The 72,089-nt window shown below is 40.7% G+C and overlaps 1 protein-coding gene and 1 pseudogene across 1 annotated transcript; one reads left to right on the forward strand and one right to left on the reverse strand.

Annotated features, from left to right (window-relative positions):
- Positions 1–23,104: 23,104 nt before the first annotated feature.
- CD28 (CD28 molecule) lies at positions 23,105–48,691 on the reverse strand. The gene is made up of 4 exons (XM_005874271.2): positions 48,535–48,691; positions 29,663–30,019; positions 29,283–29,407; positions 23,105–23,669 (listed from the first exon to the last, which is right to left on the reverse strand). Exons 1-4 carry the CDS (start codon positions 48,689–48,691, stop codon positions 23,541–23,543), a joined length of 768 nt encoding a protein of 255 aa, XP_005874333.2. The 3' UTR covers positions 23,105–23,540.
- Positions 40,457–44,200, forward strand: LOC102239415 (annotated as a pseudogene).
- Positions 48,692–72,089: the final 23,398 nt, after the last annotated feature.

Here is a 72,089-nt window from a genome sequence, read left to right on the forward strand (position 1 = left end):
AGTAAATGACAGGGCAAGAGAAGCAGTAGGAGAGCAGCTCAGCCAGAAGGAAATGTACCAAAGACCTCCATTCCAACCAGAGCCCTTGCTCCGGCGATCATGGGAGACCCCACCTGCCTTCCTGCTTCTGTCAGGCAACCTAAGGGAAAAGCTGCTTTTGACAGCAATTGTCAGCCCGAAAATGTTTTCGCCAACCCTTGTTGGCAGCTTGGGACAGAAATAGGAGCTGGATTGATTTTTGCTTTCAACAACTGCTAAATCTGCAGGCTGAAGGTCAACCTGTATAATGAAGAGAAGAGAACCTGGATTCAGACTGACATATAAAAGGAGAAAAAGCATCATCATCATCATCATCATCATCATCATCATAGTAATTGCTGCCTCCTACAGGTATGAGGCCTAAATGAGGGAAACACAGGTAAAGCCTTTGCCTAACACATTGTAAACCTTGTGTAAATGATATTACTATTAATTTAAAGTTAGCCTGCCTTTAGTATTAGCCAAAATGAACCAGACTTACTACATTGTTTAAAGGGTCAAGATGTCCAGTTTTGCAAATAAGAGAAAGAATGAAAGAGGGGGGAGGAGGGGAAAGAGGGATGGAGAAATAAAAGAAACAAAATCCAGAGCCTAGATTTAAAGTTCAAAGACTATCTTAGAAAACCAGTTTTAAGTAGAGAAGCAGTATAGCCTCAGAGGCCAACCCCAAAACACTGCCACCCAGAGGCTGAGCCACAAACTGACTCTTAGGTGAACACAAATTAAGGCAGTCTGGATCACAAATACGGCCTGCTTTAAAATCAGGACTGTGATTTACAACACGGAGGAACAGTGTATCACAGGGAAATTCAACACTCTCCTAAATACCTGGCAGGACTAAGCAGATCCAAGCAACAGCAGCCTCCTGATCACCACACCCTCTGTCTGAGGAACAGCAGCTGTACGTGAAGCCTCCCCCCACCAGCCAGAAGAGCCACCACAGCTGTGAACAACACCCACCAGAGGAGCTGCTGCCAACTGAGGAGCAGCTGCTACCGCAACCACCCAAGGAGCAACCACAGCCCAAGGAGCCACTGCCACCCAGGGAGCAGCCACTGAACGACTCAACATCTAGATATGTCAGTGAGATCAAACATGGGTAGGCAAAGAAACCCCCAAAGGAAAGAAAAGGAGGACTCGCCAGAAAAGCAGCTAAGTGAGACAGAGGCATGCAACATGACAGAAAAAGAATTCAGAATAAGGGTCCTAGCGTGCATAAACCGGATGGAGGAAAAAATCAACTACTTATGCAAAGGGACACATATGTAATACCCTTTGTAATACTTTAAGCAATAAAAAAATTAAAAAAAAAAAACAAAAAAAAAACAAAGACTATCTTATAAGGTCTGCATTTATCTTGTTATGAATTTGTCTAAATTCAGTCAAACAGTTGATATTTTAAACCAGTGTTTCCCCATCAGGGGCCAAAAAACTGTAGAGCTTAAGGAATTATGTCAATAGGTGCACAAATCCATAGATCCAGAGATGGTCACTTTTATCTTTATTTAGCGATCAATAAAAGATGTTGATAGTTATATTCATATTCATATATACATACACATCAACAAGAAACAAGTTTGCTTAAAAGTATTCCTAAGCTCTTAGAGGCTTCTTGTCATTATTTCCTCCAGCTAAAGATACTATTATGCAGGAAAGTTGATAAGAAGGTCAAGATACACGATATTCTAAAAGAGATTTGTCCTTCTATTTCCAATAATGACAGGCTCAGATTTCAGATCAATCCATTCACTGAAAATAAATAAAGGTATACAGTTATCATTTTTATGGAGTTTCTTATGGGCTTTCTTTTGGCACCAAGGGCACAAAACTGAATAGATTTTGGTCCACGTCTTGAAAGAAAGTGCTGGATAAAATATGTGTTATACAGGAGTCAGGTAGAATCGATCAGTTAACAAGAACTTATTCATTACCTGCTCGGAAAATGTGCTGCTAAGTCCTAGGTCGGGATCACATGGAAGTGCAATGATCCTTTCCAATAAGGAACCCAGATTTTTACACTCTGCATTTGTGTTCTGCTCGCCAAGTCAATTCACTTGCTGTCCACATACAGGACTTCAATTCCTCCCTCTGCAAAGTTGCCTGTGTTTTCCACCTGAAATGCCTTCTCCACATCATTCTCGTAGTTCACATCCTTCAAGATCTGCTCAAAATTTAATTAATTCAAAAAGCCTTTGCAGGTGAAACTCACCCCACTTTGATTTTTCTGTGTCACCCCTGCAACTATGTATGAAAGCTTTCAAATTGTATGTTCTTTAATGTATGGATTTGTGCACCTGTTGACATAATTCCCTAAGCTCTATCATTTCCTGCCCTGTGACTGGGAAGCACTGGTTTAAAATATCAACTGTTTGACTGAATTTGGTGGAGTCTTATGGCACAACTTTAGACTAATCCAACACAAGACAAAAGCAGACCTTTTAAGGTCATAAGAAATGCAGCTAAAGAGACCTGAGGGGGTTGGAGGGGTAAATTGTCATGTGAGGGAAATATTGTTGGCCATCAATTCTGAACACTGGGAAACCAAAGCTAAACTAAAATATCTGAGCAAATTCTTTGGGGTATTCCCGTTTATTTTGGTCTGTCAAGTAAAGGCCAGGAGATACACAGAGAAATTCCCCCAAGATTCTGAATCAGGAAGATACAAGAGATGTTGGTCGAGATAACTTTCTCCTTTTCCACTTTTTCCGTCCCTGGACCTGCTTAAACATTTGTATGTCTCTCCTTTCCACAAGCTACTCTCCTACAGGATTGGGAAGGGTGACCGGTGGCATATTATAATTTGAACTAGCTGATGTAGAACCTCCTCTTTTCCTTTATTAAATCTGAGGATTATGTCTTGAGCAATTGATTTATGGCCATAAAACAACCAACATTTACCACTAATCTTGAGATCAAATATGAAAATATTTACATTTTTGTCATCTGTCTCTGGATTTTTGAAGGAAGCGTCAACCTAATAAACTAATAACCTAGTGAAGGATAACATTGCCTTATTCTTAGAAGTCCATCTCAATTCTTGCTTTCTAAACAAATTCACCATTCCTGAGAATATGAGCTTGAATACTCGCACTGAAGAATTGAAATCACACAGCCTGACCAGTGCCCTGGCTTTAGCAAGCCTTTTCCTAGGTCTTCCCTTTCCACACAAAGGCAGAACTTCTGTCCTGTAATATAACATGGAAACATCCCAGAAAAACCAGCCTCTGAAGCTATCCTAATTGCTAGAGTAGCTTTAAGATTCAACTGTTTCCCCTCAACTACACTCTAGGGTACTATGAATTGTTATGGGGTTTTCCGTGCTAAGGAAAATTTCCAAGTTGCAGATTGGAAACCTCCATTGAAACAAATGCATTGTGTCACTTGAAATAAGAGCATCTGCAAATACTTTACAAAATAATTGTCTTTGTTCAGCAGAGGAAGGCCAGATGATGCAATCTCTAGCCTCCAGCTGCGCCTTCCTCCTCGGGTAATTCAGCTTCTTTTAGTGCCATTTGAAAGACTCCTGGCCACTTACTGTGCAATTTTGATGATGTGCTTAAACTCAGTTCTTCATCTCATCACTCAGGAGGAAGAGGGAATAGAAATTGTATGAGAACGCATATGTTTCCACAAAGCAGCAGCAAGATGGTTATCTTTCTCCTGGGCATCATTTCTTAAACACAAACAGACCAGAGGAAGAGGGAAATCAGCCAGAGACCTTGGGGATTCAGAGCGAAGGAAATCCTTCCACAGGATGAACTATGCCGCCCATAGAAAGTACATAAACAGCATTATAAGCTGGATATTCTTGTGATTTCTCTACAGTTTTACATTTTCCAAGCTTTTAAAACCATTCATCATTTCCTTGTGCCAAAATAGATGAACTAATACATTGGCTGCCTGCTTTTAGGAGGTTAAAAGACAAGCAGAGAGAAAAAATCCCCTATATAAAAAAATAGCAAAAATATTTTAGTTGACTTAAAAATATTCTTAGCGCTTAGGATTGATAATATTATCAGGGCCAAATGTTAAACAATAAACAATGAAGATCAGAGTGTCGAGCTGAAACAACTGTTTAATCAGCCATTTAGTAGAAGGGGGAAGCTGGTCCAATTAATTGTTTTATCTTGTGAAGACAAAATAAGTGTCTGATAAGATTTTTTACTTTCATTTTGGTATAAGGGTAGTATTGTGTATACATTGCCGTTGTCTAGTGTTTGGTCTGAATCCAAAAGACTGGACTTTTCCTTATTTTCCACTGCCTCTAGATCCATGTCCTGTGCTCTGATGTGATGATTTTAAAAAATAATAATAATAATAAGATTTCATGACTTAGAAATCTCTTATACAGACCTTCAAAGGTTTCATGTTGTACCACCACTGCTGGGGCGTGGATTTGACTCCCAGAAGCCATCATGAATGGCTCCCTTTCCCACGCATGCTCTCTGACCATCATGAATAGGAATGTGCATCAACACCAAGCCCAGAAAGCTGTGGTGGCAGCATTGGGAAAAGTTGAAGGAACTCTCTGACCTTGCCCCCAGCTTCCCTGCCCATCACCCATGTGCCCCTCCACTCCCACAGGGTTAGTTCATGATGACCACGGGCATGTTTAGGTTTTTCAGATGTAGAAAGAAACTTCAAAGCATGAATTCTTTTCATGGGGACACAGCCTATAAATTACTGTGTTTCGTAACTGTGAGCAATAAAAAAAATGGAACCACTTAAGGATACACTTAACATTCTTGGTTCTCTGGACATAGCACCAAGCTCACGTAATTCTGTAGCTAGAATGATAGAGTAGGCTTTTTGCTCTAAGCATTTCATGACAGCTACTTTAAAGAGACATGTAAGCTAATGAGTTGTGAAGAGAAACGATGCCTGCAGCTCCTTGGTTCGTTAAGACAGTCAGATGAACTTCAACTCCATGGAGGCTGTGAAATGACTCCAGTTCATTTCCCACCCATGGTAAACAGATCTTGATCCAGCACCTGCCCCAAATCCACAAAAGTCTTCCCATCTTTGTTTCTTCAAATTGGATCCATAGACAATTGTCATCTCAATGCAGATTTCTGGGTCCTGTCACAGCCCTAGTGAACTTAATCTCTGGGAAAAGGGCCTAAGAATCCACCTTTTTATCAAACTCCCAAGGTGATTCACTAACCCTGGAAAAAGTCCCCGATAGAGAGCTTCACCGTTCTATCCCTCTGTTAACGTCGACCCTGGAAAAAGAATTTTTGCTCCATATCAACAGTCTGTTGCAAAAATGACTTCATTATTACTTCCTAAAGTCATGCCCTCTGTCTTTATGGATGGCTGATTCAAGAGCCAGCTGAGGTTTCTTCCAGTATCTTTTATACTACTGAAGCCAAGAGTCTGTTCACTCCATACACCTCTGTGCTTCACTGAAGGATGCCATGCCATTCACTTGTGATTTTATTTAGCTGCAGGGTGATGGCGTTGGGGGGGGGGGGGGGGGGGGGGTGTAGTATCTAGCTGTTTATAGATTTATTTGCTTCCTGTTGTCAGAAAACGAAAAATATATAACTCCCTGTTTTTCTTGTAGCTTTAGCCACTAGAAATCTTACAGCAAATTTCTTGCTCAAATGAGGCAATCTGTTCTGCTCTGTGGTCTAAATATATTTACCCTTTCACCTCCTTGTAGGTGAACTTGGTTTTGTTTTACATTTAAATGACATATTGTACTGTTGTGGTCTCTGGTGACCTTTGAACCACGTTAGACAGGCTATAAATTTTTACAAAGCAGAGAGTGTACATGTATTGGCCGTGTTTAATACTTGACATGCAGCAATTCCTGAAAGGCCACTTGAATCAAGATGTAAAACTTGTTTGTTATAAAGTGCAGGACTAGTAGTACTACGCTCTGTCCAGTTGAGTCTCTTAGTTGGATTGGACACTTGGGTCCAGCTGTATTTGTTTTACACATCTATTTTTATGAATACAAGCCAGAGATGAGGCATTATGATGCATTTCCAATGCTTTCAGAATCCATCTCCCTTTGTAGGCTATGAATTTCTGAAACAACACAGCGTCTCCATGGCTACCTGACAAAAGTACTAAGACTGCCAGAGCCTGCTTCTATGTGGCTGAGTGTGAACTAAACAAATTGCTACAGCCAACACAAGACAGAGAATCTGCGCCTCCAAGCCCTGTAGAGGGAGATATTGAGCATTCAAAGGAAGCCCAGCAACATTTCTGTAGGTGGCTATATCAAGGTTTGCTTGGGTGCTGGCTAAACCCTCATGCATAGGAAACAGCACCATGGGTCATTTTCAACCCCCAAATCTCCTAATGCTATTATTCATCACTTATGGCAACCACACACTTATGACAAAGTTTGGGTTGGTCCAGCAATGGATTTTGTTTAACTGGATTTTGTTTAACTCCTCTCCATGTGGGGTTCCTAGGCTTTCTCTGTACCCTGCAACACAAAGGCACAAATTACTTAATAGGGGCTCTCAGTGTTCCCAGAATTGGTTTTACACATTCCTATCATGAAGCACCTTCCATGTCTGTCCAGTTCAGACACAACAAAAAATCCTGTTTGAAGTATCCCTTCTGAACTGCTATCACACTACCTGATAACAAACTTCTGTAGGGCAGATGGCATAGGGTTTAAATGAATGGGCTTTAGGTTCAAGAAGACCAAGATTCACATCTTGGCACTGCCCTGTATATACCATCTGTGTTCAGAGGTCACCACAGACCACAAGTTACTTAATCTCTTTGAGATTTGGTTTCCTCATCAGCAAAGTAAAGATATTTATAACAGTACTATCTCAAGAGTGGTTGTTACGATTAAATTACTTAAGAATTTGTCACATTGGGGAGATGTTGGTCGAAGAATATAAACATCTGGTTAGATAAAATAAGTTCTAGGGAGCTAATGTACAGCATGGTGATTATAGTTAATAATTCTGTATTACACACTTGAAAGTTGCTATGAGAGTAGATCTTAAATGTCCTCACCACAATAAAGAAATGGTAATTATATGACATGATGGTGGTGTTAGCTAATGCTATGGCAGTAATCATTTTGCAAGATGTAAATGTATCAAATCCACATTTTGTATAGTGTAAACTTACACAATATCGTATATCAATTAGATCTCAATAACTTAGCACATAGTTGGCACTTAACAAATTATTATTATTATTATTATTATTATTATTATTATTAACACTCACAAAGTATCTGTTCTGGGATGATCAGGTCTATTGATGGCAGTGTTTTGCCTGGAACTAGTAAGAGCAGGGGAGGCAAATATCCCCTAAGCCTGAATGAGTGGGTGGAGGGAGCTGTTGCTAGGGTCCATATAGGTGATAGTGTATAGGATAGCCCCAACAGAAGCCGTGTGTGACCTTTGATAGAGGCCTACTGCCCACAGCCCACGCCAACCCAGCAAGGGTTGCTTATTATTATTACTATTATTATTTTAATTCTCAGCTTCAAACTGGTTAAGACAGGTATTAGCAACCTTCTATAGAGGCCAAAGGTAGAACCAAGAAGCGTCCTAGACCAGCATCACCAAATGTGGTACAGAACACTCGTTCCATGTGTTATTAACAGATACTGTATGCTTTAAAAAAATGAAAGATAAAAATTACTTGAGAAACATTTGTTTAAAAGGTAAATTATTTTTTATCACAGGACTTCTCAGAACCATTAATAAGCTAATATACACTGTGACTCTATGAAAGGGATATCATCTGTGGTGTCCCCCAATTGTTTGACCCCCATCTGTCTTCTTTTTACAAAGTACAACTTTATCTTTTGCCCACTCCTTTTTATTTCTGCACTCCTATTTTTGTTACCTAATTTTTATTGCACCCTCTCTAATTTTTGTTATATTTGATCTCTGTTAACAGGTAGAGAATAACAGATTTTCCAAAACAATGTTTTATTAGAGAAAAAAACCACATAGCTAAGTCCACTCTATATAACAAAATATAGTATATAGGAACTCAAGGGAACAAAATATTAACAGGAATCCAAAACAACAAATTCTACTGCAGCAAAACTTACCCCTTCCTGACCTACAAGGTAGATTTTCATAAAGGTAGTTAGTTATTCATCATCATTTATATTTAATTACTTCCTTATGAAATAATACTATGATATGAAGTCTTAATCACAGATCCCTTAACTATGGATTTCCAAGACCCAACACCTCAGTTTTCTGACTTACATGGAAGTTTCAAGTTACATGGTAGTTTTGGGTGCCTGTACTCTCACATGGGTTCAACAGGCATAGGTATGCATGCTAAGATAGAACAGAATGCAAAGGAAGCTTTTCACTTAGCACATTTTAGGCCTTAGCGTCACTGGGTGGCACTCACTTCCTCAGTGGGGCTATGAAAAAGTTCCAGCACCCTCTCAAAATCACAAGTTTGATGTCTTATTTATGTGCACTCATATCTGCCTAAAGTACACAACTTTTCCCCTTTCTCTCAAATGTTTTTATGATTCTATGAGTCAGATCATAAGATCTAGGACCAAACCCAACTCCCCTGCCCTCTTTTTTTTCCTTTTGTATTATATTTAGTACTTATAATTCTTCCCAAACACTCAGGCCACACAGGTATAAGATATGGCTGACTGTGGTACTTGTCTCTCTAAACCTCCCCTACACCTCCCCCATTAGGGCCCCCACACTCCCACAGACCTCCACAGCTCATTCTCTCCACTCTAGTTGGCACAGCCAGGCACAAGCTTCACCTAATTTATAAATGACTAGATTCTGCAAAGACCCATCTGGAGTCAGAAAACAACCTCAGGGTTGATTTGAGTGTGAAAACCACTGTACTCACTTGTTTTCTTGAAGTGTTACAAAGATGTGTTAATCATTTCAATTTCTTCCTGCTCCCCCCTTTTAAAAAATGAGGAAGAAAAAACAAGTGAGAAGGAAACTTCATACAGTATTATTTCATCTCCTTTTGCTACTATACCTTGAAACAAACGTTCATAAGCTTGTAGAATCTCTCACTTAGACGGGATCTTAAGGTCAAGATGGTTTAAGCACCTAGACCAGAATGAAATTGGCATGCAAACGAGTGAAAAGAGAGTGGGCTTTGAAGTTAGAAAAAATGTTTGGCTTTACTACTTCCAGGTCACATGGCCTTAAACAAGTTACTTAACCTGCGTCTCCATTCCCTGAACTGAAAAATGAAGAAAAATGGACAATGTGCAGGGTTATTATGAAAATATGAGGTTATGTATTTGAGATGCTTAAGATTGTGCCTAGTGCCAAACAGATGGCAGCTGTGATCTTAATTATTTACTTACTTAATTCCTATATACCTAACAAGTGATCATCCAGCTAACTCCTCTTCAGAGATGAGAAACTCATTGTTTCTCTTGTCAGGCCATTTTGTCTTTGAAAAGTCCTCTGAGAGTTACCAAGTGTGTCCTTATTGTTGGAATTGCCAACTGCCCACAGAGGAAGAAGCCAGAAGTAGATGGTGGCAAGGGCTATATTAATGATTAACAGAGGAGGCTGTGGAATCAGATAGATAGGAAGAGAAAAATAAAAGTTCAGGCTCAATCGAGTCAACATGTGCTCACTGCCCTCGAACACACACACCCTACCCTCAAGCCCCCTAAGCTTGTTCAAAGAAGGTTTAAAGAATTTGACCATCTAGTTGCTAGCAAAAGTGTGACAGGGTAGGGGGTGGTGAGCACTTTGGAACTTCAAATCCCTCATAGTTCATTCCTTTCCATTGTGCATAGTGCAGTAAAAAGTTCAGGAGTAGAAGATCAAAGTAGCCTTTCCCTACACTCTACAAATAAGAGGTACTCAGTGCACTCTGCACACATGTGTATGTGAGAGAAGGAGACCAGCATCCCGCTCCAAACCAAGATTTCCTGCTCCCCCCAACCCTGGATCCCCCTCCTCAGTCCTCCACTCTCTCACCTTCCCCAACCCTACCACTCCATCTCATTGCTCAAGGATCTTTCACCGTCAGTTATTTCCTCTTATTCCTTCAGCTTTCATTTCTCCCTTCCTGCTAGATGTCCTCTTTCCTTAAACAGCTCAAATCTTTGTCTTCTAACAACAACAAAACTTTCCTCTACCTGACTGTCTTCCTCTTGCTCTCCAGTCAGACATTTGAGAGGCTACCATGGCTCAGTTGCCTCATAGTTTGCTAGACTTTGGAGATGCTGTCAAGGAACGCCGGTCCAAAAGAGGAACCTATGCCAAGAAGCTCCTCTTCACAAGGAAACTTCTTGCCCCAAAGTTCTACGTTCTTGACCTCCTGTTCTTCACTCTGATCACAGTTTTCCCTGCTATGACCTCACTTCCAGCCCCACCATTCCACTGCAACTAGTCTTGCCAAGGCCCTAGTTGCTAAATCCAACAGCTGATCTCATCCCTCATCTTACTTATCTAATGAAACACTGTTGACCACACTCGCAGACTCAAACTTTTCTTCTCCTTTAGAGTAAATGTAATCCTTTCTCTTCTTTGCATTGAACCATATGAATGAAGTAGCAGTTTTTATAAATCAAATAATAAACTAGCCAGGAATTTGGGTGGGGAAGGATGAATAGGTAGAACATAAGGAATTCTCAGGGAACTAAAACTTCTGTATGATATTATAATGATGCATACATGTCACGATGCATTTGTCAAAACCCATGGAATGTACACCAAGAGTGAACCACAGTGTGACCTATGGATCTGGCTTACAATGATGTGTCAGTGGAGGATCATTGGTTGTATAAATATACCACTCCGGTAGGATGTCTTGATAAAGGGGGAGGCTATCTGAAGCAGGGGGGAAGTGGGAGAGTGTATGGGAATCCTCTGTACTTCCCACTCAATTTTGCAATGAACCTAAAACTGCCATCTAAAAATTGTCCATTAATCTTTGTTTTTTAAAGGTCAAATCTCCGTAATTGCACATAGTTCAACATAACAGTTCTACTCTCTTCCTCCCTGGCAGCTCCTTCTAGGCCTCCCCACGTTTACCTCCCTCAGTCCCTTTCTCAACTGTGGTGTTCTCCGGGGTCCTATGCTTCCTTATTACTCTTAAACCCCAGAAGAAAAAGGCTGCTGTCCTGAGGATCCTGCATATCAGGCTTCAGGAAATGCTCTTCCACATCTCTTGTCCTATGACCCTGAAACCCTGGGCGACTGTCTCCACATGCCATAGAGGTTGTAGGCTGCACCTCCTCCAATCTCAGCTGCAGAGCTGCTTCCAAGTTTGGGGAGGACTGAGTGCCAGGAACTTTTCATCAAAGGAAAGAAAAAATTAACCTTTTAAATCCTTCCTTTCAGATAGCATGAATGCTTTCGATTCTTATGCAACAAGATATCATTTCCCACAACTGCTAAACATCCTGTTCCTTGCTTCTATTTGAGTTCCAATTTGTGTTTCCAGAAGTGCTCACAAATTAGCACAGTGTTTATAAGAGTTCCACATATTTTGGAACATTTTACAATATTAATCAATTTAAATGACTCCAAAAATGTATCTGTAAGCCTAGACAACAAGCATGAGGATTGATGTTGGTTCTTTACTATCATAGGTTTGGTTTCATAAGACCAAATTCTGAGACTCTAAATTTATTTGAGTTTTTACAAGAAAAAAAATCATTCAGTGGGGAGGGGCAGTGAGAGAAGCAGAATTGGGCACAGGAAGAAATTGAACAGTGATGTAGCTACTGTTAAAATAGAAACTTCAGACAATACCACTAGAAGCTCTAGAGCAGAGATTTGACCCTTCAGAATTGTCCCAATGGTGGTACCTCTAGATTGATCCACCATTGAACAAAGGCTCTTGCCAGGGAGAAGGCTTAACTGTGGGTCAGTAGACAGAAATTCCTGGGGATGGGGCCCTCAGAAGCAAACATTCCAGCAGCTGTGGAAATGAGGACTTGGACCTGCCAGGGATTAGGATGGCAAACCTTAGTGCTCATCACGTTTACATGGGCAAATAAGTGGACAATGCATGGTAGAATGATAAATTCTGTAATATTTATAAAGACATTAATATCATTAATATTAATCCTATATAATAAAAGGCTAATATGCAAATCGACCAAACAGCAGAACAACTGGTTGCTATGATGCGCACTGACCACCAGGGGCAGACACTCAATGCAGGAGTTGCCCCCTGGTGGTCCATGTGCTCCCACAGGGGGAGCACCACTCAGCCAAAAGCCAGGCTCATGGCTAGTGAGCACAGCGGCAGTAGCAGGAGCTTCTGCCTCCACAACAGCACTAAGGATGTCCGACTGCGAGGGCTCCCAGACTGCGAGAGGGCACAGGCTGGACTCAGAGACATCCCTCCCCCCAACCCCGAGTGCACGAATTTCGTGCATTGGGTCTCTAGTAATTAATAAATACCTAAGCCTTCAAAAAGTAAAGGAAACAATTTTAGTTTTATTTTAATGTGGCTTTTTTTTTCAATTGTCAAAGGGAATTCTATGAGAATGACACTAACATGACTGGAAAGACAAACGCAGACAAGCCAGGATGCCGGTCAAAAATACAGAAGTCACATATGACTCATTATTTGTATTTGGCACCAGGAGACTATGACTTCACGTAGTGCTGAGAGTGATGACATTCTTTGGAAAAATTCAAAGATTATACACAATATTTTATGGATCTGCCAAGAGATAAAAATCTTAATGAAACACATACATAGCAAATTTGACCTTACAACAGCTTTTGAATACATTATAGGGAAGCCAACTAAATATTATTGAAGCAATTAGACTTGACATAGACAAGATAGAGAACACATTAGAAGAATTAAGTGAAACAACAGAAGATTTTGGGGGGAAAAAAGAGCACATTGTGGTCTTTGTTAGAAAATTAAATTTCTTCTGTATTTGTTCTGGCTACAATTATTTGGTGTGAACTATTACTTGTCATCTATTACAAAAAGAAACAGATCTAAATGTAGGTGTTTTGTTTTTCAAAGAAATTTGAAGTATTTTATTTATTTATTTATTTATTTATTTATTTATTTTTAATCCTTACCCGAGTATATTTTTCCATTGACTTTTAGAGAGAGTGGAAGAGAGAGGGGGAAAGACAGAGAAATATCAATGTGAGAGAAACACATCAATGGGTTGCCTCCTGCACGCACCCTGACCAGAGCCTGGGTGGACAGGGAGGAGCCTGCAACTGAGGCATGTGTCTTTGACTGGAATAGAACCCAGGAACCTTCCATCTGCAGGCCAATGCTCTACCCACTGAGCCGAACCAGCTAGGGCAAAGTACTTTTTATTTTAGAGTAAATTATTTTTCCAAATGAAACTACACGCAAAAATGCAACAAAAGTAAAATTTTAATAAACTATAAAGCAATTAGAACAAAAATATTTGTTTTCATGGATGTGAAGAACATTTTGCTATAAATAATACTAAAACCAATTTCTCTAAAGACTATTTTCTGGCCATTTGAGATGCAGGCCCAATCTCAATCTCTAATATTACAGTCAACAATACACAAATTATGTAAAAAATCTTGATAATAACAGGATTTGTGCTGAAATAAAAGGAAGAAAAACATTTTATGGCATAAGTATATGGTAAATTTTTTAAACTCTTTGCTAAAGTATAACAATACACGAAAGGGCACAAATCATACTTGTCCAGCTCAGTGAATTTTCAGAGTGAATAGTAACCAGTGCCCAGTTCAAGAAACAGAACATTATATCCATCTTAATTTTATTGTTCATCCAATCATCTCAACTCATTAACAGAGGACCTTTGAGCTCCAACAAGTCCCTAGGCATAGCTCTATAATAGGCCCCCCAGAAAAACCATGGGAAAAGTACCATATCTCCCATAGCCTGGGAGCGTCCTGAGGACAGAGGTTATATCTAACACCAATGCCAAGTTCAGTGTCTGGTACAAAGTGAGTACTTAATAAATGCTGATTGCGTAAACAATGAAGCAATAAGCTTACATCTACTCATCTCTAAAATGAAATTGTTGAAAGCAAAGGGCTAGTTTCCTTAAAGAGGTCCTATGATAAAAAGCCAATAGTACAACTGAAAAAAGAAATGGTTGAAAAATATGAATAGACAGTTCACAAAAAAAGAGATACAAATGGCTAGTCACCATATAAAAAGGTAGTATCATTCATTAAAAATTAAATGCAGATTAACTCAATGTTGAGGTACCATTTTAAATGATCAAATTGTCAAAGATTAAGTGTTGATAACACTGTGTTATTGAGACTAAATAGGGTAACAGGCTCTCTTGTACATGACTGATGGGAGTATACATCAGCCTAACCTCTCTGAAAAGCAAATTTACAATATTGCTTAAAATTTAAAATGCAAATACTGCTCCTCAGGGCAGTTCTACTTTATACAATTTTTAAGAAGTGTATATGCAATATCTTTCAGATCTGGAATTCCAGTCCACAATAATCTTTCACCACTGAACTTAAATTGGAACTCAGTATGTATTGCCTTTCTACCAATTTTTTTCCCAACCAGATTGTAAATTTTTGAGTCAGGACTATATTTAAATCTCTTTCTGTCTTTCTAAGCATCCATAGCTATATTGAATTAACCCCAAATCCAGTATTCTCCAGGTCACAAAAACTTACTTGTTTTTCCTCTAAGATCCAAACCAGAATGTTTCTTCTCACATTACTCCTAAAAGACAAACCCACCATGTGTATGCCAGGAAAATCTGACAAACTGAATTGAAGTTTAAAGAATTGGGGGGAGGGGGGGAGAAGAAGAATTGAGGGGGGAAAATGGCTAAAGAAAGGACCCAGGAAAGACATTTTATGGTAGTAAGAACCATTCCTTTTTTTTTTTTTACTTTTGTTCTTCCTAGATAATTTCTGTGTTGAGAATTGTGATCTAATCCTATATAATAAAAGGCTAATATGCAAATTGTTTAATTGTTTGTTCGACTGCTCGCTATGACATGCGCTGACCACCAGGGGGCAGCACGGAATGAAGGAAGGCCCCGGCTGGGGGCTGGCAGCTGGGGAAGGAAGGCCCCGATCGGCCTTGATCTCCAGCCAGGCCTAGGGACCCTACCCATGCATGAATTTTGTGTTACCGGGCCTCTAGTTTATTCTATAAAGAGTCCAGTAACCAAGTGGCAAAAAGGCAAACATCCTGCCAAGGCCTCAATAGCCGACATATGGGACCTTAAGGATAGGTGCCCTCTTCCAGGGGGCATCGCTCTTGCAGGTGCATATCTTAGTAAGGGGATCCTGGCTGGATTTCGGCCCCTTCTGTCCCTTTGCCTAGGAGTCCGTGTGCAGGGCATAGCATGCATAACTGTACAGAGTGAGCGTGCACGCTGAGAAAGGAAAATCTTGGAATTCCTGAGGCTGTTTGCCCAGGCCCAGAACTTGAATGCCACGTACAAAGTCAGGATAAATCCATTCTGCCAGAATCTTTTTTCATCGCTGACACCCGAGACGCTGGCACAATAATATTAATCATCTGACCTTTCAGAGGCAATTTCCTGATCTTAGCTGAGCAGCTCAGGCTAAATGCTACACCCAGCCCTATTTTTATATTGCCCAGATGGTGTGAATGGGTGTGTAGCTCAGGGTGCCCAATACACTGGGCTGCTTCCAGGAACTGTTTGTACCCTGGGTGTGACCAGCAGCTGCGGACAGGAGTGGAGGATGGAGGTGAAAGAATGGCACGTGCCGAGTCAGTGCCTTTCTTAACTGAATAAAACGGATTTCACCAGTCACCGGTGAAATGCTGAGCCTTAGTTTAAATTGGGGGTGAGAGGAGTTCACGCTGGGTCACCCATAGAACAGCAGCCAAGGGCAGGCTGAAAGGGTGTGCCAGACGGAAAAAGGGAGGCCAGTTCTGAGAGAGCTCCTGATCCTGCTGCACCAGCCCCAAGGTGGATCTGAGCGTGCCGTGTGGGGAGGACTTTGCAGGGAGAGACAGGCCATTTTTAGTCCTCTGCCTGCTGTGACTTGAAATTTATTTTGTTTCCTTAGAGATGAAGCGCATTTGCCCTGGCTGGTGTGGCTTAGTTGGTTGGGCGTCGTCCTGTGCACCAAATGATTGCCAGCTTGACTCCGAGTCAAGGCACAGGCCCGGGCTGAGGGTTCTTTCCCCAGGGGGGGGATGTGCAGGATCGATTGATGTTTCGCTGTCACATTGATGTTTCTCTCTCTCTCCCTCTCCCTTCCTCTCTCTCTAAAAAATCATTTAAAAAACAACAACAAAAAAAACACTTGATGGTTAGAAAAGAGGAGAAAGGACAAACGGGACTTAAGAGAAGAGTAACCATAATTCCCAAGATTTGTAGGCTTTCCGCAGCGATGTACACTGGACTCTTATCACCTTGAATCAGCTTCTCCTCTTATGATTTCCTGTTTCTCCTGCCTAACATGACTTTCCTTCAGATAAAGTTTCTTCTTCCTTCCTCTTCATTGGTCCATGTCTTTCTTTCAAACAGTTAGTTAACGTTTACCACCACCACCACCACCCCCAGAAGCCTCTACACACATCCGAACTGCTTCCTTCTAGCCTTACAAATGTAGATGGTGGCTGGAACCCAAAGACAAACTTGTAGCTAAAACTGTGGCCTTGGGTCTAAGTTAGGAGTCAGCACTCTGCAGCCTGCAGGCCAAACCCAGCCCATCACCTGCCTTTGAACAGTTCATGAGCTAAGAATGTTGTGTGATGTGAAAACTGTATGAAATTAAAATATCAATACCCACTGGTGGAGGGTTATTGGAACACACACAATCTCATTTGTTTGGTTATCATGTCTGGCTCCTTTTACAGTACAATGGCAGAGTTGCGTAACTACGAGACTGTATGGTCACAAAGCCTAAAATATTTACTATCTGGCCCTTTCCAGAAAAGCCAAACAAATAAACAAACAAAAACTTGTCAGTTCCTAACCTAAGGCATTAAGCAAGTTAGAGATGTTAAATAAGAACATCTCAATGTAATAAATTTCAGGCAAACCAAGGCAAAGGCTATCAAATAGCCACATGAAGGTCTAAACCCATAATTAAGACTAAGTGGTTACCCTGAGAAACAGGATATTAAATAAAAGGGGGGATATACAAAGTCTACACTCTACCCTCGGTAAGTGTGGAGATAATAATGTCTTCAGGACCTAGCCCACTTCTTAGAACTGGGCAGGTGCTCATTAGTTATTAAATAAATGAGCAGGAAGGGAGGAGGAAGAAATATAGAACAACTGAAATAAAGGCTGCACAGGGTTGAGAGTGAAAGAGGGTCCCCAATTACTGCCTCAAGTTTGTCTACCCTTGTGTTAATGTCACGAATTCCCAAGTTAGCAAACATTCACACTCTGGAAGCTAACATCGTGTATGCTAAGCGTGCACCCAAGATACTAAAGAAATGAGTAAATAACTATAGTAACTGCCATAACGCCCATTCAAGACCATCTTTTCCACCCCCTTTCTCAACCACCAAACACTTATATATTTAGTCCAGAGAGTAAATTCAGACTTGGAGATTAGCGAGAGGAAGGAAATCAAATATAGAGCTCATGAAATAAACAGCACCATTTGTCACTGTTGATCTTTGATTAACTGGCTCTTCTTTCCGAAACAGGGCCTCTTCTCTCTGTCTCTCTCTCTCTCTCTCTCTCTCTCTCTCTCTCTCTCTCTCTCTCCTTGCAGGTGACACCCACACATATCCTTCAGTGTTGGCAGAGATGCTCACTCAGATAACAATTGGAGTTCATGCTGCACATTTTCATGTTCGTGTGTCATCATCAACATGCAAAACCACAACTATAGGAAAACAGAGCTGTTTGCTGCTCTTCTGTCTCAACTGACATTTCCACCCAGCTCTCACAATCTGTTCTTTGGAGCCAGAGGAGTGTTTAAGTCTGCCGTTGAGATAGCTCTGCCAGATGAAATATATATAGAATCCAATCCACCCCTATTTTAAAGTAAATTCACCTTGCTGTGACTTTTTGTCCCCTCAAATTCCCAGCACCCCAAAACCTTTCACAGAGTTGAAACAGGTGACTCTGATAGGGAACAGGGCTCGAGAAGCACACATTCTAGCCTTAGAGTGGCCTCAATAATAGGTCAGCTTGGAAAAGGTGATATATCCTTGGATCACTCATATTTCATCCCAAGAGCCTTTCAAGTGTAGAGCCCAGTGTCCACGCCCTCAAATGAACAGAAGGCACACTGAGAAAGTGGGCCACATTCTGCTCTGGACAGTGGTAAGTGCTGAGAGCCCATGAATGTTTGAAGGGAAAACACCAACCAGTTCCTTGGGGGTTATCAAATCAGAGAAAGTTGAGAGATCCACCCCCTCAGATTCATTCCTGAAGAACTAAACTTCCTCTGAGCACCACTCTTGAAAAGTCAGGAGTTACGCAGTGCCTCTCCATTTTGGAGACACAAACAAGTTACCAAACAAGGTTTGGTATGGTTGCAAGATCGTCTCATTTGCTGTTGCTTAATGTGGTGGTCAGGCACCATTATGATGGATCCAGAAGTTCTTGGATTTTTCTCACTCATCCATTATCTGTTCCACACCGGATGAGAGAGGAGAGAAGGTACTGCTTTAAAAGCAATCTGTTTTCTCAGACTGGAGGGGGGGGGAAAGTAGATTCAGGGCTGCAGGCAATTACATATTTACAAATCTGTTTTCTCAGACTGGAGGGGGGGAAAAGTAGATTCAGGGCTGCAGGCAATTACATATTTACATAGTCGTGTAGCTAGAACATAGTAGGAGGTCTGTTAGGTAAACTCATGAAGTTTGCATTTTATTTCATTTTGAACTTGAGTTTCAAGGTACTGGAACCTTTTTACAGAAGCAGTTTGTATTATTTTTATTATTCCAATAAAGGAGTGCTTATTGAACAGATTCGTTTAATAGCTGATTTTTACCAAGGTTGTCCCTTTTCAATTGATTAGATCTGTCCTATTGAACTCATGAGTAGCTGAGTTCAGTCTTTCTTGGATTAGGAAACATATAGGCTCACCTTTTTTAAAGTTTAATGAGCTCCATTTGAACAAAGAAAAAAGCAACTATGGAGATGAGCTCATTGTACACGCATTTGACTTCAGGCCATCCTCAAAACACAATTTGTATGAAATAAATAGGAGCTCCTACATGAATTATCAGACCAGCCCTTGTGTCTCTTGAGGGCCTTCTCCTACCCATAAGATTATATCAGTGTGTGTGTGTGTGTATGTGTGTGTGTAATGATTAACATGTCTGATTTGAATGTTCAACTTGTTCCAAGAGCCACAATTTTGTTTGTTGTTTTCCTTTTATTTTTAAACTATTGCAAGCCATTAGAGTGTTCCGTTATGACATGAGCATGACAGATGAAGCAGCTGAAATAGTCTGTCCCCAGCTTTCCCATCTTTGAGCTCTTTTTGAATCACAGCCAGGCAAGGCATTTATAGAATTTGTTGAGACAAAAATCACTCCATAGAAAAGAGCAGCAGTTCAGTAGTAGTACAGGATTTTAACTACAAAGGCAACATTTTTAGAAGTCTTAAGCGAAAGGCATGTTTAAAACGTTGTCAACACTCCATGAAGAGGAGATTTGGGGACTTCAATGGGAAATCAACTTAACTCTTGACTGTGGCTTATTTAGCATGGCTTTTTAAGATGATTCTAACAGTCTTGTTTTTAGTCACTGCACATAAATTTCTAAAATATAAATTAACCTTATATCCATCAAGTTTTCTTTTGCCATGTTTAATTGTATATATTTTACCTCCTATTTCACTAAAACAAATGGATCTTTGAACTTATTAATAGGAAAGTGGAAAACAGAACTGCTTCTCTCCATCTCAGAGTGTGATTGGTACATTTAGATTACCCATTAATTTATTAGGGTATGTGAGAGTCATTCAGTCAATAAATGCTTATTGCATGCCAGGCACTGGGGACATGGCAACAAACAAAGTAAGGTTCTATCCCTCATGGAATTTGCATTCTAGTTTGGAGAAACAAACAATAAATAAATAAGTAAAAAAATCTAGTGTAAGAGATGGTGGGGGTGAAAAAAAAGCAAGGAAAGAAGGTAGAGTTTGGGGAAAATTAACTAGGATAGAAGGTGATGCCTGAGCAGGGACCTGAAAGAAATGGGGGAACAAGCCAGGTAGATAACTAGAGAAGGACATTCTAGAAGGAAAAAAAATATGGGTAAAGGCTCTGAAGAGGGAACATGTCTGCTATTGAGGAGCAACCTGTCAGAAAGTATTCATTTACCTATAGGAGAGAGATTCACATCACAGAGATGTAAACTATTGTTTTGATGAGAAACCGTAACTGAAGCCAAGGTAGAAGTATACCTTGCTTGAAGTGAAAATATTTGAAAGTCTGGATTTTTTTTAAAAGGCTAAAATTAAAGATTTATGAAAAGGATTTAGCCCACATTTTAAAAACATAGAAAGTTTTCTCTAGTTTTGTTGCCAAAAGTGAAGCATCTCTGCTCTGAATGTCAACACTAAAGCACAAATTAAAAAGCAGGCACATGATAGTTCAGTAATTTTATCACTGAATACACAGAACATAATGTACACTTGGCCTCTTTGATTTGGCATGCTCAGCCCAAAATAAGGAAGCTCACAATAAAAAAAAACTTATAGAAATACCAAGTATAAAACTTTTAGAATAAAAGCAGCAAAGGACATTGTTTTCTTCATGAGTACCATATCTGAAACCGTAAATGCATGGCTCCAACCACTGTTTTTCAACCATTTCTTGGTTCACACTAATAGTGAAAAAGGACTTCCCTGTTAACACTTCTACTTTGGTTCTGTTCAAAGTGAGTAAGAAAAATCTAAAGTGTGATTCATCTTTAGTAAACCTGTTTTTCCCATCAGAAAATAAAACTGGGTATTGCCAAAGATCAAATCTTTCCATTTTTATTTTTTATTTATTTATGTTTTGCCATTGCCCTTTCAACAAATTCTACAGCTCTGTCATTTTCAAATCCAATCTGATAACTTAGATTACAGATTTCTGTGTGCCAAGAGACTGGCCATGGGAGATAGTTGCCAACTTAAATTCAACTGTTCTTTGTCACTCAAATACTGCTGGGTTTGGCCTTCTTTAGATCAATTAAATTAATGGAAAAGGAGCCCACTTAAAAATCAACTAAAATACAATATTTTCTGTCTGGAATCATAATATTCTTATCTCTCCCCACAACACAAAAAAAAACTAAAGAAGCCTCTTTCTATACATAAAAGTGAGAGGTGGAACCCTGTACATTTTTTTCATTACAAGCCAAAATAATCTGAAACAGGATAATTGTGGGAGTTAAGAGGCTCTCAAATTTTATAGCACCTCATTCCTGGATAATGGGTTTAAATTTGTGTTATAATATTCTCTCCCTTCTTAGGTCATTGCCCAGTTTAATTTTTACACATAAGTTATCTCTATGGCAATAATAATAATAGCTAAAATTATATGCCAGGCATGGTACTAAGTGCCAGGAACAAGTAGAGAAAAAGACAAACTAGGGCAGGGATGGTGAACCTTTTGAGCTCGGCGTGTCAGCATTTTGAAAAACCCTAACTTAACTCTGGTGCCGTGTCACATATAGGAATTTTTTGATATTTGTAACCATAGTAAAACAAAGACTTATATTTTTGATATTTATTTTATATATTTAAATGCCATTTAACAGAGAAAAATCAACCAAAAAAATGAGTTCACGTGTCACCTCTGACACGCGTGTCATAGGTTCGCCATCACTGAACTAGGGCCATGTCCTCAAGGAAATTACAGTATAGGGACTGACATTTGTGATCATTATCTCCATCTTATAGTTGAAGAACCAGAGTCTTAGAAAGGCAGCAACATGCCTGAGGCCAACTAGCAATGGGACTTGAACCAGGTCTCTCTGCCTCTGAAACCTAGACTCCTCTAACATCTGAATCAATTGAAGCACTGAACAACTGTAAAGTAGAGCAGTAGAGCCATTCTCTAATGTTCCCAGGCATACCCCAGGTGACCCAAACTGGAGGTAGAAAAATGTCCATGGTCATTCCAGGGTCAGACCTTACAGGGTATCTTGAGAACTTTGATGCTGTCTCAAAAGACATCCTCCAAAATACTTCACGTCGACGGACCTCCAGGGTAAACTGGCACCTGAACCCACACTGTTATGGAGCGCTGAGCCCCAAAGCACTGAAGATCCTGTATAGAGGCTTACATGAGGGCTCCTCCTGCCCTCGGCTGGGAAATTGCCACCTGCCAGTCCCTCAGCACATGACAAGAATCAAGTCATTTCTTTCTATTCTCCTTCCTTCAGAAGAAGTTTCCTGGGGTTCATCCCCCACACCCCAATGAAAGCTAACATCCCTTTTTCACAGTATCATCACGTCCCTATGGATGTGCATTCAGCATTCCACTTCAGATCTCCATGCAGACAATCAAGAGACCAGCTATGCAAACTTGGAATGTATGGAACAGAGAAGCCCCTATAGAAGTTGACTGGAATGTTCATAGTATTTAAATAATTTTGACATCAAGTGGCCTTATTTCCAAATATATTCTTCCTTGGTGTGGGAAGACTACTTTATTTTTTTTTTAATCATATTGTGAAAATTACATTGAATTTCCATCACAGGGAATAAGGAAAGCAAGTCAGTTTAACTTGCATTGCTTTGAAGGTATTCCATTGGTCAAAATGACTAAATATGACCAGAAATCATCAAAGATAATGTCTACATATTTCTAAACTAAAAGGAAAACAACATTAAATAGGAACTCAGTGGTTCATTTCATGAGTGAAAGACAGTGTTTTTGTGTTTTAAAAATGTTTAAATCTCTCTATCCTCCCCTCCCACTCTAACCTATCCCCACCCTAAACCCCCATTTAACCAAAAAGAATGATTTTCTAACCTTTCTTCTCCATCTAAAAAGTTTTAGGCTCAGACAGTGTAGCTCAGTGATTGATCCTCGACCTATAAACCAGAGGTCACAGTTCGATACCCAGTCAGGGCACATGCTCAGGTTGTGGGCTTGATCCCCAGTTAGGGGGTATGCAGGAGGCAGCCAATCAATGATTCTCTCTCATCATTGATGTTTTTATCTCTCTCTCCCTCTCCCTTCCTCTCTCTAAAATCAATAAAAACATATTGAAAAATAAAGTAAAAAGTCCTTCAATTTCACACTTTACTTGACCACCACGTGCAGAGGGGTAAGAAAGGAGTAAAACTGTAAGCAGATTTTAAGGCTAACAGAATTCACTCACTTTTTATGTTCTACCCTAGCCTCTCAATCAAGTCAATAAATATATAGCAAGTTTGAATTTTGGTCGTGACACTACAAGACTTAGTCTGCCATGGTAATATTTTTACACTTCATTTCAGCTTCTCAAAGTGATGTCATTTGATCAAGTCGGTCAAGAAAAATTGTCATATGTGGCCCAACAGGGGCCTGAGGTGGCCGGCTGAAGATGAGGCAGTCCTTTCCTATCCAGAGCAGTGGTGTTGAGCAGGTGAAGAGGTGTCAGCCGGCTGGCTTCTGGATAGGGGTCCATGTCAGGAGCGGTAGGCCGCAAAGTCTCTTGATGGAGCATAGGGATGGTAGTGCCTGCGGGTGGGCCCCAGCCTCCGGGGGGTCATGTTCAAGTAGTCGCTCTGAAGGACCCTGTTCCTCTTACTCTTCATCTGCAGAAAAGAGAAGTGTCATTGTGAAGGGCCAGAGACATGGAGGGAGATGTCAGTTCTAAGACTTTGGAGGCAACTATTCAGACCATAGACTGTCACATGAAGCTGAACACCAGAATTCATTAAGCACCTTGGACTTGAATCATGACTAATCAAACCTAACTACTTTGGACTCTTCTAAATTAACTTGAAAAAATCTGAATCAGAGAAGGTATCTTAGAGAAATGCACCCCTGTTATTCTCAAAGAAGTCATTTAACCTGAATTTCAAAAGCATATCTCATTTACATATCTGCTGTTGATATATAAATACTCTTGAAGGCCCTTCCTCTTTCGCAAAGGTTAAGCATCCCCCACTGCAATCTTCTTACTTTAATCATTTGCTTAACCAGCTGTTTTTCCATAATTAACCAGAGAGGACCTTCAGCCTTCAGAGATTGGAGTAATCATAAATTTATAGCAGTGGATTCCAAATGGGAAGATAGTTCTAGGCAACTAGTTGTATTTCTATTCCTTTATATGTATCTACATTTCCTGGTCCTCAGGCTCAGCTCCCTCTGGAAGAATTTCTATGAGGGGAGAGAAAAGTAAGATGATACTTAACCTGGAGCAAGAGATATTCTTCCATAAATCTTAGCAAAGTTTGGATTAAGGAGCATCTTCTCTGGATCAATAGATTGGTAAAATTTATGTATTTGAAAAAAAGACCCTCAAAATACTAAAATTAGAAAGTCATCCAGATTTCTGGATTCAGAATTCTCTATTATGGAAAAAAAATGCCTATTACCTGGCACATAGGCCTGATGCATAAGTAGAAATGTTGGACATGAATGATATGAACTCCTGCTTAAATAAGTAAGCAAATGGCTTCAGCTCTGGCCTTATTTCCTTGCACTTCTACCTGAGCATTTCACACCTTCCTTGTCAAAGGGGCATGAGTAAGTAGTAAAGAAAGGTTGGAAAAACACTGACCCCCACATTACTATATATGAGTAACATGTTTTCAGACCTCATTTTCTTGAACTCTCAGCAGCATTCTTTATGATTGATTATTCTCTCCCTTTTGAACCACTCTTCCACTTTGCCTTCCATGAGGTGGTACCATGGTCAGAGAAGCAGGTTTTCATCCTGCCTCTCTGAACATGCTTTCTGGCATCCTCTGCAAGCTCATCCTTTTCTAACTAGCCATTCAGTGTTAGAGTTTCTCACAGCTTTGTTCTAGGCCTTCTCCTCTACTCACTCCATTCTCACTCTCCCTAGGCAATCTCATCAACATTCACAGCTTCAATTATCACCTATTGGCCCAAATTTATATCTCTAGACTAGAGTTCAAAGTCATTTTAAACTCAACACATCTAAAACAAGAGCCCTAGCCAGTTTGGCTCAGTGGCTAGAGCATTGGCCTGCAGACTGAAGGGTCCCAGGTTTGATTCCAGTCAAGGGCATGTACCTCAGTTGCACGTTCCCCAGCCCTGGTCAGGGTGCTTGCAGGAGGCAACCAATCAATGTGTTTCTCTCACACAGATTGTTCTCTCTGTCTTCGTCTCCCTTCCACTCTCTCTAAAAGTCAATTGAAAAATAGCCTCGGTTGAGGATTAAACAAACAACAACAACAAAAACCCCTCAAGGTCTTCCCCTAAACTCAGGTCCTCTCCGAGGATTTCTCATCTTAGTGAGTGACACTACATATATAGAGTTGCCCAAGCCAGACCTCCTAAGCCTCATTCTTGCCTTGCCACCTCCAGCTCCTTATCCCCTGTCCTAGAGGACATTTGACAGTGTCTGATGACATTTTGGGTTGTCACACCTGGGAGGAATGCTACTGGCATCTAGTGGGTAAAGGCCAAAGATGCTGCTAAATATTCTACATTGCACAGGGCAGCCCCCAATGACAAAGAATCTTTCAGCCAAAAATGTCAATAGCTCCAAGACTGAGATGTTCTAATCTAGAATCTGGTCATGAAAAGAAACTGGAATGAAAAGGGAGCAATAGATACAAAACATATCATCAAATTAGCATGAGTATTGTGAGACTGCTTGACTCCTCCTTCTTGTTCATACCCAAGATGACTGAGGACTTGAGCCTGGGTGACTTACAAGGATGGTGTTCCATCCATAGACATTAGGCAGGCAGTAGGAAAAGCATATTTGAAAGAGGTTATAAATTCTGCTTTAGTCATTTGGGACTTGAGATGATGGATGGGTTATCTAGCTGGAACTAAGAAGAGGATAGTATTAAACACACATAATTGGAGGATTCATTCAGAGAGAGGTAGTCATGGAAACCAAGTGCAGGAGGGAAGCTGCTCTTCAAACATCTTGATTCTATATCCTTTCTATAAAAGAAAGGCAGGAGTTTTCTTGGGCACAGGGTTACAGCAGGACAGGAATAAGGACATGAAAATGTCTGCTCCCAAATCAATGTGGAAGTGTAGAAGGCTCTGATGATGCCCTGGGAAGCATTTTAGTACTTATTCCAACCTTGAAGACTCCCCTTGCCAGATTCCCAAATGACAGTCTTTGTCTCCAGACACCCCAAAAAACTATAGCTGGTAGAGAAGGCCCAACAATGAAGATGTCTTGGTTTTGGGTTCTCCGGGTTCACACAAAGACTATGAAAGATCTGCTGCAATAACTCCCATGCTTACTCTCACACTGTTATCAGATGGTGGGTTTAGTCATTATCACCCTACTTTTAAACAACAGTAGGATGGAAATGACACATGCATGACTGAAAACACTATACAGAACCCACAGTGTCCATGTGCATCTAGCATTTGCATATATGTTTGCCGAGTACTCACCTGATGTATCTGTGTGACTAGGTCACCTCTCTGACCCTTCACCATCAAATGTCTGCTAAAGGCATATGATTTCAGGACCCACCTCCCTTGCCCTGCCCTTCCCTGCAGCCCTTACCCACTTGTTTCCTAGGAGCAGCAGCATGACACAAGGTAATTCGGTAAATAGAGGATTGAGTGAGAGTAACAGGTGCTGGTGTGTGGCAGCCTGGCCAAGGGGAACTCTTTATTTATTCAAATGTCAGCAATAGGTCAAGAACTGAGATAGAATCTGCAGCTGCTCCCAAAAACCCACTCAGCCTAGAACTGCCTACAGTAGCACGTCAAGCCCTCAGGAAGTTCCGGAAAACAGCAATTTATACCAAGGTACAGTGCAGACCAGCCAAAAATGGGATCCCAAAAAAGTACCCAGGAAATGGCTAACCCAGCCGTGGGCAAACTACGGCCCGCGGGTCGGATCCAGCCCGTTTGAAATGAATAAAACTAAAAAGAAAAAAGACTGTACCCTTTAATGTAATGATGTTTACTTTGAATTTATATTAGTTCACACAAACACTCCATCCATGCTTTTGTTCCGGCCCTCCGGTCCAGTTTAAGAACCCATTGTGGCCCTCGAGTCAAAAAGTTTGCCCACCCCTGGCTAACCTCTAAGGATCCCTAATGGCCTGGCTGCCTAGCTCAGCAAGGGGCTAGTTGCTTAAACAGTAACAGTTGCAAGAAAAGATGAGCCCAGGGTGAAAATGCTGTTTTATTCTATGAAATATAGATATATGTTGTGGGGTAACCAAATTGACTATAAGAGGCCACAGATGATAAGATATACAAAGCACTTTAATTTCCCAGTTTATAGGAATCCTGTAAGACAGAATAAGACAAAAATAAAATTTTTAAGACAAAGCAAGATGAATCCCACTGGGAATTAGTGGTACTGCCAAAGAAAACCCCATAGTGTCTATGTTGTTTCCAAGTTGAAAGTAAACTGTAAAAACTCCTTAAAAATGAGAAGCTAATTTTGTCCCTTTGGTTAATAATCAGTACCCTTCTGGCCACAGAAAGTTAAAGCAGTTCCCAAAACTACTTCCTGCAAAGCTAGTAAATTACATTGACCTAGGTCAGCATATTATAGGGGAGCACCTGTCCTGGAAAGGTACCCAAAAAGCCACTACACCTGGCTTTTAAATTAAGACATTGAGATTCCCGATGGGATCAGAAAAAAAAAAGCACACCAAGAATTAAGAGTCTAAATTCTTAAATCATTAGCCAACACCACAGTGGTTCAAAGCTGGAAGGGACCTTAGATGAAGACACAAGGATCCAGAAAGATAAGGGACTCGGCTAACATCTGAGGAAGAACTTAGGCAATATTTCACTGCATAAAAGGCCCCCATCAGGCTCAAGCAACTTGAAGAAGGCAAGGCTGACAGGCACATTCTCAAGATGATATCTAGTATAAAGGATTTCCAGGAACAAGCAGCCACTTTGTTCCCTCCCCTGAAGAAGGTAGAGATTGGGCAACAGGCAGCATGACCAATGTTCAGAATACCCCGAGAATCTTCTAAAATGGGAGAAATATGTGGGGAACAATCGAGAGGTAAACAGACCGACAAGAGATTGACAGCAGCCCAAGTTGTATCTATCACTGGTATGATTTGTGAACCCATGGCTGCCTAACTCGGCCCAACACCAAGACTGTATGTAGTAAGTACAATGGCTACACATGGCATAGCTCCCAGAAATCTCTGACCCAGAGAATGAATGAATGGAGTATGCCTTGAAGATGGGTGTTATACTTCAGACATGTTTATTTAAGTCCTTAATTTGGCTTCCATGAAGGTTATGAGGTTAAGCATCACTAAGTATTAAATGTACTTAATCCTAGATAGATGGCAAATATAAAGAGAAATAGTCCTTTATCCTTGAGGAGCATACATTTCTTGTTGAAGGAGCGAACGACTCATACATGCATATGACTTTTAGAAAACATTTCAAAGACAAAATGAAATCAATACATGATTATTCTATATAAGAATAATGTGTATATAAGAACAGGAAGTCCCCGAGTAAGGGAAAGATCCTTGATAAGGAGGTTCCCTTCTTAACAGTAGATATGATCATCATGATATCCTCAGACCTCAGCAAAAAATTCAATGCTGAAGTAGGTAAAAAAAAAAAAAATACACCAAGTTTAGGCATGAAATTTGCAAAAACTGGTAAACTCCAATTCAGTGATGAGAGCTCAGAAAAGTCTAATTCTCATTATAGTTTCATAATGACAGTACCATAGTTGGTCTCACAAAATTCAACTGCTTCTGAGGAGATAAAAATATGACTCAGAAAAACAGACCTAGTTTCTTTGCTAGGTTTGAATGCATAATTTCAGTGGCCAAACTTCTCATGATTTTTTTACCCTGAGCCAAAGTTCTTCATTGACTTCAATTGTCTAGATTCCCAAGTTGCTTAGATTTTTATACATATGTACACATTAAAACTATTTTATATGTCATAATGATACTGCAAATGGGGAGAGAAAAAAAGTAACTGCCCTTGGTACCCCACCCTTATTTAAACATTTAGCTTTTTATTCTGTTTGGCCACCTAACCAGTGCCTTCTGGAAAATAGAATGCCCATCAGATTTGTATCCCAGAATAAGCTGGGCAGGCTAACAGAGAACCTACTTCAATCTAGCAAGGGAAAAGGAACTAATCAATATCACATGTTAAACGGAAAATAAACTACATAGGCAACATTCTTGAATATGATCAGATCGTATGTGGCAGAAAAGTTTACATAAAAGCAGTGCTGCTTCTCTTACCCAGTAAGTAAAAAGAGCCACTGTTACTAGCAAGCTATACAAAGCCAAGACTCCAACAACCACCACCAGTGCCCAAAATGGCTTAGACGATTCAGGAGTTCGGTGAGCTGGACAATGATGATTCTCTGAAAAATAGAATAGAGTGCATTAAATGACATGGGAGTGGCACTTGAGTACATTTCCTTCCTTCTGAACATTATGGAAGAATGTGAGAGGGACCAAAATATGCAAAATATCACAAGCTTAGAATGTGCAGACTTCCTCTTTGGTCTATTCTCTTTGGGATTTATCCAATCCCACTACTCACCAGGACCTAGTTTTCAAGGCTACAGTTGAAAACCATTACTTTAAAGTGGTACATTCGTAGAGTTGCATGTTACCTTTCACATGGATAATGGTTCCATTGCTCTTCTCATTGTCTATGTAAGGAGGAGGATACATGACTTCTATTTTGCAGAAGTAAATATCCGTTTGGTTAACAAACAAGTTCCAGAGGTAGAATGTCACTGTTTCGTTGCCCAATTTCCCATCACAGTGGAATCCTGTTTTTGAGCGAAACTCAAGCTGATGGGAGTAGTTGCCATTCACAACACAGACTTCCACAGCACTATCTGCTCCCTTATAAAGGGATGCCCGGAACTCCTTTGAAAAGAGGTTGTAGGTATACTTGCAGCTAAGGTTGACAGCATTGTTGTACACCACAAGCATGGGTGATTGCTTCACCAAAATCTTGTTTTCTGGAGGAGGAAAAATCATTTGTTTAGAACAGGGTATAGAGACTTTTTTCTGAAATCAAAGTAAAGCAATTAACAAAATAAACAGATCTCCTACATGCATCTTGGGAAGGTATCACACCCTGAGCTAGACAAGACATGTTAAGCAAACTACTGGAGTATATAGATGCTACGGAGTATAGTAACATTGTTTTTCTTCCCTTCCTCTCCCTTCAATTCCTCCTTCTCTCTGTGGGTGCCAGGAGAAGGAAACCAAACTGGGTAACCATCTAGGGTTTCTCTCCAGCCTTACTCAGTTTCCCTGACCAAGTCCTCCTTTTTAAAAATTTCTGCAAAGGAATCCTAGTCTCATCTTTTTTCTTACATCAGCTCTCAGAGTCAGATCAGGAAGAATTTGAATGCCCATTACAACAGAATCCAAATAATTAGTAACAGAAACACAATTCCTGGAGGGCTCAGTAAACAGAAATACAAATGCCTAACCCAAACTTTCTGTAAAGGAGGGAGATGCTGGCATTTCTTGTTGGGGTTGATTCTTCCAATCAGAACCTGCCTAATGATTTCTTCTAAGTACACAAAGAAAAAAGCCAAGCAAAACAAAGCCACACAAAAAACAAGTTGGATTTTTCTATGGAGACAGCTGGAACTTTTTGATTCTTTACATGTGTACTTTTTAGGGCTCTTAGGGAGTATTTGTTGAATGAATAATAAATGAAGCTAAACTTATTGTTGAGACACATTTTGAATAAGGATTTAATGAGATGGCTGTTAGGCTTAGCTGCGGATAATGATACAGCCAGATCACCATCTTTCACTTATTGGTTATTTAATGAGATCCTACTATTTTCACAGCAGTATACAAAGAAATGTAACATGTGGTCCTTGCTCTCAAGAGGCTTGAAAACTAGGGATCTCGAGGAAAAACAAATCAAAAGCTGAATGAATTGAAGCATATAAAACGAGGTGTTCAAAATGTAGAACCTGCTGTATTTTGAAAGTATAAATAAAATAAACATAAATGAAAAGATTGAAGACTGATGGTTCATTGAGCACATTCATTTACCCTAAGAGATATCATTATCTGTAACTTAAAAACTAGCAAACGCATAAGCTGGAATTAAATAATTTTGTGGCACTATCATGAGTGAGTACTTAGAATTCAAGTGGTCTCATTGTCATTATATTAATGGCCATTATCTTAGCATAGCTTGTGGAAATATAGTTAATTTACCAAAAAAAAATCGTTGAAAGCAATTAATTCCTGCAACTTTTTAGTTCAATTTTAGAGACATAATACTTTCAAATAAGCAATATTCTCAGGGAGTTGTAGTTTAACTGATCTTGGTAATATAGAAAATGGACAATAACATTCTAGTATTTTCAAAATGGTGTTTTAAAAGATACAGTTGACCCTGGAACACTATGGGTTTGAACTATGCAGGTCCACTTATATGCTGTTTATATGCTGAGTTTTTAGATAAATACTGTAAATGTATTTTCCCTTCCTTATGGAATCTATAGGGTTCTCTATATACAATATCATGTCATCTGCAAATAATAACAGTTTTACTTCTTCCTTTCCAGTTTGGATCCCTTTTATTCTTTTTGTCTAATTGCTGGCCTCATAACATAAGCTTGGGAGTTTTCCCTCCTCTTGAATTGTTTGGAATAGTTTGAGAAGGATAAGTGTTAGTTCTTCGAATGTTTGGTAAAATTCATCTGTGAAACCATCCAGTCCAGGACTGATGTGTGTTGGGAGATTTTTGATGACTGCTTCAATTTCATTAGTTGTAATCTTTCTATTCAGATTTTCTGATTCTTCCTGATTCAGTTTTAGAAGATTGTGTTTTATGTGTGTGTGTGTGAGGAATTTACCCATTTGTGTGTGTGTGTGTGAGGAATTTACCCATTTCATCCAGATTGTCCAATTTGTTGACATATACTAGTAGCTGTTTGTAATCTTTTCTTAGAATTCTTTGTATTACTTTGATGTCAGTTGTTACTTCTCTATCATTTCTTATTTTATTTACTTGGGTCCTCTGTCTTTTTTTCTTGATGAGTCATGTTAGAAGTTTATCAGTCTTTTTTATCTTTTCAAAGAACCAGCTCTTGGTTCCATTGATCTTTTCTTTCTTTCTTTCTTTCTTCCTTCCTTTCTTTCTTTGTTTCTTTCTTTCTTTCTTTCTTTCTTTCTTTCTTTCTTTCTTTCTTTCTTTCTTCTTTCCTCTGAGATATAGTTGACAAATTATTTCATTTATTTCTGCTGTGATCTTTATTATTCCCTTTCTTCTACTCCCTTTGGGCTTTGTTTATTGCTCTTTTTTCTAGTTCCTTTAAATTAAAGTTAAATTGTTTATTTGAGATTTTTCTTGTTTCTTGAGGTAGGCCTGCAATGCTATGAATTTCCCTCTTAGGACTGCTTTTGCTGTGTCCCAATGATTTGGGGATTCTTGTATTCTCATTTGTTTCAAGGTATCTTTTGGTATCTTCCTTGATATCATTATTAATCCATTCATTGTTTAGTGACATGTTATTTAGCCTCCATTTTTTGTTGCTCTGATTGTGTATTTTCAGCTAGCTGTCTTCCATATTACTGATTTGATCCCCTGCTTCATCCAACCTACTGTTTATTCCGTCTAGTGTGTTCTTCATTTCAGATCTTGCATTCTTCATTTCTGGCTGGTTCTCTTTTTACGGTTTCTCTGTCCTTTTTATGCTTTCTATCTCTTTTTGAAGTTCTCAGCAAGTTTCTTGAGCATCCTCATAACCATTTTTTTTGAACTATATATCTGAAAAATTGCTTGTTCATTTCATTTAGCTCTTTTTTCTGAAGATTCCTACTATTCTTTTATTTGGGGCACGTTTCTTTGTCTCCCCATTTTGATTTTCCCTCTTGTGAGTCTACCTAGGTCAGACCTACTAGGTTAAAAGAGAAACATTGTCAACCCATCTATTGTATTTGCTTATGGTGTCAAAAAATTGCCTTGACTGACATTTCTATAACTGAATTGACAAGTTGTTTTGATGATGAATTTAGTGCTTTGCTTTTCAAAGTCTTTCCTTCAGCTAAACCAGCTAAAGGTGCGGAGACAGGAAGCAGTAACCTCAAACCTCTTTCCCTCACAACTCCTCCTTGACAACAGACAACATGAGAGTAGATTGGAGGTAAGAAGGTACTTATCTGCTGCTTATGAGCAAGGCATTGAGAGCTAAAAGATTTCTCACAGATAATCTGTGAATCTTGTGCTATAATTGACTTCTGGAAAATTGAAAGTTGCTTGTGCTTCCATGAGAATGGAGTGGAAGAGAAAGCTTGATTATAACAAAAACCTTCCCCTTTATGCCTATTGTAAGTAGGTCAATTACTATATTACTAACCAAATCAGCCCTCTGCACAGGTGGAGTGGATAACCATCTGTAAGGTGTTGCTCCAAGTACCAGAGAAACAACCTTGACCCTGAAAGGATCTGCATGTTGATTTAAGTTAGTAATTATAGCCCTAGGCAGTTTTGCTCAGTGGATAGAGCATTGGCCCTCAGACTGAAGGATCCTGAGAACAGTTCCAGACAAGGGCACATACCTCAATTACAGGTTCAATTCCTGGTCCTGGTCAGGATGTGTGCAGGAGACAACCAATCAATGTGTCTCTCTCACATCAATGTTTCTCTCTTTCTCCCTCTCTCTTTGTTTCTCCCCCTCCCTTCCACTCTCTCTAAAAGTCAATGGAAAAAATATCCTGGGGATTATAAAAAAATTAGTAATTAAATAGGGCTACAAAGTATTTTCTCCTATTTTATCTCATATGAACTCCATATTAACATGTGAAGTAAATCGGCAAGTTATTCATCTTTATGACCATTTTATATGTGGATAAACTGAATTCAGTGAAGTCAATGACTTTCCCAATGTTATAGGACAAGTAAGTGACCCTTAAGACTTGGCTCATACCTCATGACTTCTAATCTACTGTTATTTTCTCTCTGCCAGGTTGCATCAAAACTTCAACACAATTTCAGTGATTGATTTTAGATCCTCTAAAAGTTGGGCTTGATATAATTGGAAGGTACAACATATCTAAATTGAGAGCTAGGAAGAAGAATACCATTGAGTGGGGGAGTAAATGGAGTGGGAAAAGACAGGACCAAGATAAATTCCATTTTCTCCACCATTTTGCTGGAGCCCCATCCTACAAAAAGTACTAAGCTGTAGGAAAGCTGGAGATGATCTATGCCAATCCCTTGTTTTCTAGGGAAGGTAACGGAAAACAAATTAAGTAAATAACTCTCTAAGCAAGGCCACACAAATGGTGGAAGAGCTAAGGTTTTATTTATTTGTTTGTTTGTTTAAAAATGATTCTAGGGGCAATCTTTTGAAACATGAATGAATAGAAAACCAGCTTTGTGAATTCAGCAAAATTGACTTAATTTCTTGGTCATCTTTAGAAAAAGTATGTCTCCAAACAGTCTGTGCCTCTAATGCACATACAGAAAACATTTTGCTTACCATTGCAAAGACTTCCTGAAGGGCATAGATGGATCCCAGATAAGGCCTACAGATAATATGGTCACATGAAATGCCTCTCTTATAAATTATTTCAGATCTACAAGCAATAATTATACCATGGCAGCTCTTCCATTTCAGCTTGCCCAAGTGTACAAAAGGGTTTGAACATGAACATTTGTCAATAATAAAGTCCCTTTTCAGTCTAAACCTCATTTGGGGAAATCCTTAACTTCAGTCTCTGTGAATTGCATTTATTTGTCATGTTTAAGTTCCATATTTCATATTTCCTTTTCTTTATCATAGCACCGTAGAGGAATAAAATACCACATGGAGGCTCATGAACCAGAGAGTAGAGTAGGCAGCACTCAGTACCTAAATCTGTATTGGGAAGTTAAAGACACAGTAGAAAATATACAGTAGATATTTAGTTAGCAATCTGACTTCCCTTCAGAACCTCTTAAGAACTTTTTTGGGTTCCATTTCAGCACATCTGAGTTTCTTTTGCAGTTTAAAAATTAGGTTGGAAAATCCTAATCACTTTTATTCCATTTTTAAGTTCTGATTGTACAGAATTCAACATGTTAGGCAGGAAACAAAGAAAATGAAAGCTTTCTGTTTTCAACCATTTTGCCCTATGATATTTGTGATTATTTTGTGAAGGTAACACTGGTTTCCCTAGCACAGAAGGACACCTCCCTCCCGACCACAGAGCTGGTGAAGTTACCATAACTTCCCTCCGAGTATATTTCCTGCACAGGCCCAGGATACCCTTCAACATGTGACCATCTGACCACTTTCTCCTTCTCAGTCCTATCTAAGCCATTAATTCTTAAGAGAGAAAAAATTATCAAAACGATCAATAGGTACTTTCTGAAAATAAATTTTGATGTGTCAGAAAATTGTTCTTTGGCATTCTAACTCCTACCGTGACAAAGTCCTGCATTCATTCAGCAAATAAATAATGGGACCTAATGTACTAGGTTCTTGGGAGACAGGAAGATGTAAGAAACACAGCCTTTTCCTGCTAGGAGAAATTCTAAGGCAGGTGCACAATTAGCTACACTCCAAAGCCATGTACGGTGCATGAGTCCCATAGAGATTCACTGACAGTCACACGAAAGAGGCCTTGTTGCCAGATGACATGATTCTGGAGGCTTTGCGTAGGCTGGGCTTTAGCTGGATATGAATTCCGGGGCAAATCTACACAGGCTAAATTGAAGGAAAGAACTTTTAGTGTAAGGGTTTACTGGAGACTAGCAGAGCATCCCATTTACTTAACAAGGAAGGAAGTGAGGATGGATGAGCCTTTAATGTCAAGAAAAGGCAAGTGGATTTTACTAGAAAGGCAATAGGAGACATTAAAGACATCTGAGTTCAGAACGGAGTGGTAAATGCTACTTTGGGACATTAGCACATTAGGGCAGAATGTAATGATTTGGAGCAAGGCTAGAGTGGAGGCCGAGACCCACTGGGGCCTGCTGCAATAGTGTTGATGTGAGCTCATGGGGTCTGAACTGGGGTTGGCACCTGGGATAGAAAGGATGGACAAGTCATTGGTGCTTGGTTATGCTTGGTGATGGTGGACAGGAATCAAAAATGATTGTATAGCTTTCTACATAAATGTCCTGATAGTTATTCAGCTAACAGATAAAAAGAAATCCCACAGGTATCAAAGGACTTCCTATATTAATATATTATTTTCTAAATGTATATTTTAATCCAGTAACCATATTTGGGAAATATATTTTTCTCTTGAGTCACATCATTCTGAGCCCTCATTTAAAATAACTCTAAAAAAGATGAGAGTACATATATCCTATCTGTCTCATTCTCCTTAAATCTTCTATTTCCAAAAAACCTGCTCAGGACCACCTTGGCACATACAGAATCTTCTAGAAGTTTGAAAACAATTGACGTGTTGAAAATCAACATTACATAACAAAATGGGGGAGAGAGAGCAAAGACAATATGTCCCTTAAACTCTTGCAGTCATTTCAAAGCATATTAGTATCTCAGATCCTGGTTTGCAATCTCTCCAGGAGATTTCAGAAATGGCTGGCTTGCAATTCTTCGTATTTCTCTATCAGATCATAAGAGCATCTACAAAGTGGGAGGGTGGTTGAGTTACCTTGATAGAGCTGATAAAAGCCAGAGTTTTTATTCCACTAAAGCAGCATTTTTAAGCCAGAAATATACCTGTGATGTCTTCAAGTCCAACCCCTTCATATATCAGATGAGAAAACAAAGGCCTAGAAAAGCTGTGCCTCAGTGTGACAGACTTAAAACTCCCAGTCACATCCTCCTACCTTGAAAGATCAGTAGCTTTGACTTTTGAGCTTAAAAAAAAAAAGAAGGTGAAAAGAATAAAAGACATAGCGGTTCCAAAGCCAAGGGCAAGCAGCCACATCTTTGTTCCAAAAAAACACATAGAGATGCTGAGAGTAACTTTCCTGACTAGAAAAGAGAGCCCTGCCCCTGATGGTGGGCAGGGTTGGGCTGAACCTTGTGTGTTATCTCATCCATGAGCCAAAGTCATGCCCAGCTACAATGTGCATTTTTGAAGGCTCAAGCAAATTCAAGTACGCATGGGCTTCAAAGTCAAGGTCTGTATTATCCCAGTGGCCCTTGCAGATATATAAGTTTAACACGAAGACCTGTTCTGAGAGAAATCTTTAACATTAGGTTTGCCAGTACAAAATTGCTCATCTCCCCTAGCTTCATCCTCACACATCTCTGTCCCTATAAATCTCCTTTCTTCCTCCCCATTTTTCTTAGATATTGGTCCTCCTCTCGCTAATCCTTCATGCTCCAAATCATCCCCCTCTTCATCTTCTGGAGAAAACTGCCTCCATCCTCCTTTTTTACTTCTACCTCCTCCTTTCTTCCCTAACAGCTCCCTTTCCCCTCTAACTTGCAACAGTACACACACACACACACACACACACACACACACTCACTCACACTCAAGACCAACATTAGTTCCTTCCACATGTCAAACATAATAGTCACTTCATTTGCAGATATTTATTACATACCCGCTATGTACAAAATACAGTGGTAAACATTATAGCTCATAAACGTTCCTAATTGTTTTCACTTTAGTAATTTCATGCCCTTTTTCTTAACCCTTTAAAAGTCTTATCTCCCTTCCCCACCACTCTGCCTAAACTCAAAAGTCCCAACTCCCCTCCTTTGAGCCAAACCTTCCCAAGTTATTATTCACTTCTCCTTTCCTTAACCAATTAATGCTATTAAGTACTGTGGGGTTTTTTAACTCTTTCCTCCTTTGACTTTAATACTTCACTAGCCTTATTCCCCTGGCCTCTTCAAACACATTCTTGGTCTCCTTCACTAGCCCACCATTCTCTTCAGCTGACTCCTAACCAGACTATTTTTCTTCTTACCCAGTTCCCATATCTTCAGCTTTGTACTGGACATTTTTTCTGACACCTCAAGCTTTTACTTAAAACTGAATTTGTCTAAAGTTAAACACTATTTTTCTCCAAAACTCAGTTTCACAACCCCTTGGTTTCAGGTGGAGATACCACCATTCCTCTGTTAAGCCAAAAACCCTGGCATTACTCTTGACCCCTCCCTCTCTTTTGCCTTCATCCCAAACTAGGCTCTAAGTCCTAGAACTTCTACTTTCAGAACATCTCTCATAAATAATCACTTCTTTCTAGTACCACCTTTGGCACCCAAATTCTAATCTACTACCCTCTTCTTGGTAAAATGACAGTGTATGACATAATCTCCTGGACATTAGTCTCCACAACCATACCTATTCTAGACTGTCCTACTTCCAAAACCTTTCAGCTTCTTCACAATGCCTTGAAAATTAAGTGTGAACTTCTATTATCAATATTCAATCCTTTGTTTGACCTGATTCTACCCTACCTTTCCAAGTCTCCCAACATTCAGAGTGGCCATTGGTTCCAAGAACATAAAACAATATTCCTTGTTTAATGTCTTTATTTGTATTGTGTCTCCTTCCTGAGGCAACAGAGCATTGGTGAGATATGAACCCAGGAGAAAGAGTGTCTGGATTTATTCACTAGCTGTGTGACCATAGGCAAGTTGCTGTATCTGCTCTGTACCTCAGTTTCCCCATCTATAAGATGGAGATAATTATAGAAACTGCCTTATAGGATTTAGGGGAAAGTAAATGATTTTATACAGAAAAAGTCAGGTAGAACAGTACCTGGCACATTATGAGTGCAAAATAAATGTTAACATCACCATTTACATCCTATCTTTCTTTAAAATCCAGCTCAATTCCCAACCCTTCATAAAGGCTTACTATTCTATGTTAATCTTACTAAAGTGTTTCCATTCCTGGTCAGGGCACACGCCTGGGTCACAGGCTCAATCCCCAGTAGGAGGCTTACAGGAGGCAGCTGATCAATGATTCTCTCTCATTATTGATGTTTCTATCTCTCTCTCCCTCTCCCTTCCTCTCTCTGATATCAATTTTTTAAAAAGAAAGAAAGAAAGAGAGAGAGAAAGAAAGAAAGAAAGAAAAAGAAAGAGAGGAGGAAAGAAGGAAGGAAGGAAGGAAGGAAGGAAAAAAGATTGGATAAGTAAGATGGGTCCACCCTAAAAGCATTCAAAAATGCCAGGAAACATTGCAATGTCATCTTTCTATAATCATCTTCTAGGAACCATCAGCACAACTTCCTTTCCTATACATTGAGAGCTGTCTGCGTTCCCTCCCATCTCTAAATATCTGTGGTTAAATTCTAGCAATTCAATGGATTCTTCCGCTTATAACCATTTCCCACAAAATAAATAATGTAAACAGAGTATCATGATGGTAGTCCTTAATGGGGGGAAAATTTTAGAAAGATTTCACAATTCTCATTTTTACTTCCTTGAAGCTGAAAGTGGGTTTTTGTATCTGTCACAGAACCTAGAATAGCCCATAGAAGATGTTAATAAATACCTGAATGAGCACATGAATAAAGGCCTGTGTTACCAAAGCATCAGAAGAAGCAAGCACTTTAGAAAACAGGAATCCAGTACTTTCAAGACCTGCCATTTACAAACACCCTATTCAGTCCCCCAAGGAGCCTCATAGTTGAAAGAAACAGTCTCCTCATGTGTGCCCACTCTCAAACACACTTCATGCGATAGAGTCTGTGGCTCAGAAATGGAACCCTCCTGGACCCACCTTCCTAAAGCTGATCTTAAACTATGGATCCTGATTATTAGTAGTGCTCAATGTCAAGAAAAGTCCTCAGGTCACGTGGAAGTTGCAAACACAGCCACAGTGACATTCTGACACTTCAACACGTGTCAAGTATCCCTCCGCAATGAAAAGCACAGCCCGTTATCTTCTCGACAAGAAAAAAGAAAAGTCAAAGTCAAACACCCACCTAAGTTCGTAGCAAGGAAATCTATGTCACTGTTAAAATGTAAGACATTTCAATAATTCAGATTCTTATGTGAATGAGTGGGTGATGAATAGAAGTTACTGCTGTGATCAATACATTACACTGCGGATGGTGAGCCAACAAAGTGACCCCGACACTGTAGAAAGGGGCTCAGCATTAGATCAGAGGTCAAGTGAACAGTGAATGAGTAACTCTGATGACACCACCAGGAACCATTAACCTGGTTGCCCTGGCAGCCAGAGTCCCCAAGATAACGAGGATGATGACGAATGAAAAGGATGAGAGTCATGATGATGCAGAGATAAAGTTGCAGCTCTAAGTTAAGTAAGAAATTCTCCACCATGGTACAGGCTCTCTTCCAGCAATGAAAACATAAACACAGCTAAGATACATGGTGACACACAGACTTAATTAAAATGCCTATGAAATTAGGATTGAAATACTAAGGCCAAAGGAGTCTCAAGTCTCTTTTTCACATCCTGTAAAGGAGTGACTGAGTAGCAGTTGATCCCATTCAGCACATCTTTCTTCTATAGTCATCAAAATGAGAGTAACGGGCAAGAAGTTAGACACCTACTTCCCACTTCTCAGTTGGGCCTGGGCTACCTTCCCTCCAGCTTCAGAAACCAATGCTCATGCAATGATTCTCAGACTGAAAGCTCTGGGTACATTTTTTGATGACAACGCCATGTCATTGGCCAAAGGAGTCAAAGAAATCAGCATAAAAGAGACATACACTGGCAGGTGCGAACAGGAATGCCGCCTGGGCCAGGGCAAGCCAAGTGGTGGGGACGACAGATGGCAATAATGGCCACAGCAGCAGGTGGCAGCGGGCCAGGGGACAGCGGTGGGCCTGAACATTTATCAATGGAAGCACAGGGACCCAGCTAGCAAGTTTTGGGAGATCCCAGAGACAGTATGAATTGGATGTACTGGTGCAGGTCTGGCTGGGCAAGCACTACAAGAAAGTATGTTCATGCGGATGCACCTACTAATAAAATGCTGGCTAGGCTGCAGTGCAGCTTCTTCACTTCAAGGAAGATGCCTTTAGGAAGTGTGTCACCAACCCGGCCTTTACCAAACTCCTGGCAAAATGTTTTTTGGATTTCAAAGCTGGAGGCACCTTGTGTCATATTCTTGTGACTGCTTACACATATAAAAATGAACAGGGATAGTGGAGGCTTGATCTACAGAATCCATCCCAACATTCTTGTGACTGCTTACACATATAAGGGATAGTGGAGGCTTGATCTACAGAATCCATCCCAAATGGATCATAACCTTGAGATGTTTATGAACACTGAAAAGACATTGGTGCAGCCCTAGCCAGTTTGGCTCAATGGAAAAAGCATTGGCCTGCAGACTAAAGGGGCCCAATTTCGATTCCGGCCTAGGGCACATGCCAGGGTTGCAGGCTCAATCCCCCTCAGGAGGCAGCCAATCAATGATTCTCTCTCATAATTGATGTTTCTATCTCTCTCTCTCCCTTCCTCTCTGAAATTAATAAAAAATATACATATTTAAAAAAAGACATTGGTGCTGAGCAATTGTCTGACCAGACCCAACATCTACATAATTCTAGAAATTGATCTGAGGTTGGCTAACAAATTGAAAGATATCATCAAATGACATCAGGGGACATTTACTGATGAGAAGTCAAAGCTTCCCACCACATTTATCCATATCCTTCCTCACCAGAAGATGAAGAGTGGTTGAGACCCATGATGAGAAAAGACAAGTAGGTGTTAGTACATTAGGGGTTTTATCTGGACAGCTATGATACTTGGGTCCATAGTAATTATGTTAATGTAGAAAATGAAGATCTACCAATTCCAGAAGATCCATGGAAGGTTCATGCAAAATGGATTTGAGACACTAATGTTTTCAATGAATGGATGAATGAGAAGGATTATGAGGTGGACAGAACACAAAGCCCATGAGTTTTTGACAGCAAATTTCAATGAAGAGTGAAGAGCCAGTCAGAAGTCCAGAGAGAAGGGATAGAAAGGCCTTAGCTAATGCTCTGAAGAGGCAACATTCACCTTCCTCTCCACCTCCCACACCCACAGACTGATGAAAGAAAAGTGGAAAGAAAGGCCAAGCTAATCTTTATGGGAAATGCAGATGTCAAAAAGAGGAAGATAAGCAAGAAGATCTTACCAAGGACATGGAAGACCCACTACCTGTACCCAACATAGAGGAAGTGGTACTTCCAAAAAAAATGAAGTCCAAAGATAGTGAAAATACACCTGTGAATGAGGCACTTAGCTGACCTAGATAAGAATGAAAAAAAACAGTCACAACGGGAGGAAAGGAAGATGAAGATCCCTTCAAAGGTGATCAGAGTCATGCAATTGACTTTGGTAAAGATAATAAGACAGAGAAGACCAATCACATTACTATTCCTAGCTATGGTTGTGGTTTGGTTATAACTGCATTCACCTTGAACAACATGCTCTTCCTGAGTTTTTCATTGGAAAAAACAAATCCAAGACTCCAGAAATATATTTGGCATATCAAAATTTTATGATTGACAGATATTGCCTAAACCCCCAAGAATATTTGACCATGTTGGAGGAACTTGACTGGAGATGTGTGTGCTGTGATGAGGATTCATGTCTTTCTAGAGCAGTGGGGGGTTTGTTAATCACCCAGTGGATCCAGAAGGTCAACCCATGGCAATGGGACGTCCTTCCTACTCCTCATTTCAGTGTATTGATTGATACACCCTCTGGGCTTGTGCCTCCACATCTTCAATCACCTCAGGTCCTGAGAAGAACAAGGAAAAACCAGCTGATTTGCAGAACTGTGGTCTCCATACTGACATTTACTCATGCCAGAAGAGAGTGGACTGAGCAGGAGACCGGCTACTCCTGGAGGCCCTGGAGATGTACAAGGATGGTTGGAACAGTGTCAGAACATGTTGGAAGTCATACTCAAGATGAATGCATCCTCCACTTTTTGAGGCTTTCCACTGAGGACCCATCCCTTGAGGATTCAGATGCTTCCCTTGGGCCCCTGGCCTGCCAGCCTGTCCCCTTTTGTCAGTCAGGAAACCCAGTCATGAGCACTGCTGCCTTTTTGGTATCTGGGGTGGACCCTCCGTGTGGCATCTGCCGCAACAAAAACATCTTTACAGGAGTTTTTGTGGATCAGGGACAAGGTACCCCAGGAATTGGCTGAAGTTCCTATCAAGAAAGTACAAGCAGTAGCTGGATCCCACCTACGGCCTGGAGAGCAGCTGCATCTCAGGCATGGGCCTGAGGAGCCAGCAGAACTTGAAGGAGATCAAGAGGGGAAAGTGGGAATAGATCCTGATGATCAGCAGCCTGAAAAGGCAGAAACAAAGGGGGAAATGAGAAGGATGACAGTGAGAAAGCACAAGAGCGAGACAATGAAAAATACCAAGAAGGAAGAGGAGAGGGAAGTTAGCAAGGAAGCCAAATCCCAGGAAAAGGAGGCCGAGAACAAGGAACCCAGTGCCACTTGTCAAGAAAGAGAAAGTGACATTGGGAACAACAGAGCCGCGCATAACATTTCTGAAGGAAACGTAGCCACAGCCACAGCAGCTGCTCTCGCCTCAGCTGCCACCAAAGCCAAGCACCTGGCTGCCCTGGAAGAGAAAGATCAAGGTCGCTCTCCTGGTTGAGACACGGGTGACGAAACTGGAGATCACACTTCGGCATGGTGAGGGGCCGGAAATGACTGTGGACAGGAGGAGGCTTAGAACAGCGGCAGCACCTGCTTACTGAACGCCAGGACTTCCACGTGGAGCAGCTGAAAGCAGCATGGGCAGAACCCTTCACATGCACACTAGCACTCCAGGGGGCCTGGCCCGGCCCCGCGGGGAGCAGCAGGGCACCCCGACATGATGCCTCGCCAGCAGTGTCCCCCCCACCCCCTCTGATCCCCCCCCCCCTCTGATGCAGCACCAGATGCCGCCGCCCCACCCACCCCAGCCACGTCACACACACCAGGCCCAGGTCCCATGGTGCCTGGGCAGCCCGTGCCAAGCGGCATGATTCCCATCATTGCAGCCAACATGCACCCCCGCCCTCGGGGAGTGGCCCTGTTCATCCCCAGCTGGGGTGGGGATGACAAGACTTATGCCCCTCAGCTTCCTTGGGTCTCCTTGAGGATTTTCTTCTCACAGCCCCAAGCAGGAGTCCCATCTCCCATCTCTCCGCATTCCTCATGCCACCGTTCTCCATGCTCTGACACCCCTGCGTTAGGTCCTCAGCCAACACTGAGGGGAAGCCTGGGTGACAGGGTGCCCTGGTCATCCTAAAAGTAACCCGTCTTCCCTGCCCTGGTGTGGGCATTCTGTCTTTACTATTCTTGCTCTCCTGCAGTGTTTTGCTGTGTCTTATGCCTCTGTAAATAATGTTTTATAATCATTATCTTTTTTTTTGTCATTGCTTTAAAGGAGAGCATCCAAAATGAATAGGAACCAAAACATGGTGATGGGCAGGGAGGGTAGCCAGTGGGGACAAACCGTAAGGCATTGTAAGTGACCTTATGTCTGCTTATCTGAGTTAAGAATGGTGCTGATGGTGAAATTTCGTGAGGCTTTTGCCACACGGAGATGCGCCAAAATTCAAAACGATGGGGGAAAGGGACTCCATTGATTTTTCTCCCTCGTGAGGACTGTGAGGGCCTCCGCCCAGCCTGGCAGATCGCACCCTTTTAGTGCCTGGGAGGGGGAAGCACAGGCGTAGCACAGATGGCTCCCTCCCAGGCCCACAGGTTCTGCTTTCTCTGCAGATGGTCTGTTGGATGGGGGTGGGCGTTTCTATGTTTCTGAAGGCAAGCTTTGAGGTGAGCTTTGAGGGCTGGCCTGTGGGGAAGCATTCCTTGGTTCCTGGGACTGGCCAGGAACGTTTTAGGGGCCACGGGCCATGGCCACCCAATGAATCTACTCCAGTATTCACTGCTTGTATGCATTCTTTTTCTCCCTCTTAAAGGAAAAAAAAAAAGTGAGTAGATAGTGCTGAACATTTTAGCTCATAGAACTTGGTTAGGATGGCTGGGTGCTCCCCATGCTACCTCTTGCAGTAGCCAGGTGAGTGGAACTTAGTGTGCACCGCATGCAGGAAATACTGGGAGGAGGACAGTCACACATGATAAAAGCTGAAAAATAGTCTTATGGAACTTATACGCTCATGATCATAGAGTAAAGACCTTAAGAAGGAGGACAGTCTATGTCTAAAGAAAGAGAGGCAGTGAGATCTCCTACCTACCCATAGTAAAGGTTTGAATGTGAGAGCTTCAAAGTTAGGATCACAGATTCATTTCTATTTCTAGTCTGTCTGTGAAAATGACTCATTCTATTTCCTGACATTGATATATCGATATTAATTTTACAGTCCTTGCCGTAAAGGTCCTTTCTGGGTGGTTGCCTTTGAAAAACATAAAAAGTAGTACCTTATTGTAGGGAATGGTGGTAGAGTAAAAGACAATTCTTAAGCAAGGTCTATACTTTGGAAATGTCCATCCAATTTACTTGAAATGACAAAAATACCCAATCAATTTCTGGACAGTCGGGAAAACTGGCTACAGTGTATTGAATGTCATGTAGATTCAGCGATTTGCTGGTTACATCGCATTTTTGATGTTCCTCTTTTTACCTTACTTACCCACGTCCAGCCTCAGAGCAGCCCTTTTTTTGTGAGAGCTGGGTTACTCCCTTTTGTGTACAGCTACCTCAGAGGGGTCATTTGCTGAACTAAAAATAAAGTTTTTAATTACCTTGCTTTGCTGATCATTGCGATGATTAAATACCATCGTTCTGCCTTCCTGGCTCGCTCAGAAGAAGACATGCTGAGGGAAATGCAACAGCTCTGGAGGAACCAATCCTGCTCAAACTGGCCATTTTGACGGTTTATTTGCTAAGATTAAATGACAATAAATGCTCTCATGGAGAAAATAAGTGGTGTCATCCTGATTTTGTCTTCAGAGTGAATGACTAGCTTGCTGAAAAATAGCCAATATTGGCTGCACATCTGCGAACAATATGCACACTCCTTCCATCGTCAGTCCCAAGTCAGGCCCCTTTCCAGGGCCTGCTGTTCTGAGCTGGACTCATATTCCAAAGCCCAGAGAAATCCTGTGATGGATCTCAACGGTACAATTACCCAAATCTTGTAGAAAACATGTAACTTGAGCAAAGGAATTGTCTAAGTTAAGGCTTCCTCACACTTTCTAGGTCATATTTCTTTAATTTGACCATAAAGATCTTTCTAGAGCAGCGGTTCTCAACCTGTGGGTCGCAATCCCTTTGGCGGTCGAACGACCCTTTCACAGGGGTCGCCTAAGACCATCCTGCATATCAGATATTTACATTATGATTCATCACAGTAGCAACATTACAGTCATGAAGTAGCAAAGAAAATAATTTTATGGCTGGGTCACAACATGAGGAACTGTATTTAAAGGGCCAGAAGGTTGAGAACCACTGTTCTAGAGTGTCATTAAAATCATGAAGAATTAGGGTAGGTTTAACCTTCCTAGAATAAGTATTTTAAACTACACTGTGAGCCAATGCATTAGGATTATTAAATTCATGGGGGGGGGGGGGACTGTTCTTCTGTATTTTAAACACACACATACATTCATTCAACACAGACATACCAGTAGCCTCTCACAATCCTAAGGAGGACAATTACACTCTGACCAGAGAATTATCTTCCTCTTTCCTCTTATAAGGTAAATACAGAGAAACAGAGAGCGCATGGAAGGGGTGGCACTACTGATTAGAATGGACTATACATTTGTGCATGTTGTCATTGTGTTTTCTCATACGTTTTCTTTATTGGAAGAAGCATTTCAGAAGTGCCCTCTCTACCCCAAACCCTTTCCTACTTCACTGGCTGACCACTCAGCATCAAACCTGAAAAGTTATTAGGAGGGTGATTTGGTGTTTGAAAAGCAGATGTATTTTAAAGTTGAAAAAAAAACAAAGGTTTTGCGTGTGTGAACCCTCTGACTGCCATTTTAGCTCCCCCTTTTAGCAGATGTTCTAAAGGAAAAATATAAACCTTTGAGTCGTGCAAAAAAATACCTTCAAAGGACAGTGGATGAACTGATGGCAGAGGGCTGTCCACAAGGCACTTGAGCAAAGTGCTTTTGTGTACAATCACCCATTTTAGTTTTCTGCCAGAGTGAGGCGTCTCCTTCTTTTCTGCCAATTCTTTGCTGTCTAGTAAACTAAGGCATTTTAGATATTATTGTAAAATACATTTTAAAGATCCCTTAAAAATAGAGTTTAAAGACCTTTTTAAAAAGAAATGTAAAAATACTTTTTAAATGAATTTAGTAGCTCTAAATGCTTGGTCCTAGACACTGGGGCAAAGCCTGTCTCATCACCAGCTTGTGTTTCATTATATGAACACCTTTTATAAATACACACAATTTGTAAGTGCCCTCACTGGCACATCAAACAATGAAACAGATGGGCATATATGTAACTATTGTACTTATGCAGGTTGGGAAATGATACCCTTTGGAGCACGTGCACGTGATATTTAAGAACAACAAATAATGCGGTCTTCTCACACCAAAATAAATGAAATAGAAAATTGAAGGTACTGGTTTTTCAATGTATCTTCAAGGGAAAGAAATAACTCTATTTAAACATCCCATCAACCCCTATCAGTCCAATTTTTGAGCCACACAGGACCCTTTTCCAACTCTAAGACCAAGCTGAACAAACACCTCACCCTAGCCCACCAAAGCAACAAGTTCCTTCTGTTTGGAACTGTGATTCTTCTAAAGATGATTGAACCTTGGGTGTGTCTGCAGCTATAAAATTATAAACCACATCATGTGAGGTGGGATAGCATAATGGTCAAGAGCATAGATAAGCTCTAGCATCAAACCCTGGTTCCAACAACTAGTACCTGCATACCCTTGGGCAGATTAGCATTCCTACCCCTCCATCCCTTCATCTGAAACGGGGTTTGTAATAGTGTTAGGTGTATCATCCTCCTCGTCCTCATCATTGGGACCCTAAGGGATTTTAATCTAAGAAAATGGATTTCAGCCCCTCATAAAAACAAAACCAAAAAACCTAATTTATTAGCATCTGTATTGTGCCCGTTTATGTAATGACTCCAAATTCATTTTGGCACTCATGCAATTCTGGTAGACATAGTAATTACAAGTAACACTTACCGTGCCAGTCAAGCACTAACTACACTGAGCATTTTACATGGATCATTTCATTTTATTCTCACAATGACCTTGAGATGAGGTTATTATCATCGCCATTCCACGCATAAGGAAACTGAGGCTTAGAGAGTTTAAACACTAGCCTCAGCTTTCTTAGCTAGTGAGAAATGGGTCTGTGACATGAATGCAGGCAGTCTAATTCCAGAGCATTCAGAACAAAACTGCTATTAGTAGTTTTCTTAAATTAAAAAAATATATATATATAACATTTTCAAATAATAGCTAAATAAATTTTATTTCATTCCAAAAAGATGTTGATTAAAATATCATAATACAGTCTGAGAACCAGTGAGCTTCTAAATAGCAGATTGCCATTTTATAGCAAAACTACACTTCAAATATCCAAATTTCACGGGTAAAACTCAGAGAAGGAAAGAAATCAAAATCGTTTACCTGCTACTTGAATTGATGGGAAGAAGTTGAGAGCCAGGAGCAGCCTGAGGATCATTGTGCTAATGGTGGGTCCGAGCTGCAGCCCCTCCTCCTGGAGGAGACCTAAGTGTGAGGTGGGTTGAGGACGCACTCGCCAAGGCCTGCGAGTCTCCGTCATCTGTGGCCACCCCCAACTTAACTTCGCTGGGGCACCTGATCAAACCACATGTCCTCAAACTTCAAGGCATTGTTTCACACAGGATATACCATTGTTTTGATGACTTTAGACTTTTCTTTTAAAGGCATCCTTTTCTTGTTACTGAAAAAGATTGCCAGTCACTCTATGATGGGCTCATGAGAATTATTCTCCATAGTCTGGGGTCACAGCTGGGGAAAACTGGTGCATGGAATCCAGCAGGAATGTAAGGGTAGACAAACAAGGCATTCTAAAGAACGGATAAAGCCTCTCACAGAGGAGAGATGGGGATAGACGTATTGTTAGAGTTAAATAACAACAATAAGAATTACATTGAGGATTTGGGAAAATTCAGACCAGTGTTGAAAGGAGTCATAAATATTAGGACTTGAACTTGTGTGTTAGACATAGGTAGCCCTTTGGAGAATTTAACACAAGCACCTTTTGTTTACACCAAGCTCACTTCTAGGAACTTTGAGAGGCACACCCTCCTTGCAGCTCACAGCCCACTGAGAAGAGGAGGTTCCCTAAGCAAAAGGAGAGTCAAATAACATCACATGTCCTGAGGGGGACAGTAAAGTGACCAAAAGTCCTTTGGTATCAAATGCTCTCTATGTCCCTCAAAGAATCACTCAATGTTAAGTGAGAGGCAGGAAGGGAGGCTCCAGAGCAGGCTCCCCAAGGCCGGCCCCTCGCCCCCAGCCCTCTCCCTCAGCCATGCCTTCTGCATTTGAATCTTTCCACTGGTGTGGCCCACTCTGCTCCCTCATCTGGCTCCTGACTCAGGGTCTTGTACTTGCTGGCTTTCTCAAAACCTTCCCAGTCATTTTTTCTGTTTTCCTGGTCATCTAAGTTTGATATGATTACCCTAGGTTTTGGGTTGTATATGGGAGGGTTTTGTTGTTGGTGGTGTTTTTTTAAGATAATTTGTACTGCTTTCTATTCTGACTAAAAGTAAGACATATTTCATGTAGACAATTTAGAAAAAATTACATTTACCTTTTAAAATGTAAAAAATAATCACTAAAACTAAAATCTCCCATAATCTTACCACCCATACTTTTAATTTTTTGGTCCATTGTCTTCCATGTGTTTTTCTATTAAGATTTTTACATATTTGAAGTCATGTTTTATTTAGAGTTTTCAACAGATATATGCTCTTATCTGTTATATCTGGAACATTTTCCCATGACATATAAGTATTCTTTATCAATACCATTTGTAATTGATGAATAATACGTTACCTTATAATCATATCATAAATTGTTTAAGCATCCTCTAGTATTGTTACCATTTTTTGCTATTTTAAAATGCTACCGTGAACATCCTTGATGACCTAGCTGTAAGTCCCACCCTCCTCACCTGCTGAATGACAGATAAAAAGTTTCCCTCCTGATAGACCTCCTTTGTCCACATTTTCATTTTCTCACCAACACAGTCTTTGTGACCCGCCCATACTGACACATTTTTCTGCCCTTTGGAGCAACATGTCCTTGAAAATGATTCATTTACACGTCTGAACTAAAGGGAAATAATGAAGTTAAAGCCCCCAGTCCTGGAGGAGATTCACTTCTAGTTTGACCCAGTATTCCTGGCTCTGACCCTCTCCCCAGTTAGGGGGGCCTATAGCTTACCCAGGGCCCTGATATCTTTCCAGGAACCATTTAAAGGAGGCCTGCTGACCTTCTCTAAAAGGTTACCCCTATTCTGGAGCTACCAGACCACCCAGATCTAGAAAAAGAGGCTCTGAAATTCACCATAGAGATTGAGAATATGTACAGGAGAAACAAAGACTTCCCGAATTTCCCTCTGACTGATAACAAAAAGCTAAGAAGAAAATGAATAACTATCTTTGAGCATATGAAAGATAACTGTATAACATCAAGCTAATATTATGTATATGTTAATGCTTGGTTGAATCAAACTCAGCTGGAAAGAAACAGTGCAATTTTCTGGTCTAACCCATTTTGCAGAGGAGGATGCTGAAGCCCACAGAGGTTAGCTAATTTATAGAAACTCACAAAATAATAAATAACTGTATTTGATTTTATAACTTGACTAACCTTATTTGGTTTTCATTCATTAGAGTAAAAGGAAATACAAACGTTGGCAGTTGCCTTCTTTTTAATAAACATGTATGCACTAAAGAAGCAAATCATTTCATTAGGGTCCTTTCACATTTGCTCTTGAAATGCAATGGCATTCACATGTACTGAGAAGTGGAAATGATAGAGATGAAATAAAGGACATTAAAGCCATCAATGCAGAGATTTCTGAGTCTCTACTGCCTTTCCCATAATAAAAGTAGCTAGCATTTATGTAGCAAGCACAACACATGCCTGATCTCATTTAATACTCACACAACCTGTAAGGAACAGGCTACTATTATCCGCACTTTACAGATGAGAAAATGACTCTGAGAGAGTTGAGCAGTCTCCGGAAGCAGTGGAGTCAGCATTAGAATCTAGATCTTTCTAACTTGAACTGCTATGTCCTAATCACAGCACTATACTGCCTCCTTACTGTCAAGCCTCTCCAGTATTGTAAACTCCTTCGGGGCAAAAGAATAAGAAATGTGCATTATCTTTCTCTTGCAAGGCATCTGACATCTAGCCTGTGTGACTGGAGTGTGAGAGGGAAAGGGGTTGGCCCCAAGATGCTGTGAAGACATAATCAAACTATGTTCCATAAAAATGCACCTGGATATTTCTGGAGAAATTCCGGAATTTTTTAAATTCACACATGATTTTGAAATTCAAGGACATGTGCATTGTGATGAAACAAATGACCGTAATCAATCAAGAAGTATAATGAAGTCCCAATTACATGACTTGTCAGAGAAAAATATAGTACAAATGACCAAATTTTCTGGGCTGTTTGAACCTCAAAGGAATTACACTTGGGATTAAGAAACTTAAAAAGAAAAAATCTTGGGGCATGTAAAATTGTGATATAATATTGTAATATTGTGGCCTTGATCCATGGCTTCTGGCAAGAGCTCCTAAAACCTCTGTAAGTTCCTAATTAATAAAGGTTATAGGAGCATTTTGTTTTCATATTTGGTTTTTGACTCAGTTTCTGACACAGAGCTCTTAAATGCCTTGGAATCTCCTGGGTGATGGGAACATCTTTTGTTCTAAGGAGGTGATTCTTGGTGAGCTCCTGGATAGCTTCAGGATGGGGCTGGTCACGAGAAAGACCAAGCCATGATTAGAAGCTTGAAACTTTTGGCCCCTCTCCCTATCCTCTGAACCTGAGAGGCGGGTCATGGGAACACAATTTATAGCCAGTCCATCAGAAGTACAAATGGCAACCTGGGACTTGCAATTGGCATCTTAGGAGGGACAATCTTGTGGGACTGAGCCCTTAACTTGTGGGATCTGACATTAGCTCTAATTAAATAGTGTCAGAACTAAATTAAATTGTAGGACAACCAACTGGTGTCAGAGAATTAGTCAGTATGGGTGGGGGGAGACTTTTGAGAATTCTAGTAGCTAAAAGCAAGGACTTGGAAGTCCCACAGGCTTAGGGGACAAGTCCCAATTGGGCCACTTGGTAGCCATAAGATCTTAGAAAGTCATAACCTCAAATCTGCATGTGTAAAGTAGGAATAAAATAACTCACACAATAAATTGTTCATATCTCACACAATGTGTGAATTTCCACACCCTTAAGATAGAAATAAGATTTAATGAATCTCCATTTCACACTTATTATAAGGGGCTGAGCAAATGTTTGTTGGATCAACCAAAATGGATCATCTATAATAATAAAAGGGTAATATGCTAATTAGACCAGACAGCCGAATGACCTTCCGGATGTCATTTCGGATATCTTTCCAGACGAAGCCGCGGCAGCAGGGGCTGAGGCAGAGGCCGTTAGGGGCAATCAGGCAGGCAGGTGAGCAGTTAAGGGTGATCAGGCAGGCAGGCAGAGTGGCTAGGGGTGATCAGGCAGGCAGGCGAGCAGTTAGGGGCAATCAGGCAGGCAGGTGAGTGGTTACTGGCAATGAGGCAGACAGGTAGGCCAGCTGTTAGGAGCCAGCAGTCCCGAATTGTGAGAGGGATGTCTGACTGCTGGTTTAGGAGAGATCCCAGATTGCCAGAGGGTGCAGGCCAAGCTGAGGGACAACCCGCCCCCCCCCATGCACTAATTTCGTGCACCGGGCCTCTAGTTGAATATATGTTTGATATGTTTACATAGATTGATTTTACTTCAGAGCATGAGTGCCACCAGAACTCTGTTTTACAAATTAGCATAGTACCTCCTTGGTGCATAGTTCTTTTCATTATAACCTACACCAGTATAAACTACAAAATATCATTGAAGAGACTTCAAGAATTATAGTTGTCAAGCCAGTCAATGATGGGAAACCCTTTGGCTATCTCTAATTAATATTGAGCAAGCCTACCAGGATAATATTTTCTTTTATCTAAATTTTAGCTAGAAACTTGTGTCTAATTTTCCATAAAGGTCTGTCATACAGAGGTTCAAATGCTCACATGGTGACTGTGGGAAAGTAACAGAGCTTGAGATTCTTTCTTTGAGTTATGAAGTTGGTATAAAAAAGTTATTCCAAAAACAGACAAAGACTGTTAAAAAGAAATTCATGCATACTGTCACAAACCAGCAGGACCAAAGCCTGAAAAAAAATTATGTTGTATCTAAAAGAAATGAAAAGGCGAGAAATAACTGCCATATTGATCAACTAATCCCACTGAGTAAACAAATATTACAGAAAAATATATTTGCAGGAACAACCTCAGAGGTTTTATCAAGGATTACATGAAAAATATGGTGAAAAATAGCTTAAAACAATGACCTAAAAACCTTTTGACCACTTACCAAGAGAGGCAGGTCTAAGGCTCCAAGTGGTAAAAGCAGTCGCTAACACTTCCTGGAGGCTTCGTGCTGGCAGGTGTGTGCTCAGCATTATGCCTGCATCATCTCATTTAATTTCCACAACAACCTTAAGAGGTCGGTGATATTAACATCTGTATTTTATAGATAAGAAAACAGGAGCTTAGCCAGGTTAAGTAATCTACCCGCAATCACACAGTAAGAAGTAAAGCAAGGATTTAAACTTGATTCTGTCTGACTCAAAAAGTGAACTCTAGATTAGAGCATCATGGTGGAAGTTGATACAATCCTGATCAACCAACAGCTGGAATATGTGATTGATAGTGCAGTGCTTAGGAACAAGGTTTGTAAAGAGGAATGTATCTTCTTGGTAGGCACGCCTGACCTTTCGCGCCATCTTCATACGAATTCAGCAAGAAGTCTATGTGACTTGCAGCGTCTTCCTTCAATCGGGAGGATGCAGTTCTCATTGCTTCCCTGCTGACCCTATACTCATGCAGACCCCATCAAGAGGAAGAAGCAAAATTCGTGTAGTTTTGACATCATCCTAGAGGAATTAATGCTGACGAGATCCTAGAGGAATGTGTATACCGTCAGCAAGATCCATCATGTGCCCAGGCAATGCTGATGGGAGCTTTAGACAGTTCCTTGACAATGGGTTTATTCACTTGGTAATCTGACAGAAAGCAGGAGAGTGGCAGATACAGAAAACATCAATCACCGTCATTAAAGACTGAGAAAGACGACTGCCAGGCAGACTCTGGCTAAACCACTGTGACAGTGTAGACTTAGAGGTCTTAGGACCCAAAGACATTGTTATCAGGAAAGTCTACGGTGCTGTTCTCAAATCCTATTATTCTGAAAAACGAATGGTCTCACAGAGCCATGTTCTTTTGGCTCACGGAAGACCAGCTGCCTGCTTTATTGCTGGCATTATACAAATATACCAAGGGCCCTGTGCCAGGCTGAATTTTTACTTTTTTGAAGCCACTGACACAGTTGGATATTTTCTAGAAATAGGAATGTTAATTAAATATGACTGGGGTTGGAAGGGCTAGGGAAGGAATGTATTTCACTCCACATCTTGTATTGAACCTGATTTGACTCTCTTCTATTCCCTACTGTGCAATCAGTGGAATGGTAAACAGGCAACCTCTGACCTCTTCAGGAAGTGCAATCTTGTCCCAGCCTTGGGAAAATGGTCATGCCTGGTTTTCATCCTTTCAGAAAAATTTTAAGGGCCCTCATCCCCTAACGTGTGTTTAGTACGGAAACCCCAGGAAATAAAACTGTTAGCTTCAACGTTGCTTTCAATGGTCGCTCATGTTACTGAGCCCCCATGGGAGCCTTCTCACCCTCCCCACTGCTGTATCTCCCCCCTCCCCACCCTCTTCCACCAGTTCCCACACTCACTGAATAAGGAAGGTCATCTGAATACATCTGTCCACATCTCCGGAATGCCACAGAGGAGTAACAGCTGTTGACCTCTGTTCCAAACACATGATCCTGTTTGTCCCAAAAGTAGTTTGGGTGAACTCCAGCTAATATATACAATCTCTACTTCCTATGGAGAATGTAGAGCCAGGAGAGTATATTCCCCACACTTGCTTTGGTAGAAAACAACCTGCTTTCAAGTCCTGGATCTTATTACTGCTAATAATAATATGAGTAATTTAAATAATAATTGTAGTTAAAATTCATTAAGCATTTGCCATGTGCCAGATTTAGTACAAACCTAAAACATGCCAAGTTTTTAAGCCTTATCTTTTTCTTTAAGTCCTGGAAAATACTGCACTTTTCTTTCTCTCTAAGTCACTATACTTCCACATTGTAATACACACACACACACACACACACACACACACACACACACACGTGAAATATTAGAGAGAGAGAAAAAGCTGTACCAGATGTTACAAGAAGCCCAATAGTAACAATAAGGGGCAAGATTAAAGAGGCTATGTCCTGAGGCAAGGTTCAGACAAATCTAGTATTCGTCTAAGAATCCATCCAGAAATAGTCATTTACACCACAGTGCATGTGATGTCTTTTATGCATGGTCTTGAGGAAAATTCCAGACTAAACTTGTCCCCACGCATTTAGCTCCCTTTATATTACAGGCTGCTCAGTTTTGGAATGACTGCAACCTAAGTCATAATTTTCCTCATTGAAACACAAGGAAATCTCATCCACATCAAGAATCTAATCTACACTGATCTCTCATGCTGTTGGTCACTGTATGTAATTTGCCCAGCTTTGCTGTGCCAAATTGTCATAGGACTCTTCTAGAAAATTTGGAATCATTTAGCAGGCATCAAAGTGTAACAAACAAGTGTAGCAGAATCATACAGGATGACCTCGAAAATGCACTCATTCACTCAGCAAACATGCGTTCAGTGGCCATGATAGAGAAGGCCTGTTCTATATCCCAAGGGTCTAGGAAAATTAAGGCAGTCCCCTTGTCCCCCAAGAATTTAAGTCTGGAAGAAACACTGAAGAAGAAACCCCTAACTTGCCTGAAGAGGCTCTCCGGGCAGGGAGGCAGGGATTTGAAGAAGCAAAACTGACCAGACTAAAAGCAGGGACTTTCCTTCCAGGCAAAGTATGTACTATTTGCAAAAATCTAAAAGTCCCGAGAGAACCACAAGGAGCTCAGAGTGGCTGAAGCAGAAGGAACTGAGCAAAGACCAGGGAGGTGACAGGCAGTTGGGGGCAATCAGGCCATGGTAAGAAGTTTCTTTTTTGTGCTGAGGACAATGAGAAACCCTCCTAAGATGGGTCAGCACACAGACCAGGGCTGCTGTGACAGGTTCAGGAGGCATCAGCATGTGAGCCCCAGGCTTTCAAAAAGGTTTCATCTCTGACATAAACTCCAATTGATTGATATCAGCTGCCTGAATCACAATGTTGAATAGGATTTCTGAGGCCTCATACTGGTGCAATGGGAACATGGAAAGGGCAAGGGGGAGGCTAGTCATGGCTCTCTGTGGCTCCCTGGTCAGGATTCTAAAAAAGCCGTGAACACAGATCAGATTTCAGCCCGCTTTTCCCCCACCTGTCCCTTAAATCGTGGCATTTTTCCACAGTTGGGATTTGAGGAGGCCAACAGATCACTTCCTTCTCCTTGCTAATTCAGTTCTAAATCTAAGAAGGGAGACTAAGAAAGAAAAATGAGTCATGCTGATGGAGATGCAAATATTATGGAGAGAGAGATACCAGAGAACATGGCGAAGATTTGTGGCCACATTGCCCTAGCCCCGTGGTCGGCAAACTGTGGCTCGCGAGGCACATGCAGCTCTTTGGCCCCTTGAGTGTGGCTCTTCCTAAGCCTTAGGAGTACCCTAATTAAGTTAATAACAATGTACATACCTATATAGTTTAAGTTTAAAAAATTTGGCTCTCAAAAGAAATTTCAATCGTTGTACTGTTGATATTTGGCTCTGTTGACTAATGAGTTTGCCGACCACTGTCCTAGCCAGTTTTGCTCAGTGGATAGAGCATGGGCCTGCGGACTGAAGGGTCCCAGGTTCGATTCTGGTCAAGGGCACATGCCTGGGTTGCGTGCTAAGTCCCCAGTAGAGGGTGTGCAGGAGGCAGCCCATCAATGATTCTCTCTCATCATTGATGTTTCTATCTCTCTCTTCCTCTCCCTCTCTGAAATCAATAAAAATATATTTAAAAACAAAGATTTGTGGCCACAGCAAGCACCCCAGAGTTAGGCAGATTTACCCATCAGTCACAAACATTGTTAGATAAATGTGGGCCCCACCTACAAGGGCAGTCTTCACCACTAAGCTACCACTGGGCCCAGAGCAGGACATGGGCTCGCTGCAGGAAGACAGGTCCCAAAGGTGGGATGAGGCAGCAGGAGCCAGAGGGATACGTAAGGTCAGGGGAGAGTTTGTTTTAAGTGGGAGAGACAGGTAAGCATGTTCTCATGCTCCAGCCAGGAAGACATCACAGAGAGAAAGACTAAAGAGATAAGAGAGAGAATAATGTCTTGGGGAAAGAAAGGAGATGACAGGAAATAGGCCTGGACATCAACTAATACCTCAGTATTAATTAAAAAGGAGGAACAGCCCTGGCTGGGTGGCTCAGTTGGTTGGAGTATCATCTTGTGCACCAAAAGGTTGCGGGTTCGATTCCCAGTCAGGGTACATACCAAGGTTGCAGGTTCAATACCCAGTCAGGGCAAGTACGGAAGCAACTGATTGAAGTTCCTATCTCATATCGATGTTTCTCTCTCCCTCTCCCTCTCTCTCTATCTTCCACCCCCTTTCTCTCGCTCTAAAATCAATAAAAACATATCTTTGCTCGAGGATTTAAAGAAGGAGAAGGAGGAGGAGGAAGAGGGTGAGGAGGGGATGGAGGAGGAGGAGGAGGAGGGAACCTTTTTGAGACTATCACACTTGTCTAGAAAAAAAGAAGTTACAGCAGTTAGAGATTAGCGAGCATTGAAGAGGCACTTTTCCATTCACACATATACACTCCTAAAAACCCTGTGTACGAGCCCTTCTCATTGGTCCGTTTCATAGATGAGAAGACCTACGAAGCAGCAGGCAAGGTTTGAAACACAGTTCCTCCAGCTCTGAGACTGTGATCTTGGGAAAGTTGATTTCTCTGACTCCTTGCTCTTTACCATTAAAGCATCATTTCATTAAACCATTGTTTCAGAAGGAGCTTCCACTAGACCGAGTGATACAATGGGAGAGGCATCTTCAGCAACTATTATTCATTCCGTTTGTGTGGTGGAGAGTGGAGGATGATGGGGAGTGGACGGCCTCTTGAGCTTTAAATTCTATTTCTAGAATCTCTTTAAAAGTGAACAAACACCTCTTTCAGCATTTCTTATCCAGGGGTGCCACCTCGGACCTTTGGGGAACCAGGCTGACTTCTCAGGGCTTGCTGTGGCTGCTATGTCTCTGCCAGAAATTAGACTTTCTAAAAATAGCATCCATTAGGTGGCTCAGCCATGGGAGGTGGCAGACTGGCTAATGATTTGCCTTGTGCTTACAGATGTTCTCTCTGAGGACCCCAAGGCTACAGCCCTAGGGAATGGGGAAAGCTCAGGCTGGCTGGATGGACTTCCTGTAGGCCCTGGAGGTTAGAGTTGGGAGAAAATTATGTCTGTTCTTTTCCCAGATCTCTACTTAGCAAAGGCTTGTGGTAATGCATTCTTTGTATCCAAGATTGTGGGCACGTTCTCTCAGACCTCTCGCTCTTGGCTCTCTTGATGTATGACTCTCTTTTTATTTCTCAGAAATTCAGGCTCTGAATTGGTTTACAAACTGGATAAAAATATGTATGCTTGGGGACAAACATGGGGTTGACAAGGACTATTGCCTCTTGCCTTTTTCTACTCAGTCAGAATGCAAAATGCCTCCCAGGAAAGTGGACATGTGGAAGTCTGTCCCCAATATTCCTATTACATGAAATTGGCAAGATGACCCATTAAGTCTAGCGGTTCTTAACTTTTTATGTCAAGGAACTGTTTGGTCATCTGGGAACCTGCAAACCCCTTCTCACAACCACACTTTGAAACGCAAAGGATAAAATGCATAGGATTGCAAACAAACCAGAGTATTGAAATGCAGTTTTCAAATCTCTTTTAAAACATGATGTAGTAATATATGTGCCTTATTAGCACATTAAATAACAAGATCTAGCTATGGTGTGATAACTACTATAATTCTGAAGTAGTGACAAGCATAAGTGATATTTTGAGATACCTGCAACAGCTATAATGTGATATGAAAATACCTGTGATTTCTACTGATGCTAAAATTACTATGGTTCATTGCCTAAATATATTGTTGAAATGCTAAATGTCAGTTAGAGAAGTTAGTGAAAATAAAGATATAATTTTTTTCCTGCCCAAGATTATGTCAGACCCCTGGTTAAAAACACCTGAATAAGCCCTAGCCAGCTAGGCTCAGTGGATAGAGTGTTGGCCTGTGGACTGGAGGGTTCCTGTTTGATTCCGGTCAAGGGCACATGCCCAGGTTGTGGGCTTGGTCCCTAGTAGGGGACATGCAGGAGGCAGCCGATCAGTGATTCTCTCTTATCATTGATGTTTCTATCTGTTTCCCTCTCCCTTCCTCTCCAAAATCAATAAAATATATTTTTTAAAAACCTGAATAAGCCAATACATCTGGCAGTTATCAGCATCCATCTACCTACATGTGGATTGCAAACACACACACACACACACACACACACACACACACACACACACACGTAGCTTCTTAATGACATTCCGAAATGTCTTCTACCCTGAAAGATCAGGAGCAGAAAGTGCAGAAAGCATTGCACACTTCAATATCAGCATTCTCTTTAGCCTCCACTTCCATTTCCAAGTACCGGCTGGGTGTGGATGGCCGCTTCCAACCAGGGTTTTCTCATTTGGGCCTGAAACTTGGGCCAAAATCATCAGCTATGTGGGACATATGGTGCTGAGATGAGACACAGCATACAGTGGAAGGCCCACTCTCACGCTCAGACCCCTTGCTCTGGATAATGATGTCAAACCCCCTGGTGATTCTGCAACTACCCCACATTCTTCATTTGATATTCTGTCCTTGATTGTAGAGCTGAAAATCCCTGGAGGACTTCTGCCATTTAGGGCACACTCTCCCCTTCACTCACGCTACTGCAGACGCATGAGCACTGTGTTTTTTATGCTCTAAAACACCACTTTCTTTTGGGTGTCTGGTCCTTCACATGAGCTCTTTCTTCTGTCTGGAATGCTCCTCCTCTTCACTCTTCCCAAAGCTTTCTCCTCCACCTGACAATCATTTCTGGCCACCCTGTGTAATTTAGGTACTTCCTTTATTCCCTACCTCAATATCCAGGTAATTTTTCTTAAGTGATCACAATTTGTAATATATATATATGCTTTCATCCATCTCTTCCACTAGCAGCTGAAATTCTGAAGGGAAGGGACCCCTATATCTGGCTTGTTCACCTCTGTGCCTCAGCACCAATGCAATGCCTGGTATATAGAAGGCACTCAATAAAAAATGTAGTGAGTGGATTAACCAGTAATGAACATTGTTTTTTAAAATACAAAGCTCTAGATCTGTAATGTACACACTAAGCTCCTATACCAGAGTAGTAAGTAGGCAGAGTAAAGTATGAGATGATGTATATTCAAAAGCATTCCTCTGCTTTATAGACCAGAAGTGCTATTCTGTTTGGCCTAGTTTGTCACCTGTTGATCCAGCTGCCACAGCTCACTGTACTTGCTGTGCCAATCTCTGGCAACTGCTGTGGATAACTCTGTGCCTAACTTCTCTGCCTCCAGAGAGGATGACAGTAGGAAGTACAGAGTCGTTTAATCTCTGGAACCATGGGGTTCAGCACCTCAGGGATGCTCTAGTCCTGTCTGGCCAGGCCCTTTTTCTGGAAATCTCTCTCATCTTGGTGTCATTGTGCCAGGGAAGTCAATTTTGGGCTATTGGTTCCCTCCCTGGACTTCATTTACTTTGCAAGCCATGCATTCATCCTCCGATGACTAATGAGCATTGTATTCAGTGATCAGCCTATCACTCCTGGCCAGGAAGATAGACAAAGGCAAATGAAGCATGCCCTCAAGTGGCTCAAGACAGACAAGCAAATTAACAACTTGTTCAGGGTAAGTTTCTGCTTTTACATTGATAGGAACAGTTCTGTAAAACTGTTTAAATGAACCAACATAATAAGGGCACACAAAGATATGTGTATGTGTACCTTCATATTTGCCATCTCTCACAAGATCCTGAAAGTATCAATTAGAAAATGAATCTCCCTCTCAAAGGCACATGAACCAGACTTTCCCATTCAACACAATTACTGTTGCTTTAATGGAAAGTCTGGAGCTGCTGCTCTGCCCAGCCCAGTAAGCACAATGGAACATTTTCCTTAGGATTACCTCACTCCCAGTGACCCACACAGGAAATAATTATTTTGGTAGAGTCGCCAGTAAACAGTGAAACACACTTACTTGAAAAATAAGCTCTTTTTGACCCTGCAAGACAGTGGCTTCACAAACATAGCTGAACCTAGTTTCTACCCAAATTCAACAATTTTGTACATAAATGGTGCCTTATTCTTGGATTGTGGGTTCCCAGACCCAGGCCACACTTCAGAGTTCTGCCAAAAACCCCACTGCAAACAGTGGTTTCCTTGTGTTTCTGGCTAAAGAAGAATGTGGCATCAAAGAAAAATTATATTTCTTTCCTGGGATAGAATATGGAAATTCCATCGATGTCCTAGCAACATGTTCAAACACTGTCCTCATGTCTGAGAAAGCACTCCTGCTCCACACAAGGAGAGCCAGAGGAACATGGCCATGTTGGGAGTAAATGAGAGTTCTGGGCAGGATTTTTGAGTCCAAGTGAAAAGTTTGGGTCTCCACTCCCTATTCTAGTTGGGCCTAATTTCAGAGCCCTTTGTTTTCCTGGGTAGCCCCCAAAGGCAGCACCCTAAATGGAAGCTACAGAGCTCTGGGAGGAGTAATGTTACCCGTTGAAGGAGAGGAGTTGATGTAATAAGGCCATGTTCTCAACTAAAATTGACTTTGTTCTACTGAAAACCAATGTCAGTGAAGAGTAACCTAGGACCAGAGGGCTACATGTTACCTTGGAACTTCTCTGTGAGTTCCTGTGGTCACTCCAAGAAATACATGGTGACCAGAGGGAGCTTGGGAGGAGCTGATCCAGCCCCCTTCTTGGGTCATTTTGGAGTGAGACTCACTGACTTCAAAGGGAATAGAGAATTCCTGAGGAGGGACTTCCCAGAGATTTTCATTTATTAAGGAGGAAAGACTGAGGGGCTCTGTGCTGAATGAATTAGAATCCCACCTGGTGTTTACACCAAACCACAGGATGTGCTTAACATCCTGGCATGAATGGGCCATCACTTGGCGGCAGCAGACAGCTGTTTACAGTACCCAATCTGGTCACATAAGCTTAATGATGCCTACTGTAGTTCTAAGTGATATAAAAACCAAATGTATGGGTGTTCAGTACCTCAAAGATAAGCTGCGAGAAAGGGGGTCAAATCTAAACAATTCCTACCTAGAAGAATGAAATAGAAATGTAATTGGTCGTGTGTGATTAGCAGAAATTGTGATATATTACTACTAAGTTATGATAAAGTCATAACCAAAAAAAGTCTTTGAGGTGAGAAAATCGTCTTCATTTGATATAAGACCTGCAAACTATAGAAGCATAGAAATTTAACCAATGTCACAGCTGTTTTTGGTGATTCTATATAGCACATGTATTATGGCTGATGCAATTGACATACATACATACACACATGCATGGACAGTATAGGACAATCGAATCTTAACAGTGATTTTAATCACAAAACAATTCCAAATTCCAATTTAAGTCTCTCGTCGGGGAACATTAGGATGTCCTCTTCCTGTTTCTGCCTTGTCCAAAAGCTAGAGCAGAACTCTTGGAGGGGGGCCAAGATGTCAGGAAGAAATTATTTTAAGTGCTGCTATGCTTGGGAGGGGCAGCAGGGCAACATGAATTGAGCTCTCTATCTGAATCCATGTATAGTAATAATAAATCAAGCCCCCAGAAGACTTCAATTTGTTAATTTCTGGCAATAGACAGAGGAAATTACGCAAATGTCACACACATAGGCCTGTTTAGTCACTCCTTCCTCTGTACTCTGTGCATCCCTCTATTAGCACTTACCTCATTCATTACACTGTAATTATTTGTTCACAGGCCTGTCTCCACCACTGGCCTATGACATGGGAAGGAATTAAGAACACTAGCTCTGGAGCCAAACTTCCTCGATTTGAATCCTAGCTCTGCCACTCATTCCTGTGACTTTGGGCAAGTCCTTTAAACCTGGCCAAACCTCCGTTTCTTCTGCTGTAAAATAAAGTTAGTATCTGTCTCTATGGTAGCTGGGAATGTTCCATGAGAAATGAATAAAAACATGTCCTGCCTTGAGGAACATCCTCAGTAACCGTTCGCTGTTCTTGTTATTACCATCTGGGGAAAATCGCAGCCTATTCATCTTTGCATTCCCAGCATCTATAGGGTGTCTACTGCTGAAAGCATGTAAGTTGGGTGAACCAAGGAATGAGAAAGTGAGATGGAAAAAAAGACAGTCCCCTCCAATGCTCTCCCTTCACTCTGCCCCAAGGTAGTAGAGAGACTTGCTCGCCTGATATGTTTGGGAAGAATAAGGAGGCATGTGTGGCCCAGCCTCATCTTTCCTTTGGGCATGAGTTGCTCTCCAAGGGCATATGCTGGACTTTACACTCCCAGCTTTGCCCTGGTGGGTAGGCCTGCTCTTTTCTCCCCATCTTCCTATGAAAAGGATGGGGAGGCCAAACTGTCCAGAGGAAGCACACATTCTCTACTTTCCTCTAGAAACAGGTTCTCCCATACACAGTTTGTTGCCATCTAAGACCAGGTGGAGAAGACTGTGAATTGTGTGACTAACAAAACAAATTCAATTTTTCCTCCAAGCTAACTTGACCCAACATACACATGGTAGTTCAGCTTCTACCTGCCATTACTTGGATTATTCTCCAGTATGTTCTACTTATTGAGCCCTCTCCAAAACCCTCACCATGGCTCAATTTAAAACAATAATAACTTCTCCAGATTTTTCTAATTTTTCAAATTTTAATAAAATGCTCCTCTTGGAAGAAACTGAAAGTACATGAATTTCTAAAGAATTGAAGAGTTAAGTAACTAGGATGCTGGCTATTCTCCTTTGTCCTCTCCAGTCCTATTCTTGGCCTTTCTCTTCTTTGCTGTACCTTGAGAGGTTGACCTCTTTGGCTGTATCATCAGGGCTCACTTGCCATCTGGCTTCCAGGTGGGATCCACAAGTTAGAGAATACTGAAGGGTGAGAAGAGAGACCTGAGTATTTACTCCACTCTCTCCCTGACTGTGGTTTCATTCCTCCGCTGATAGCCACAGCTCTTGTTAGATGCTTCCCTCTCATGGCAATAGCTCCTGCTAGGTTCTCTAACACCACTCACTCTCCTTATCCCTTCAGGACTAGGAGCAGTAACATTGCTAATCCCCTCAGTGCTTCATCATCTTAGTTCCCTTAACCCTGCACACACCCCTGTTAAGAGTCCTTTAGTTAAAGTCTCTTTAAGTAAACCTTTGAGTGTGTCATCTCTTTCCCATTAGGACCCTGGTGGAAATGAGGGATGAAAACTAAAGAAAGACCCTATTGGAGATGGACATTGTAAGCATGCATAGCTTGATATCACTAACCATTTGTCTCATTCAAAAATAATTACCCTTATTCTGATGAAACTTCACATAGAATCTGCTAACGTGGCTTTCCCTGTTCTAGCTAAGGCAATAGAAGACCCTGGTCAGACTAGTTCTCATGACCATTCAATATCTCATCTCAAATCAGTCAATTGTTATTGTGCTTCATGAAAATAGTGAATGGAAAGTCAAAAGGAAGTGGAAGCGGCAGAATTAACTGGGTTTACTTTTAGTTACATGGAAAAAAATCACAAGCTTGAAGGGTTGACATTCAAAGATAAAGAGCTCTAAGATCAGGGTTCAAAGATAAGGACTCTGAGGTTTACCAGACACAAGCTTCTGAAAACATAGTTTACTTGGAGGCAAACTCAAATTTTGTATTCTAATTTTCTAATTTATTTTCATCTGCTCTTTTATATCTTAATATAGGCAATTGCTCACAGCCTCAAAACTTCAATGTAAGAATGAACTCTGGCTCACAGAATAACACCATTAGAGATTAGTACTTTGAGAGAATTCTAAAAGGCAGTAGCCAAACTATAATTACTTTACTACAGAAAACGTGAAAAACACAAAAACAAAAATTCACAGTCCAGCCCGGCTGATGTGGCTTAGTGGTTGAGTGCTGACCTATGAACCAGGAGGTCACAGTTCGATTCCCAGTCAGGGCACATCCCAGGGTTGCAGGCTCAATCCTCAGTAGGGGACGTGTAGGAGGCAGCTGATCAATGATTCTCTCTCATCACTGATATTTCTATCTCTCTCACTTTCCCTTCCTCTCTGAAATCAATAAAAATATATATTTTTTTAAAAATCCTTAGTCCAGTATTCCAAACCTTCCACAATCTAAAAACTACCATACATTGTAAACTCAAAACACCAAAATACCACGCTCCTTCCTGCCATTTGGCCTCTGCTTATTCTATGACCCACAACCTGAAACACCGTCCCTGTCCTCTCTGTCTATCCCAATGTCACTCTTCAGCCTTCAACACCCTGACACAACCCCATTTTTCCACAACACTTTTCCCTGATGTGCCAGCTCACAACGTTCTCTGTCCTCTGAGCACCTTTAATACTTGTCACTTACCGAATCGTATTTCACTCTTTATTCCCTGAACCATTGACTGTCTCCTTCCAACCTTCTTCTTGGGGTAAATTCTTGGTCCCTCCAACCTTATTCTTGGGGTAAATTCTTGGTGATTTCAATATTTTTTCCAACTGGAGGCTTTATTTGGGAGGGAGGAGGATATTTAATATTTTAATTGGCTGGGTTTTTATTAAAATTATTGGGTTGTCACTGGTTAATAAAATCATACAGGTTTCAGGTGTACAATTCTATAATACATCATCTGTATATCATATAGCGTGTTCACCACCCCAACTCAAGTCTCCTTCCATCACAATTTATGACCCCTTTATCCTCTTCTACCTCCTCCCACCCCACTTTCCCTCTGGTAATCACCTTACTATTGTCTGCTTCTATGAGTTTGTTTGTTTTTCTTAATCCCTTCACCTTTTTCACCTAGCCCCCCAAACTCTCTCCCCTCTGACAGCTGTCACTCTGTTCTCTGTATATATGAGTTTGTTTCTATTTTGTTTGTTAGCTTATTTTGTTCATTAGATTCCACATATAAGTGAAATCACATGGTACTTGTCTTTCTCTGGCTGGCTTATTTCTCTTCGCATGATACTCTCCAGGTCCATTCATGCTGTAGTAAAAGGTAAGGTTTCCTTCTTTTTATGGCTGAGTAGTAATCCATGGTATCCATATAAATTTTTAGAATATTTGTTCTAGTTCTGTGAGATACACAATTAGGGATATTTTCAACCATTATTTCTTCAAATATGTTCTCAGTCCCTTGCTCTCTCTCTCTCTTCTCCTGGTGGCCCTATGATGCAGATGTTATGTTTCATGTGGTCCCAAAGTTCCCTTAAACTATCCTTGGTTTTTAGTATTTTGGGGTTTGTTGTTGTTGTTGTTATTTCTCACCCAATGATGTTTTTCCCATTGAGTTTTTAGAGAGAGTGGAAGGGAGAAAGAGAGAGAGTGAGAAACATCAATGTGAGAGAGAGACATAGATAGGAGCACTCACCAGAGCTGGGGATCAAATCCTTCAATGCGCCGGCCGACACTTTAACCGCTAAGCAACACCAGCCAGGGCCTATCCTCATTTTTTAAAATTCTTTTTTCTTTTTGCTGCTCTGATTGGATGTTTTCTGCTACCTTGTCTTCCAAATCACTGATTTGATCCTCTGCTTCCTCCAACTTACTGCTTTTTATTCATTCTACACCTTTAACTCCCTGGACCTTCTCCATCGTGCTCCTCTTGCAAATCCCAAGCCTGGCTAAATCCAAAGCTCTACATTCTTTGTACCTGTGCTTGAACATGGCTAGGGTCAATCATACCACCACTTTGTTCTCAATTTAAAGTTGTCACTCTCCTTATTGACTCTTTTTGAAGCATTTAACTTTGGTTCTGTAGAAACAATAATCCTCTTCCTTTTTGCATTCAGCCTACCTGCGATTTCACTAAATAATAACAAAGTATAGTAACAAATGCAAGTGGAGTTAACAGGTTGGGAATAAACCAAGCCGACTCTTTGTAAGCGTATAAATCAACTGGGAAGGAGAGAAGCATGTGTAGCCTGCTAGACTGGGGTGTTCGAAGTGCCATGGGCCTCAGCCAGGATGTATAACAGAGGGCACAGAGAACCTCTATTAATCTGCCAAGTTTGTTAACTGGGGGGTCAGGTAAGAGAGTGTGTATAGAACATGTACACATGAAAACTATGGGCTCTGAAAATAAAAACCTGTCGGTGACATTCTGAAAATAAGCAAAACAGGATTTACCTCCTAGTACTTCTTTATTGACAATATGAAGAGTCAGTTTTGACCCAGGTTTATTGATTTACTAGTAGAGTAAAGCTATGAGAAAAAAGCCTGTCAATTTGCCTCGGACTCTCATCATTTATTAGCCATTTTGGCTTTATCCCATCATGGTCATTTCCTAATTGACGCTATAACATAAATATCAAATTCTTTAAGATTAAGAAGCTTCACCGAGAAGTAAATTATCTCCTCTGTGCCGAACAAAGATACCATTATGAGCAATGTTTCTCAACCATTTGTTTTCATTATTGCCTTCCCTCTAAGGAACTGTTTTTCTAATCCCTCCCTGACCATGAAATGTTAATATAATAGGTATATTGTGCATCTGATTATATACTGTACATCTATACTTTATACATTAAGAAAGTAGTATTACACACACACACACACACACACACACACACACACACACACACACACCAATTGTCTCCTCCTTGGAGACAATTATCACCCTGTTGAAACTGCAGGATTTAGGGCATCCTACATAGAATTCATTTTTTAAATGAAAATTATATATTTAAGGTATACAACATGATGCTTTGATATACATAGAATAGTGAAGTGATTACTACAGTCAAGCTAATTAATGTTTCATAGTTACCTTTTGTGTATGTGTGGTAAGAGCACCTGAAATCTACTCTCTGAGCAAATTTTCAATACTCAATATAGTATTATCAACTATAGTCATCATGCTGTGAATTAGGTCTCTAGACTTATTTACCCTACATAACTGCAACTTACACACTTTGATCAACATCTCGCCACTTTCCCCACCTCCTTGCCTCTGGTAACCACCATTCTACTCTCTGCTTCTCCTATACCATTCTTATTTGGCTGTTATCTGACAAGGGGAACACAGGGAAAATTGATTTCAGGAAGTGGCCTGCCTTAGTGGTGAGGCTGTCAGTAGTGGTTCACACTTTCATTTTTTTTTCATTCTTTTATTCTATCTTTCTTAACTTGCTATCTTTATTCTTATCGATTCAGCTCTCATATTTTTATTAAAATGGTAAGCAATTGAACCCCAGACTAGTACTAAAGATTTTCATCAAGAATAGCACAATATTCACCAACAGTTGCAAATAAGCTTTTCCTTTTCAGATTATTAGTAGTGTCCTTGACCTAAGAAATTAACTATCTGTAAAAAGTATTCTTCAGTATTATCATACCATTCATGTGCCCACTCAGCTCCATAATTTTTTTATCATCAATAGCATATGCCATTAATATTAGCAATGCAGCCCAGAGGTTCACATGGTATCATTCAGGGAAAAGAAGATATGCATAAAGGAAAGGAAAAAAGGTAAACAAGAGAAGACGAGAAAGAAAAAAGTGCTGAGGGAGTTCTTCTAATGCAAGCATGTCAAACTCGCTACCAGCGGGCCGCATGCCTCTAATGTATGCCTACAAATTGCAAAGGGAACTATGAAACATCAACTTAATAAAGTGTGTTGTCCTACTATATAAAAGAGGTCAGCTTGCTCCTCCAGTGTTCACCTTCTAATACTAAAAAGTGAATGTAAGTTATTTTCTTAGATCTGAAGCCAGAAAAAAATATATATGTTGTGCTGTGTACAATTATTTCATGAGTAGTCTTTCTGACATTTGGAGAGCAGTCCAAATGACTGGTGCTCTTATTTTCTCCCTCCTGTATCTATTTGTCTTTTCATATTCTTAATGTACTAGAATATACACCACTGATCATAGGTATCAGCAATTTTTTAGAAGTCAAAAACTTTCATGCAAAGTAAGGTTCAGACTCACTAACTATCAAGACCATTGGGAAATAACTTTGGGGGAATCAGACTAGTGTTTACCAAAAAAAAAAAACCACAAACGTGTTTTTCCATAAGCAATTGATCCAAGCCAAGCAGCTAAAATATCTAAAATACTTTTTTTTTCAAAATTTCAAAATTTTCTGCCATGTTCAGCTAAAATCTTTTATTTCAATATTTTTACCTACATTGTCTCTTTTGATAGAGTTAGGAATTAGATGCTTGAGCAATCATTTATATAAAGTCTGTCTTCCTCCATCAGACTGCACAGTCCACAAGAACCAGTGTCATGTGCATTTTGGTCACTATTACATCCCCATGACAAACACAGAGCTTCCACACAATTGATGCTCAATAAATGTATTAAAATTTGAATAAATTGGATATAAGGAGATATATTTTGATATAAGACTTTTCTCAATGCAAAATGATGTTTAAAAATCATCTGTTTCTTTTATTCATCTATCTTGATTTTATTGTTTACTCATCAGAGAGCTGTAATGTGCCAGAACAGAAACCACAAGATATAATCCCTAACCTGAAGAGATTCACAATCTAGAGGGAATGACAGATAATTAATCATAATATAGTGAGATATGAGAAATAAATATCTATGTAAGAGGTAGAGAAAGAGGTAGCAATCCAATTGTTTTCTATTGAAATCAGAATTTTCTCTCTGATGGATAACCATAGAAGCATAGAAAAAATAAAATACTTAAAATGAACTTTTGTTTTGTTCTGTTTTTGTAACAGGACCATTGAAAATGAATCCAAACTAAACTGGGGACTTTGTCCATCTAACCATTTTCTGTTCTTGGCTTGAACATCACTCCTTCAGAGAACTCTCTGATCCCTCTTGATATACACACACACTGGGGTAGGACTCCTGCCATGTACATTCCACTAGAGTGGGAAGTCCATGAGGCCAAAGAACATGTCTACCTAGTATACTGACTATTACATATCTAGAGCAGTGGTTCCCAAACTTATTTGGCCTACCGCCCCCTTTCCAGAAAAAATATTACTCAGCCCCTGGAAATTAATTTTTTTTAAATTTTAATAGCAGTTACTCATCGCCCCCAAATGCACCTGTGGCCATCACCGCCCCCCTGGATCGCTGCAGCGCCTACCAGGGGGCGGTAGCGCCCACTTTGGGAATCACTAATCTAGAGCCTAGAGCTGTCTCTAGCACATACTAGGTGTTCCATAAATGTTTGATGAAAAAAAATCTCCCTGCAATACATTTATTTTTTCTCTTTTCAAACCAATTTATCTCATTTTTCCATTCTATAAGGAGAAATAATAATTTCCCTTTCTAAATACTGTTCTTTGCCCTTTCCTTCAAAATGACTGTTTCTCTAATTTTTCAAGACATCATCATTGAATATCTAGAAGTAAGTTGCATTTTATGCATCTACATAAGTGGAGAATTGAACCTGAAGAGGATATCTGAGGCTGTTGGCCTATTTGTAGACTTCCAGAATCGGTTCCCCAGAGCTCTTATTCACACAATTTCCAAGGGATTTGGGCTAAAGAAGGGAGACTTTCTTCTGGAAAGTAGTTAAAGATTAGTTGTTCTCAGGGGAACGATGAAAGATCAGCATTCACTTTCTGTGCCCAAAATTAATTCTTACCCCCTCCCTTCACTAAAGGGAAGAGGGAAAGAGGAGCAAGATCCTGGTTGAAGGCTTAAAGTGTTCCAGATATTTAGAAACAGAAACTGAGATGCCATGAAAGAGCCTCCAGTCCTAAAGCATCCAGTTCTGAGGTCAGTGAATCCTGTGTTTGGTGCTTCCCCAGGCATCTGGCCGCCAGAGAGAGATATTTTAAGTCATGGCAAGGCCATGTGGCAACCTCAAAAACCACACCCTTTGAATATCAGCTTCCTCCATCAACAAGTTTGAGATGGTGCAAGAAATAAAGGCTTTGCTATGGGGATATACTAGTAGGTCCCACTGAAATGCTGTTGCCTTTAAAAAAAAAAGATTAGTAAGTTCCTTGTATTTTTATTTACTAAATGTTCTGCTAAAAACTGGAAAAGCCCAATTTGGATGTTTTCAAATGTCCAGATGTGTCCTAGATACAGCTTAGATGTCAGGAAGAGATTTGAATTGATTTAAATATGAGAGGTTTTTTTCACTGCAAAAATATCTCTTCTGAATTATATAGTCTTTCACATGACCCTTGGAGGAAATAGGGGAGAAAAGTACATTTACTAGGGGTATCGGTTAATAATGCGGATTTTGTAATCAAAGAAAACACAATAATTTCAAGAGAAACATCAAAAGTGCTTTATTCAAAGTAATGTCCATTGCTAGCTACACATTTCCCCCATCTTCCAGGTAATTTGTGGATACCGTCCCAATAGAACTTTTCTTGTTTTAAGGCAAACCATTCAGAGACCCAATTTTCTACTTGTTCGTACGTTTTGAAGTGCTGCTCAGAAAGTGCGTGTGCCATCGATCAGAACAAGTAGTAATCTGAAGGAGCAAGGTCTGGTGAATACAGCGGGTGGGTTAATACTTCCCAGGCAAGATCTTTTAACGTGTCTTTAACTGGTTTTGAAGTGCGTGATGGTGCATCATCAGGAAGCAAAATTATTTTG

Source organism: Myotis brandtii, unplaced genomic scaffold (genome assembly GCF_000412655.1).
Source record: "Myotis brandtii unplaced genomic scaffold, ASM41265v1 scaffold43, whole genome shotgun sequence".
NCBI classification, from domain to species: domain Eukaryota; kingdom Metazoa; phylum Chordata; class Mammalia; order Chiroptera; family Vespertilionidae; genus Myotis; species Myotis brandtii.

Coding starts and splice junctions, on each gene's coding strand:
- CD28 (XM_005874271.2), bottom strand. CDS start 48,691: ATGACGGAGACTCGCAGGCCTTGGCGAGTGCGTCCTCAACCCACCTCA. Junction 30,020..48,534: donor CCCATCAATTCAAGTAGCAG/GTAAACGATTTT, acceptor TTCCTCCTCCAG/AAAACAAGATTTTGGTGAAG. Junction 23,670..29,282: donor TGGCTCTTTTTACTTACTGG/GTAAGAGAAGCA, acceptor TCTTTTCTGCAG/ATGAAGAGTAAGAGGAACAG.